Source organism: Saccostrea cucullata, unplaced genomic scaffold (genome assembly GCF_032062105.1).
Source record: "Saccostrea cucullata isolate Sc308-1 unplaced genomic scaffold, CSIRO_AGI_Scuc_v1 ctg3347, whole genome shotgun sequence".
Classification (NCBI taxonomy): Eukaryota; Metazoa; Mollusca; class Bivalvia; order Ostreida; family Ostreidae; genus Saccostrea; species Saccostrea cuccullata.
The window spans coordinates 1-72,089 of record NW_026938998.1 but is presented as its reverse complement, the minus strand read 5'-3'; the positions used below and the strand labels follow the sequence as shown (position 1 = coordinate 72,089).

Here is a 72,089-nt window from a genome sequence, read left to right as displayed (position 1 = left end):
GAAGCGTATAGACAAAAGTTCAGAAAGTATAGAAAGTTTGATAATCAAACATTTGTTGAATTTTCACGGGAGAAAGAAGATTTATTCGATCACTGGTTTAGATCTAAAAAACTTGATAAAACTTTTGCTAATTTGCGCCAAGTCATCCTGGTAGAAGAGTTTAAGGAATGTGTTCCTCAAGATTTGAAAACACATTTAGAAGATAAGAATGTGAAAACTCTTGAAGAGGCAGCAGTCATATCTGATACTTATGCTCTGTCTCATAAAAAGAATTTTGTATCAAGATCTCAGACTAGCAGTAATTCTACCAATTCAGACACATATAAAAAGAGTGGTTCAGGGTCTCAGTCTTTCACAAGTTCCCAGTCTCCATCCCAAGGTGGTTTTAAGTCCGGTCCAGGACGTGTTGAAGGATCTTCTGGAATAGGGTCGCTTCCTACTTGTAGTTATTGTAAGAAAAAAGGTCATCTGATCAGTGAATGCTTTAAACTTAAGAGAAAAAATGATTTTGATAAAACTCAACCACACGCTTGTGCGGCAGTTAGAGGTGATAGAGAAGCCTTAGTTTCGATTTGTTCTGACACTCCTGATGTCCAGGGTTCACAGTCCAGTTCTATTGATTCTATGGAGGATTATAAGCCCTTTATGTCTCAGGGATTTGTTTCACTCGGTGACTCTAGCGAAATAAAACCTGTCCAGATTTTGAGAGATACTGGTGCTGCACAGACGTTATTGTTAGAGGGCGTGCTTCCTTTGTCTGAGCAGACTTCTACTGGTGGGTCAGTTTTATTACAGGGTGTGGAGCTAGGCGTCATTGATGTTCCCCTGCATAGAATTAGTTTGAAGTCAGATTTAGTTACTGGACCTGTTATCGTATGTGTTCGACCTACTCTTCCCGTTCCAGGCATTTCTTTGCTGTTAGGCAACGATTTAGCTGGTGGGAAAGTTGTACCAGATCCTATAGTTTGTGAGAAGATCACTCCAGATGTCATGTATAATGATGAAGATGATGACATTTATCCAGCCTGTGCTGTTACTAGAGCGATGGCCAGAAGACGAGAAATGGAGGCAGACCATACTCAAGCCTTTGACGAGACGAATTCCTCTGTTGATATTGATTTGAATGACACTTTCTTATCTGACCTTGATGGCACTGAAACAAGCATGGAACCACACAATATCAAGAAGCAAGAGAAGAAAGAACTTTTACCAAAATTTGGTGGTGAGGATGATGAGTTGCATCCACTAGTTAGCCAAGGCAAGGACATCCTCAGCCGAGAACGTTTACTCTCTGAACAACATAAAGACCCAGATATCATTCAACTTAGTAAGAGGGCACTACCACCAGAAGAGGCTACTAAAGTTGGAGAATGCTTCTATATGAAAGATGGCATCCTTATGCGAAAATGGCGACCACCTGACGCTTCTCCAGATGAAGTGTGGCGTGTTGTTCACCAGATAGTGGTCCCAGCTGCTTATCGTCGAGATGTCATGAGTTTAGCTCACGATACACCTATGGCAGGTCATTTAGGTGTCAATAAGACTTATAATAGGATTTTGAGTCATTTTTATTGGCCTAAGCTAAGAAAGGATGTTTCGAAGTTTTGCAAGTCATGCCATGTCTGTCAGATGGTAGGTAAACCAAATCAGAAGATACCATCTGCTCCTCTCCAACCCATTCCAGCTTTTGAAGAACCGTTTAGTCGAGTGTTGGTGGATTGTGTAGGACCTTTGCCTAGGACCAGATCTGGGAACCAGTATTTACTTACCATTATGTGTACATCCACTCGATTTCCTGAAGCCATACCTCTTAGGAATATAAAGGCAAAGAGCATAGTTAAAGCCCTAACCAAGTTTTTCAGTTTTGTAGGAGCACCCAAGGCAATTCAGTCGGATCAAGGCTCAAATTTTATGTCGGGGTTGTTCCAGCAAGTCATGCATGAGTTGGGTATAAGGCAATATAGATCAATTGCTTATCATCCTGAGTCCCAGGGAGCGCTAGAACGTTTTCATCAAACCCTAAAAACAATGCTGAAGACCTATTGTTACCAATATGAAAAAGACTGGGACGAAGGGGTTCATCTTGTGCTATTTGCTGCACGAGAAGCAGTCCAGGAGTCTCTTGGGTTCAGTCCTTTTGAATTGGTGTCCGGACATACAGTTAGAGGTCCTTTGAAATTGTTGAAGGAAAAGTGGCTGACTGAGACTAGTGATCTTAATCTTTTAGATTATGTGTCTGATTTCAAAGAAAAACTTTACAATGCTTGTAAATTAGCACAAGAAAATTTGAAGAATTCTCAGATGAAAATGAAAATGTGGTATGACAAAGATGCCAGAAATAGGGTGTTTAAGCCAGGTGATAAGGTTCTTGTATTTTTACCTATTCCTGGTCATCCTTCACAGGCCAGATTTTATGGCCCTTATGAAATTGAAAGCAAGATCAGTGATGTAAACTATGTAGTTAAGACACCAGGTCGACGTAAAGAGAAACGGGTTTGTCACATTAACATGTTAAAAGAGTATTTTGAAAGGTGTGACCGAAATTCTGTAAAACCAGTTTCCATTTTAGCCAATGCTAAGACTGTTCAAAATTGTATTGAAAGTGATACGAGTGTAGAAATGAATGAGCAAGATTGTAATCAGAGTGTCCGTTTGAAAAACTCCGAAATTTTGGCTGACTTTGATGCCAAACTTGGACATTTGAACATTCACCAAAAAGAACAAGTTAAAAACTTGATGAATGAGTATCATCAGATCTTTTCGGATGTTCCAAAGAAAACTAATGCAGCTTGTCATGATGTTATAGTGAGTGACGTTCTGCCTATCAAACAACATCCGTACCGTCTGAATCCAATAAAACTGCAGTACCTAAGAAGGGAAGTGCAGTACATGTTGGACAATGACATTGTTGAACCTAGTAAAAGTGATTGGAGCTCACCGTGTATTCTTGTACCAAAACAAGACGGTTCTTACCGATTATGTATAGACTTTCGAAAGGTGAATTCTGTTACCAAAACTGATTCATATCCAATACCTAGAATCGATGACTGTATTGACAACATTGGAAATGCGAAATTTGTCAGTAAATTTGACCTGTTGAAAGGCTACTGGCAAGTACCGTTAACAGAAAGAGCAAAAGAAATATCTGCTTTTGCTACACCAGATGGACTTTACCAGTATAAAGTAATGCCTTTTGGCATGAAAAACGCACCGGCTACATTCCAAAGGATGATTCACTCCCTTCTCCATGATCTTGAGGGATGCGAGGCCTACATTGATGATGTCGTCATATACAGCAACACGTGGGAAGAACATCTCCGAATCATGCGTGCTTTATTTGACATTTTAGCTAAAGCAAATTTAACTGTGAACCTTGAAAAGAGTGAATTTTGCCATGCTTATGTAGAGTATTTAGGTCATAAAGTAGGTCAAGGTTATGTTACACCCATTATGGCTAAAGTGGAAGCTATTGCAAAGTTCCCGATTCGTACAAACAAGAAAGAATTAATGAGGTTTTTGGGCATGGCTGGGTTTTACAGAAAATTTTGTCCAAATTTTTCCTCAGTTGTTAGTCCACTTACAAATCTTTTACAAAAGAGGGTTAACTTTGAATGGACAAAGGACTGTGAAAAATCCTTTTATAAAATCAAATCTGTCCTTATGAGCAACCCAGTTCTGTCAACTCCAGATTTTTCTAAGCAATTTAAGCTTACTGTTGACGCTAGTGATGTTGGAATCGGGGCAGCTTTGTTTCAAGAACATAGTGATAAGGTAGATAGAGTTGTTTCTTATTTTTCAAAGAAACTTACAAAATGTCAACAAAAGTATTCCACCATTGAAAAGGAATGCCTTGCTTTGTTGTTAGCCTTACAGCATTTTGATGTTTATCTGAATGTTACTTTGCATCCAATTCTTGTATATACGGATCACAACCCCCTGACATTTTTGCATAAATTGTCAAATAAGAATCAAAGACTGACTAAATGGAGTTTGTTGTTACAAGAATACAACATAACAATTAAGCATATCAAAGGCAAAGACAATGTTATTGCAGACGCCTTGTCAAGAGTATCGTAAACATACTAGAATTCGTATTAATGTACAAAACTTTTATTTTAATAATATAAGTTTTCATTGACATTCAAACTTTTTAAGGGGGGAGGTGTTGTGAGATGTGTATTGTTTCATTATGTATATAATTAGTAACATTAAGTTTTTTGAACGTTCCAGAGTGGTCAACATGTTCGGTCATTTTATCTAGAGCATTCTTAAATTTTGTGTATGTCCAGATTGTTCCCATTATATCATGTTTTAACATTTTCTAGAATATTCTAGATTTATAATACTGTATAAATACCCTGTCAATTCAATGCATAGACAATAATTGTGGATACTTTTGTCGTATGAGCACCATTGAGATATAACTGGGATATATATTTTCACTGGGACATTGTGTGCAGAAACGGATTCTTGCTAAGTTTGTACTTTATGTTTCATATACTTATTATATATTACTGTAAATAAATTATTGTTAAGTTTAAATTGTGTTATTGATCTTTGCTGGCATTTCGGGTAATTCTGACCCATAACATATCCATTTCCGGTTTTTTTCAAATTCGAGGAAATAATATTGATAATTCTTTTAAATAAAAGATCAGTATTACATGTAAGCCGTATTTCGTTTTGAAAATATCGATTCCTAAATATTTTGAACTATTTTGAGTGAAGAATCGTGCTTTTGCATTAGCAATCGTGTAAGATCGTGTAATGTGTAGAACCGTGTGTGTGTGAAGGATCGTTCGTGTAACAGGTTTAATCGTGCGGAATCGTGATCGTGTTACGCGATCGTTCGTGTAAGTTGTCAACAATAACGTTGCACCGACTGAGCTACCCTGAATGTGTTACATAACATGAGTGTATTTAATGATATTTGTTAATATGGTCATTGCATCGAACATAGAACTTGCAAAATGTTGACTTTAAACAGTATTAGTTTCCTTCATCAATGAGAAAGTATCCGTGAGCCCGATCCTTATCCATATTATGTGATATTCCATGTCTCCCACATACCAACGGAATAGTCGAGTACGAGAGAAACTGTTTTAGGAAAAGGCGTTTCAGATTTGTTGAAACCAGCGTGTTTAAGATAAGGATCTTTGATGCCATAAAGTGCAGCTTCACTGTATACACATTAAAACAAAACTTTATATGATGTAACAGGATGAAATCTGCAATGAATTAACTAAAACGTGACTTACCGTCTCCTGATAATTGTCATAATAGCAGAAGATAGTGTGAGGGATTAGGCTATCATATTTACATTTCTCATTGTTTTTTTCTGTAATGACTCTTGGGAAAGTTTGGTAAGTTGATTGCTTGATTATTTAATTCGAATTCAAATTTCGCCAATTGGAAGATCAAGTACCTAAGATTAATGTTAATCTCTTGCAGTTGTCTTTGTATCTGACGTCATTAGGCAAGTACTTCTGAAATTGACACGTTAAGCCTCGTAAAGTTTAAATCTAGTAGACATTTTTAAATCTTTTTTTTTTTTTTACAATTTTACTTAGATATAAATTGTAAATATAAGGAATCACTCTTTAGCCTGTTGGATATACCTTGGACATCAACAAAACTTGGAAACATGGTATAATTTATGCAAAACGGGCATACCCGAAAAAGTAGACATTTTTTTTTTCATGGAACATGATTTTTTTCTGATCTAAGACCAAAAAAGAGTATTTAAACACTGAATTGTCAACCAATTTTCTTCCCGATCATGACAAGGAACACAAGGTGTGACAGGTCGTGAGGGGATGCTCACTCCTCCATGGCACCTGATTCCGTCACTGACAATTTAAAGGTTCATATTTTCTCTGCTCCTGATTTGTATTGTTTAATGGATTTTTGAGCTTGAATACTGTTCATAATATCCATATTCTTTTCATTTAAAAAAAAAATATCTAGATTAGCTTCGTTCACATATGGATAAGTATGGTCTTCTTTTTAAATGGCATTTCATTTATTGTCCACTATAAGGCAACACTTCCACTTCACTTAGAGTTATATTTGAATGACTGTCCCATTTTTGTTTCATGTTTTCTTTATGGGTCAAATATCAAATGTATTGCAGCATGTGAAATTAATTATACTGTTTACTTTAAAAAAAATTAATCATCAGCATCATTTAATTTCCCAAATATTTTACATTTCTATCACATTTATAATTTCTATTGTTATTAATAAATAAGCATTGATTGGTGAATGTGACTACACCAACAGTATATCAGGTTCGTTTGAAATATATAAGGCCTTAAACTCAATGATTAATTTATCTGCAGTCTTGAAACAAGTTAAATGATATGGATAAACTCTTGGTTTTGGTTGCAATGACCATACTCTTCCATGTGGCCCTGACGACCGGTAAGTTTACTTTATACGTTATATCGTCTATCTCTTTCCTTTGATCATCATTAAATTTTTCTTTTCATAATAATATTTGAGTTGCTATGGTAATTCCATTCAACGTCTGAAAAAGAATTTAAATGCAAATTAATATATTATTTTGTAAATTACCAATGGGTTTTCTGGTCATCAAATATATGCTACTAGTTTTTTTTTTTATCAGAGATGATAATAAAACCACGGAGTTGACCGTTACATTTTTTTCCGGTTATTCATATATCCTATGAGAGAAGAAAATATATTGAAATACATTGAAAGATCAGCTGTATCAGTGATAAAGGGTCCTTTAAAAAATAATTACAGGGTAATGAAATAAAGTAATTTTTCGCCTGTTACAGATTTTGGATATGATGAATTCGGAAACGTAGTTTACGATAATACAAGAGGAGTTCACAGGGGGAAATATGAAGGATTGAAAAGAAGATCAGGAAGATTTGGAATAGGATTTGGAGGATTGAGTGGAGGATTCGTAGGAGGAGGAAGAGGAGGATAATATGGAGGATCAGGAAGATATGGGAGATTCGGAGGACTACGATACAAGAAGCACTAAAACGAAACTTGCATTCATTTATGTTCAATCAAATTCTACCTGATTGTTCTTTGTTAAACGCCGACATAGAAATAATTCAGCCATTGAAACATTTGTAATAAAATTTTGGATCTAACATTACTTTTGTTTTGATAAAAAAAGTCATTATATCATCCAGTGCAGGAATGAATAAATGATCTTATTACAATACAATTATCTGCTATATGTACCAAAACGGGTTTTGACTTCTGGAAAGTACTTAATTTGCTCCTTAAACGAATAGCAGGATTTTAAAAAATAAATCTTTCTTCTCCCCACTTTGCAATTAATTCAATTTTGGTACCTTGTCAAATAAATTTACTTATTTATATAATGGAAAATAAAACAAACATGATTTTAAACACGTTTATTTGATATTAGCGATTGTTGGTGGAGGTTTTGTCATGACCCTGATCAAATGTCTTTCTGGCAAATCAAGGTCACTGACAAAGAAAATAATGTTTAAGCATAACTTTATAATCAAAATTTACTGGAGGCTCATGCTGGGAAGAAAGGTTGTTGACATAAGAAAGTGCAGTGACCTTGACCCAAGGTCTGTACTTCCTGTCCACAGCTCCAACGGAAGACCTACTCGTTGCTTTGCAACGAGCTCGGCTCTAGTTTAGTATAATTTTTCAAGATACATTTAAGCTTCAGAAAACTTTTAAAAACACGATCCGTCCCAAAAAGGATTATGTAAAAGAAATGAATTTTAATGTAAAGGTTGTCTCTTGCGCCGGTAAATGAGCAAAGTTAATTTAAATCTATTCATTCAGATATAACATGTCTTATTTATGAAGACAAAAATGGTATAAAATAGAATTTGCGTAATTTATAATCAAAATATTTGCTTCATCAACTTCAATTAACAGTTTTATAATGTAAATATTGCATTTGTGTTGAGTACTTTGTATATTTTAATGAAATTGTACAACTAACACCAGCCCCAACCAACCTCTCAAAACATTTAAATAATCAAATTATCTTAATAAACATACATAAGTTGTTAAAGTAATAAAAAATAAAACTTACCCATGATGTCCTTGTAACGTTGATGGCGGAAGTTACAGCAATACTCAACAACAGACCATTGGTTCCTGTTTCTATGGACCCACACAACCCATTGGTACTTACTCCTAATATGTTGCTCACTCAGAAGAATGAAGCAGATGTTCCACCCTTTCAGGAACTTGACATAAGAGACATGTATGTTTCCAGCTGGAAACATGTACAGGTTATAGCACAGCAGCTTTGGACATGGTGGCACAGTGAATATTTGCAACTTCTTCAACAAAGGAGAAAATGGACAGATTCTAAGGACAATCTACAGATTGATGATGTTGTTCTGCTTCGAGAGAAGGAAGCTCATCGCAATATTTGGAGTATAGGTGTTATAAATCGAACATTCCCTGATGATGATGGCAAGGTCCGAAAGATCGAGGTTCACACCAACAGGGGATGATAGTTCGTTCATTATGTACGGCCGATTACAGAGGTTGTTCTTCTAGTCCCATTTCTTTGAGGGAAAGACTGTGTTGAGGAAGGTGTAGTGTAGAAGCTGGCGTCAGGCGGGGAGTGTTCTGACACTTTCCGGATTTTTGCGTTCTATATTTTAGTATTTTGGTTTATACGCACTTAGGTAACGTTGCATGTACGATTAGTAGCATGGCATGGCTGCTCACGGTTTTGGCCGTCCTGTACTTGTAATTCTTTAATTGCAACCGAGTGCGTGTTCCCATGGTGTAAGTAAATGTTGCTTGTGTTTTGTGTATATTGTGTATGCTCTTTATTCGGTCATAATTATTTTGTATAACAAGTTCTGTAATGTTTACATTATTTCCTGTGAGGAAATTCGGACGTTCACTATCATTTCATAAATACATGTAGTCTAATTCAGAATGCGTGTGTAAGATTAATCAGATGTATGTGAGCAATTACGATCTTACCATTATGAACATATTGTGATGTATTGTTTATTTGTTTATTTTCAGTATTTTACCCTTTCATGTCTTCCTCTAAATAAACAGAAAACTGTTAATTGTTGTATTTCATTGGACCTCACAAGACAAGGGTAACGTCTGCCCATGTAAATGCGACAGTGAGGCAGAACAATGCGTAAAAGTGGTTGTCCCTGGTACTTTGATGGGCCAGATATGAAAAAGAAGACGTTGACACCTTGTCAGATTGGATTAAATGTATCAGATCCATGTTATAGTCACGTATTGAAAGATTGAGGGGGACTATGAAAACCATCTATTCTTCTGTGTTCAATAAACCAGAAAAAAGGAATTAGATAGATTACATGATCAGTACGTACTGTTTCCTGACGACAAAGCAGGTTACAACATTGTCTTCGTTTGTAAAGCTCGTTATATAAATTGAATCCTAGAAGAACTTGGATTTAATTCTACAAATGGTAATCCTACTTATACTCATACTTCCTTTTCTAAGGAAGAAATTCTTCAAAATCACCTGTCAGTTTTGAGTACTTTTGATATTCCACAGAGCCAAAAAGAATTTGAGCTACCTTACATATATTGCGAAACTTCATAAGAATCCTTACAAAGACACATTGCAGGTTCCAGTAAATGTTCAACCAATCCTCTTTCGTTACTCCTCACTAAGAGATAGACAGTTGTGAAGGAAAAACTTCAAGAGTACCGTGCAACTATATATCCACGAAGTGGTATGAATCAGATGTGGATACTAAGTAATCCTAAAGAACTTTTTGACAATTTGAAATCACAAGACTTTACAAAAATCAACAGCTTAAAAACTTAACGACTTTTCAACTTTATACACAACAATTCCCCACGAAAAATTAAAATCCAGGCTTTTCGATATCAATGACAGGTACTTCTTCAATAAAAAATGAACTCTTAAATTAACTTACCAGGTCATTGGTCATTTGCAAAATTATTTTGTTAAAACATATTCTGATTGCACACATAAGTACTCTGATGTTGATATCAAGAAGATGCTTGGGTTTCTGATTGACATTATTTATGTGGTTTTTCGGAGACCAGGTATTCCTACAATCTATTGGAATTCCATGGGTACAAATTGGGCTCCGTTATTAGCAGACTTGTTTTCATATTCATATGAAGCAGAACCCATTATGCTAAATCTTATGCGTGAAAAGAAGAAAACACTTGCTCTGGCCTTCAACTCGACATTTAGATATATCGACGACGTATTGTCTATTAATAATGGTAATTTCCATTCCTTCGTCGATACGATATATCCTGGTGAGCTTGAGGTAAAAGATACCACAGAGTCTGACATTTATATTTCATACTTGGATATTTTACTTGAAAAAGACACTAATGGTAATCTAACAACCAAGCTCTATGATAAACGTGATGACTTTAACTTTTCTATTGTCAACTTCTCCTACTTATGCAGCAATATATCTTCGTCACCTGCATACGGAAAATCTATATATCAGTTGATTCGATACGCAAGAGCATGCTCTACGTATGAACAATTTCTAAAACGAGGTAAATTATTGACAAGCAAGTTGATGAAACAAGAATATCAACATTCTCGTTTAAAGTCATTATTTCGTAAGTTCTATGGTCGATACAATGACCTTGTCAGCAAATACAGTTTATCATTGTGTCAAATGATGACTGACGGTTTTCATACCAATTGTTAGTCCATTATTTATAATTGAATTGAAGACGGATTTTTCCGTTATTTCCTGATAATGACAAGGAGCACACGGCGGGTGTGACCGGTCAGCAGGGGATGCTCACTCCTCCATGGCACCTGATCCCACCTCTGATGTTTCGGAGGTCCGTGTTTGCTCTGCTCTTATTTTGTATTGTTAGTCCTCATAACTCAATACACTTAGCAAAACATAAATACAGTATCTTGTCAGTCCATACAGTTGTGATATTTTCTTTAGAAAGTCGTTTATGGTAATCTAACAACCAAGCTTGATAAACCTGACGACTTTTACTTTTCAATCTTCAACTTCCCCTTACCTATGTAGCAATATACCTTCGTCACCTGCATACGGGATTAATATCTTTCAGTTGATTTACTATGCAAGAGCATGTTCTACGAATGAACATTTTTCAAAACGAGGTAAATTTTTGACAAACAAGTTCGTGAAACAAAAATATCTGCAGTCTCTTTTAAAGTCAACATTACGTAAGTCTATGGTCAAATTGACGACGAATTAAATATTTTTTCGTTATTTTCTGATCATGAAAAAGAGCACACTGCGGGTGTGACTTGTTGGCAGGGGATGCTCATTCCTCCATGGCACCTGATTCCAACTCTGGTGTTTTAGAGGCCGTGTTTGCTTTGCTTTCATTTTGCATTGTTTAATTGAATTTTGAGCTTGCATACTGTTCGTCATCTTCAGACATTTTATTCTCCACTTAATATCTTTTCATCTTTGTTAAACTATGTATAGCCATAAAATATTTCAATAGTATTCTATTGCATATGATATGATTAAAATATGTCACATGATTACAGTTTATTGTTAACTTCAGGAGAGAAACTTTAATTATGAATAGATTAAAAGTGTTTCATGGGATTTCGTCAATTAACAGTAAGTTATAAAGGGATTTTGTGACATCTTTACTTGAATTTCTTCTTATATACAGACAATAACAGACAAGACTGTCTATCTAATAAAATCAACGAGTACCCATCTACTTTCAAAATTGTATGTGACAGCGACCAAAAACCATCGTCATAATGCAAGGGCTTTAATACCAAACATTAGTTCATGCAGTTGTTATTGGCACATACAATGTCCCAATTATATCTGAAGAAAGGATACCATTTTGGACCATATTACCCTACAGGTCCAGTCACGTTGACAGTGATAGAAACGTTTATGTTGTCACTCAGATTATAGAGATTGCCGGATGCAAGTAATATATTTATATGTTGTATCACAGTCTGAATATTTATTGTTACGTTGTTTTATGCTATCTATGTCACAACCCCTGGTTTCAAATCCATTTCTTACTGTTTGTAATCGTATTTAAACGATTCGCTCTATCTGAGCAATGCTATATCTTACATATTTGTTTTAGATCTGTGAGATCTAATAAATATATAAATTGCTTCTTAAAACCAAAATACCAAAACTGGAGCTACTTAACATTACTTGCACTGGAGAAAACTTCCTATCGAAATTGACAAGCCTTGTATGTTTCCCATAACGTTTTAGCCGATGTTAAAATATCCTTGCAAAGATGCTTATGTTGAAAGCAATTTGAAAAAATTCCGGGCGTTGCAATAGAATATATTTGTAGTTTGTCCGATATTGTTAAGTCACAAAACGATGGAGCGTTTTTCCTTGGGTTATTGTAACAGTTAATATGAGAATCAAATGCTTTTTGCTTTATTTCCTCACATGTAATTTGGACGTCTGGACGAAGGAGTGGAACTAGTGCCACCTGTAAACACCTCTTTATGGCATCAAGCCAATGCTGACCCTCAGTTGAAAACATATTGGAATGCTCTATTAATAATTTGCAAAATTTCTCACCGTAGTTTATTGCATATGATGTCAGGTGTCTTTGTTTGCAATGGTAACGTCTCTATTATGACAAAAATGAGAATATGAAAACATCAATTAATTTAAATTTATAATACAATTAAAAGGAATACGAAACATAAAATTGATTTTAAAGAAATAATACCCTCCAGGCAGTCGCTGTACCAATTGCAGTCTTTACCCGATGGACTGAAACAATGGCTCGGGAGTTGCATTTGGTTTGTATTTGGTGCTTTTTTGTTGTTGTAGGACATCAACTCCACATGCACACTCATCACAAACATCCCCTAGAAATATACATAAAACCCCAGTGTTATTTTATTCTAAAGTTTCTATGGCGTTATAAGTTTCCACATTTGATTACAAGCACCTCTTACACATCTGTTTCAAGCTTGGATATTTTCGTGAGAAGACGTTAATAATTATCTATCAACCAAGCTCTATAATAAACGTAATAACTTTATCTTTTCATCACCTACATATATACGGAGTTTATATATCTCAGTTTAATCGATACACAAAAGCATGTTCTACGAATGATCAATTTCTAAATCGAGGCAAATCATTGACAAAAATGAAACACGAATATCAGCAGTCTCGTTTCATGTCATTTTGTTGGTTCTATTGTCGATACAATGACCTTGTCAGCAAGAATAACATCATTGAGTCAAATGCTGACTGACTTTTTTCATACTAATTGTAAGTCCGTCATTTAACACTGAAATGACGACGGATTTTTCCGTTATTTCCCCATCATGACAAGAAGCACACGGCGAGTGTGACCGATCGGCAGGGGATCCTCACTCCTTCATGGGACCTGATCCCACCTCTGATGTTTTTGAGGTCCTTGTTTGCTTTGTTCCTATTATGTATTGTTTAATGTACTTTGATATTGAATACTATTCGTTATCTCCATGACCTTAATCTAAAATACATTGTTTCACAGTACAAAAAAGAAATCTATGGTATATTTTTATTTTTCCTTTTGAGTCAGTCTATTTATTGAACAGTAACAAAATTATTAAAATATCAACAGATATGTATCAATGCATAAAAAATACTTGCTAATTAAATTCCAGACAGCAGTTTATAAACAAATCACTGATCGCAGCAAATTTGTCGACATGACGTCATTTTGGTAAAGGATTTGGGTTCGGAATTTTTTTATGACCTCAATTCGGTACACATACTATGCATTTATCACTTGAATGTCCATTGATGGGACCAAACTTAGTTCAGTTACAGAGTGAGGTATTCTATGTCATTTCAGTAAGTATTTAAGTTACGTAATAACAAAACAGCCTCGTAAAAATAAATCCAGTTTTAAAAAATTCCGGTTTTTTGCACGTGTATATTACAATGATTCCTTTATAGTGGGCCTTGATAGTGCTGCGTAATGTGTTCTTGAAATTAGAGGTTTTAGAAGTATTTTATAAGATACAGAGAAAATACAAAAATTAAAACTTTTACAATATCAATTTCTTATTATATTTAAACATATTTTTTTAAACCCTTGCAAACAACGATACAACGCTGAATTTGGTTAATGTCCTACAACGTCTTTCTGTCTTACTCGCGGAAATAATATCAGCAGTGAAGGAGAAACAAGTATCTTGCACAACATGATATGTGGTGTTAAGGTCAATATCTCGTAAATGAAAGGTACCTACGGATTTCTCAAATTTAATAATATAATTCCTTTATTGATGCGCTATAAGTTTAGCTTGGTAAATTAAGGTATCTTGGGGCATAATGTGTTGATAAATAAGATGAAAAATCACATCTTAAACTGTCATTTTCAGTGAATAAATTGAGAAAACCAGTTATGAATATGGGGATTTTTTTCAATATCAGAAAAAGGAAATGCATCCAGATTTCGTACAGTCTCTCTCAAAATAAGGGCAATTTTCAAGATTTTGGCCTTTACACATTCGATCCATATATTAAATGAAAAACCAGGCTTTTTTACACCAAAGACAACTGTATTTTCAATACAAATGGATCAAATAAATTATCATTGGTAATCTACTAACTTAAAAAAAAAGCATTAACTAAAAAGGCAAATGAAAAAGTAAAGTTTGTGAAAAACGTGGAGACATTTCTATTATGATATATCCTCATTTATTTAGCGATATACCATTATCATTTGTGAAAAGTGCTAACTGCCGACTAGACACGCAGCGCAAGTTCTAGGTCTGAACAATTTCTAATACAAGACAGGGTACTAGCAAAGAAATTGATCATACAAGGATTACAACAATATCGATTAAAATCAACATTTCGTAAATTCTATGACCCATGAAATGAACTTGTTTGTAAATATAATCTTATGTTAGTTCGAATATTGACTGATGTCTTTCATTAACAAATTGTTAGTCGTTATTTTCCGAATGAATTGCTAGCGGATTTTCTCTGTTTACCCGATCAGAAAAATGCACACACAGCAGATGTGAATGATTGCCAGGTGATACTAACTCCTCTATGGCATCTGATACAACCTCTGTTTTCAGATATATGTTTGCACTGTTTACAATATGGATTGATTATTTTATCTTCAGATTTCATGAAACAAAAATATCCGCTGGAATCAATCAAGCCTCTACAAGGGCTTTCCTAGAAAAATGCGAACATGTTGAATAGTTCATCAAAATGGCCGATCAAAGGAATAATTTTTTGCACAATGTTATACGATATATTTTATTTTAGTATAATATTATGAGGTTAAAATCCCTTTGGTACGTGGAAATGACATTGGAAATAAAAATAGCTGACCGGCGCACGACATTTTTGATTCTTCACTTTTTAGAAAAAAAGTTAAAAGCAATGAGTAGATTATTATTAGATTAGACAGAGTTACAATGCGAAAACAAAATACATCGACAGAAACTTTATGATCGGTAGTACTAATTTGCATTTGTGTGACATCATGATCAACAAAAGCAATTGAATGCCTATAAGCATTTCAATAGATATGGCCAAAAAATGGCTATATTTTGGTCACAAAATTATCATTAATGATTTGTTCATAAGGAGAAAGAGATGAAAACGGTGAAATTATGTCAAACTTATCTCAAACACTGATTTATACAAGCTTAAAGAAAAGCTAGAGTGATAATCCGATACCAAAAGAGCTAATTGGACTAACAAATGGCAACATACTGAAAAGTGGAAATCAAAAAATCATAAATGGACATCTGGAATCATGATCAGGGTTGGGAAATACTCTATTCAAAAAATAATTCCCATCCTCATAACATTAGAGAAACAAAACAAAAAAAAAACTGTTAATCTTTACTAAGTTTTCGCCAAAGTTTTTCAAAGTGTCAAAGTTTTCGCCAAAGTTTTTCAAAGTGTCAAAGTTTTCGCCAAAGTTTTCCAAAGTGTCAAAGTTTTCGCCAAAGTTTTTCAAAGTGTCAGTTTTCGATAAAGTTTTTCAAAGTATCAAAGTTTTTGATAAAGTTTTTCAAAGACACAAAGTTTTCAATAAAGTTTTTCAAAGTGTCAAAGTTTTCGATAAACTTTTTCAAAGTTTCAATGTTTTCAATAAAGTTTTTCAAAGTGTTAAATTAGCCAAGTATTCGATAAAGTTTTTCAAAGTGTCAAAGTTTTCGATAAAGTTTTTCAAAGTGTCAAAGTTTTCGATAAACGTTTTCAAAGTTTCAATGTTTTTGATAAAGTTTTTCGAAGTGTTAAATTATCCAGGTTTTCGATAAAGTTTTTCAAAGTGTCAAAGTTTTCGATAAAGTTTTTCAAAGTGTCAAAGTTTTTGATAAACTTTTGATAAACGTAGCGCATTGATGAAAAAGTTTTCCGTCCAAATTTTTCTTTGATACATCGATCAAAGGAAAAAATATTACATTCATTTCTTATCATTTAATTATGATTTTAAATAAATAAAACGAAACTTTCTTTCACCTTTCTATTGAATTTACGCCTCAAAAACTGCGCACGAATACATCACAACGTTAACGTTGCTGAAATTCAAAATGGCTCAAACGAGGAAACGTTCTCAAATATTGTCGTGGCATTACCAACATTCTCTGAAATAATTTACAGTTCTTTAACACGAAAAACTTACCTGTTGTGTTATCCCAATCGGTATATTTTCCCCGGTAAGTTATCTAAGTTCGTAAATGTAAAGGGAAGCTACTCAAATATCCTAACAGTTCGAACATTAACGTTAGGTCACAGAAATTTTGGATTTCTATTTGCACATCTTTTCATCTGAATACAGTATGTTATAAATACGTATCACAACCTGTCAATGCTGTAAAACATGAAAGAGTCTGCTGCCGATTGTGTAAGATTAAAAGAATCTGTCCTCATTCATGCAGTGTCGTTTTTCTCGATCATTCCTTTCCCAAGATTTAACAGATTAACGGTTTTCCTCTCTTTGGTAGCATAAAAAACGTTTCTTCAGAATTCTATTGTTCATACCAGACATCTCAAAGCCAAACATTTAACAAAATTATGTCGATTTCTCTCCTTCTTTCCCAAAACTGTATTGTTGTTATGCAGACGATTTGATTTGTTTAGCAAAGGGCGATAATTCAACAAGAAACGAAAGTAGAAAATAAGTCAGGAACATAACGGACAGATTTCGAAATTCAGGAAAATATTTATTAAAGTAAAAGTATTTAATTATTCCTTCAAGAAGTGAGTAACCTGGAAGCGGGAAATATACATGTAGAGACTGCCAAGTAGTTCCGGCTGCTTAGTGCAAGCGAACTCTAGATTTTATTGATGCAGGTATCAAAAGAATTTTTTAACCAATCAGAATCAAGTATTTCATAGAAATTAAATGATAAAGTTTTTCGAACTGTTAAATTATCCAAGTATTCGATAAAGTTTTTTAAAGTGTCAAAGTTTTTGATAAAGTTTTTCAAAGTGTCAAAGTTTTCGTTAGAGTTTTTCAAAGTATCAAAGATTTCGCCAAAGTTTTTCAAAGTGTCAAAGTTTTCGCCAACGTTTTTCAAAGTGTCAAAGTTTTTGCCAAAGTTTTTCATAGTGTCAAAGTTTTCGTCAAAGTGTCAAAGTTATCACTATAGTAAATCAAAGTTTTCAAAGTGTCAAAGTTATAACTATAGTTAACTATAGTAAACTGTAGCTATATAACTATAGTAAACTATAGTTAACTATAGTTAACTGGGTCAATATAAAAAAAGCAGCTAAATAGTTCATATGAAAATTGGAGATACAATTAAATATTTCCGTTTCTTTTTTGTATCTAAATTGATATAGCTGCACAATATTTTGGGAAAACAACATTTAGCAAACAGTAGGGAAGCTATTTTTTTCAGAATGTTCTCGTAAAAATTATCAAACTGTGTTTTTCTGTCATTGGTGTTACCTTATAAAATTTTGTTGTATAGAACCAAGTGAAAAACTTATGAATGCAAGCTATGATAAACATTTACTAGGATTATTCAAGTTTACTGATAAGTCCAAAAGTATCGTTGTCCAGTGATGAAAACTGAGTTTTCAATCATAATTGAACATTGACATGAGACAAAAATAAATAGACACACGCTAAACTATGCTGTAAATGTTGTGCCATGTGTGTATAAATCAAAATAATATAGTTAATAATTTTTTTCAAGGAGGGAAATTAGGTAATATAAGGTATTTCTTACATTTAAACTTATTAAAAGTAAAAATTGACAAGATTTAGGTTGGTTACTCCACTGACTCAGCTGTAACACCAATGATCAAAATTAGTAATACCAATGACTTAGCACTTCACAATTAGCAATTAAACATAATATAACATGAAACTTCATGTGAAAGACAAAATACACTGCATAGGTAACATACAAAAATGAAATAAGTTTCTGGGATTTCATACTTAAAATGATCTTATAACAAAAAGAAATCTGGTAACACCAGTGACAGAGACTCAGACTTATCCCATTGTGACCATAGAATAATGCAGAGCTACATGAGATGTACTGTCATTTAGTCATTTAAAGAATAAGTGATTTATGTAGATATGTAGATAACTTTAAAAAAATAAAAAGGAGAAAAACCCCTATTACAAACGTTAATTTTTTCTTATACTTTTCTTCAGTTAAGCCCCACACGTATACTGTATACTAATGCATGGGAAAAGCTGAAAAAAAAATAGTGTTGGTTTATCATTGGTTTGAAGAAAATAATGTTGGTAGGGTAAATAGTCTTAATTGTGAAGGATATAATTGTTTTAAAACCCACATTGTTCATTAAAGAACTATTAAATAAAATGTATTATTCAAAATCTCTTGTCACTGGTGTAACTTCACTAATCATTGGTGTTAGCATAAAAGGTAACTGTTCGTAGAGAGATTTAAACAAACTAAGTTAAACTTGACTAATTTTACTTTACTTAGGTGATAAACTCTGACATTCATGCATGGCCTGTGAATTTTTCAGAAGGGAAAATATATTTTATGAGGATAAAAAAATGTTTGTCATTGGTGATACATGTATATGCTCTGAAGTTGTCATTGGCATTACCATATATTTAAAACGTCTGTAAGTGGAAAAAAATATTTATTGGAAAATAAATCTAATTAATTTCAAACACCATGAATTAGGTTTGCAAAGTAGAATACAAATAAATAATTTTTCTATATAAGAAGAATATATTTTGCCTCCAAAAGTACCTGTTTTGTCATTGGTGTAACCATTCCTGTCATTGGTTTTAAACTTTAGGAAGTAATGCCAATGACAGTAACACCAATGACGTATTAGTCATAAAATGATCTGGTATCTCTAATTTACCCTGGATAAAGTAAAAGTTTTGTCCACATTGCTTTTAGTGCACCTAAAGAACATCTTTTGTAAAAGAGTTCAATGAATATATAAAATCTTGTTGAAATAACGATGGGAACACCACTGACAAAAAAAGTTTGTACTAGTCTACCTTTTTTACTTCTGAAGTCCATCAATATGTTCTGATCATGAATATCAAGGAACACTTTCTGTTGTTTTTGGTGAGAATTGATGTAATATGACTTAGGACTGTTTATATTCTCTAATCAGGAATGATAACTCTTTTATAGCAAAAACAAAAATGGTAACACCAATGACACAACTTTCTTGTACAGTCATATTTAATGCTGTATCAGTTAAATGGAAGATGTGGCTCAGATTTTTTTATTCAAACATATATTCTATTTAACGTTTATTTTATGCATACATGATTTTTCAGACAAAATTTCATATAATTTTTGGCGTATTTATCCTTATTTGAAGAGAAAAATTCTATTGACAGCATGAATTTGGCTGATTGGTGTAATAAAAATCATCCATTGACTTTAATGAAATTAATTTGTGAAAATTCTATTAGTAAATAGAAAGTATAGATGTCATACATTGTAATGCAACAATCCAAAATAGGAAGAAAGGAATAAATAGGATTTTACAAAGAAGTGACACATTTAGCTGCTTTTTTTTTATATTGACCCATCTATAGTATTTTTTTGTTAGGGATTGTTCTTACCTTTGGCAAATTCACAGCTTTTTATCAAGTATTGGTAATGGCAGTCAGTTTCATTTGTCAGACAAGTGGCCCATTGGTACTTTAAATGATACTGGTCAGAAAGTACACATTCCGGAGAACCTGCTGGTTCATAGTTGCGATTACAGGAACCGGTCACTAACTCAAGGTCAACAATTATAATAATGAACAGGTATCTGAAATCCTTAGTTTCTATTTTATAGTTTTCTATCTATTAAAATGTTATCTCTGGTGGTTTTATACGAGGGTTCATCGAAAAGTAATGTCACAATGTCCATATCTGTTATATTTGGCGTCACATTATCGAATATAACATACCAAAAGATGGACATATATAAGTCTACCTAAAAATGAATTTCTCACTGAATAATGTTCAACTGAATTTATTTTATAGATGTTTAAAACATAAAACATAGGGGTGTCGCCACGACAAAATCGCTCGTCACGATTAAAATTGTACTTTTTTTAAATAAAGAAGACAAACACATTAAGGTTGCTGAGGACACCTGACCCCAAAAAAAACCTGTCAATAGATTTTGTTGAAATTTTCACAAGGTGTAAAGAGATGTGTAATGAACACTTGGTCGAAATATGAACATGGCATTGTGGGTAAATCACGGAACCAGGGGACAATGAGTTACCTCCCCTTTCCAGTCACTCAAAAAATCATAATACAAGACATATAATACACATAAAAAAATCATTATGCAATATGCATTCAATATTAAAAATTATTATTGATACTGTAAACTTATTTGAACAATAGATTGTCTGAATATAGATGAATTAAGAGAATAAAACATGTAAAACATTTGAAATTTAACAAATTTGACCATTTTCATGCATACAAATTTGACACTTTTTAAATTCTGAAATCTGTCCAATAGAATTTTAGTTTTTTATCATTATATGAAAGATTTATCTAATACTATTCTTCACTCAAAAAATCTTAGTCACATTGAGGGGTAAATGATGGTACCAGATGGTCCACAACTACCCCCTCCCCTCTTTTGGTTTCCCGTCATAAAGGTAAGAATAATGATTTAAGTGGCTATTCAAAAAACTGCATAGCAAATTAGAGAAAAACAACTGAAGAAATAAATCAGAAGTCAAAATCAATTTTTAAAAAATGACTAAAGAAATATTTTTATGAAATTAGAAATAATATACATTGTACATGTACAGTAATAACATGAAGAGTTACCTCCCATCTCGTGATCTCCCCTCACAATAAAACCAATATTGAAATAATCCATAAAAAAATGAATTTTTAAATATGTGCTTCATATTCTAGAAAATTCCTTTACAAAATTAAAACATGAATTTACATTTCAACAATAGATACTTGAATAAAAATGTAACTTTAAAAAAACATATTAAAAAACTCTCCAACATGAACCCTTTTGATTACTTTCATGGGAAAAAAATCTATGTTTTCTTATAGATTTTTAAAAAATATATTGTATGAAAAAAAATGTCCAATACTATGTCTCACTCAGAAATCTTGGCCACATTGAGAGGTAATTAACTATTAAGTTACAAAATAGTCTAATACCCCCCTCCCCTTTTAAGCAGCTGATACTTTTTCCATTGCAATATCAAAAATCCCCCTAATTATTAACATGTCAAATGCATGCTACATTGTCTGAAAAAACATTTTGGTCATACATGATTAAAAAAATCCATCTGACATAGTACTGCACAGTTCACATAATTCTATTTCATAGAATAAGAATATCATTGAAAAAATATGATATGAAAAAATATGATATGAAAAAATATGATCAGAACTCTTTCAAATTGATCAAAAGTCATTTTTATTCCATGAGCAGGTAGGATAATAACATTAAGCCATTCCAAGTCTTTTTTTTGTTTAGAATCCGTGTGCACCTCATACATGTATCAGAAAATCAAACAAAATCAGAACCCCTAAACTTGATTATTTTAGTTGAAATCTTTGAGTTCTGTCAATTTCTCAAATTTGCATGTACAATATGTCATAGTAGGTGTATTTTAGGCATTTGTTATTTTGATTTTGCTGAAGAATAGATATTTCTACCAAAAAAGCAGATTGATGAAATAAAATTCTCAAATTTACAGTATTATTATAACTATAGACATGATACATGTACATTCTGTGTTTTATCTTTTGGTTCGTATTTTTTATACAAATAGGTACATGTAGGTAGGTTTTTGATTGATGGTTGGACGCTAAACAGAGAAAAAAACTTGAGCTTAGTCTAAAACATATTTTACCGTCCTTGACCTGAGCCATACATAAACTATGCGTAAAAATTAAAAACAAAATGGCAATGCTGCACTTGCACATAACACTTGAGGCAGGACATTTTTATAAAAAGTAAAAAAAAAGATTCTACATGAATTCTGGAGCAGCTTATTAACAAACCTGAAAAACACTCACATGGTAGATTATGCATAATAGAGAATATCTGTTGAGTGGCCTATTACTGAACCAGACATCACAAGCGAACATTAAATTATGCACACATTTTTAAAAAAAAAAAAGAATAATCCACAGCAGCGTAATACTGCACCTGACATAAACAAAACATAATATAGTACATTAAACGTAAAAAATACAAAAAAGGCTGCATGTGGAGTGATCTATTATCACACCAGACATAACACTTACATGGTAGATTATACATGAAATATGGAGAAAAAAAAATCTACATGTATATGAGGAGTGATTAGTTACCACTTTTTATGTAACACTCAATCAAGAGATGCATGTAATATAAAACTGATAAAGAAAAGTAGTCTATTGACTATGTTAGTTCATTTTCAATAAGCGATTCTTGTCCTGCTCTTTTTGGAAGGGATGGAAAGTCATTCTTCGGTCGAGCTGCAATAGTTTAATCATCATCAGCATGAATGGTCTGGACCTCGCATTCATATATCTTGTAATCTGTACTTGATGAATTTATCTGTAGTATATAAAATTTATCAATATTATCTGCTGTCAACATCAAAATATATTTCCCACATTGTCTAATATATCCTATATATAGAATTTCGGTGAACAAACATGTATATGTTACAGGAAAAGAAAAAAATGTATGGATGGACCGGGAATAAAACCCGAGACTCCTGCATCACTAGTCATGTGCTATACTGACTGAGCTACCCTGAACAATATCCACGACCCTAACCATTACATATTACATACATGTATGTTACTGTATATATAACTTGCAGAAGTTTACACCTCATACATGTAAGTTGCCAATTCTCTACACTTATTAAATTTGGCATAGCAAAATTTAAATGATGACTTAACCATTATCACGATCCCCTGGTCTGCTATCCAGCATCAAAAATGCATTTCAACTGGTCCTGTTTAGCATTCTTCATCTCTAGCTATCCAACAAGACTCCTTGGCCTAGTTCCACAATTAATGGAGGCCAACATCTCTATTTCCTAAAAAAGGCGACACCAAATAGGTGAAGTGTTACATGTAAAGGTGCTGAGAAAATTAAATACTACATGGGTTGGATGGTCCTATACCAGAAAGTACCATCTTGATGGCTGAAAAAAAAAATTAGATCAAATAAATATACATGTACATGTATACCAGCAAAACCAAAATTTTATTTAATTATATTAGTTGATTCAATGGAAAATCACTTTTTAACAAGAAAATCTTACACTAAAACGGCCCCCATTGCCTTACCAATATTCTAACTATACATTACAGCAGCAGTAATATAAAGATTAGTCAATTTCATCAGACCAGTAAACAACATGCAAACTGAGTTTCAATGTTTACCACATTGACAAACTTTTTCCCAATGAAGAAAAACAAAAATGATCTGTCCCCAGTGTACAATATCTTGGAAATAAAAATAAATTATCTGTACTCACTGCAAATAAATAATCTGACATCCATAAAATTTGCCCCCGCCCCCCACCATCAAATGTTCTCTGTATTTACTAAGGTTAAGTTTATTCGTCATGCTGAATAACAATAGGACTATTATTATGAAAGAAGTTTGAAACGAATTGTATGTCATGTTATATAATATTACAGACTTACCAAGAGCTACTTTTGAGTTGATATAAAACAGTGATCATAGACCTCTCTATCGTATTCCTTTCGGACAGGGCTTTCCCGTGGAAAGTGTCGGTAAATCCATAAATAGTACAGTACTATCAGTCGTATTTAGGCCTACTGTATTGATACAATCATTTGAATAAAGTAGTTGTACCGAGTCACCATCGATTTCAAAGTTGGAAAAGATACAAACGATTGCCTTTATCACTGTGACTGTAAGCAAATAAACTGGTTTGTCAAGTTCCTAATCTCAACAAATCTTCGTCCCTCGTTCGATTTGATGTCATTTTATGATTTACACCAGCTGCGTTGTCTGCTTTGGAATACGGTGTGCAAGTCGTTTGCGATATACGGATATTTTATTTCATAAAAAGGTTTTTATTGTTGTTTTGTTTCTCAAGATGTTATATCCTCTCAATCGCCCTAATTTACTTGATCTACCTTTATAGCCGAGCCTTCCTATAACGTTTCCCGTGTACTTTTCTCGGAGTACGTTGTTTACAACTGCAGTCCGCCATATTGAACTATGCGCATTTCCGGAATAAGCGAACCGAAAAATTCTTAATTTAGAATTCACATGTGATGTCACATGATCGCTATCCGTAGCTACGTTAAAAAACATCTTTATAAAAGAGCACCTAATCGCCCAATATTTCAATCGACAAAATGCATCAGAGTAAAACAACAGTGCTTGTAATGAAATTAAAGATGTTGTCATTTAATTTTCAACTAGTTTTAACTTTTTTCTAGTCTTTAGTTAAATTTTGTTAAAAATCATGCCAGACTATTGGCCAGATATGAAAAAGACGTTGACACCTTGTCAGAATGGATTAAATGCATCAGATCCATGTTAAAGTCGCGTATTAAAAGATTGAGGGGCAATATGAAAACCATCTATACTTCTGTGTTCAATAATCCAGAAGTGAAAAAAGAAATAGATAGATTATATGATCAGTACGTACTGGTCCCTGCCGACAAAGCAGGTAACAACATTGTCTGCGTTTGTAAGGCTCATTACATAAACTGTATTTTTGAAGATTTAATTCTACAAGTGGTAATCCTTCTTATACTCAAACTTCCCTTTCTAAGGAAGAGATTATTCAAAATCAAATGTCAGTTTTAAATATTTTTAATATTCCACAGAGCCAAAAAGGAATTTGAACTACCTTATATATATCGGATTCCGAAACTTTATAAAAATCCTTACAAACAAAGATGCATTGCGGTTCCAGTAAATGTTCAACCAAGCCTCTTTCGTTACTCTTCACTAAGATATTGACAGTAGTGTAGAAAAAACTTTAGGAGTACTGTGCAACGATATAGTCACGAAGTGGTGTGAATCAGACGTGGATACTCAAACGTTCCAAAGAACTTTTAGACAATTTGAAATCACAAGATCTTACCAAAATCAACAGCTTAAAAACTTACGACTTTTCAACTTTATATACAGTCATTCCCCACGAAAAATTAAACGCCAGGCTTTTTGATATCATTGACAGGTGCTTTTTCTAATAAAATGGAGCTCCTAAATTTACTTAACTGACATTAGTCATTTGCAAAATTATTTTATTACAACACATTCTGATTGCACTCACAAGTACTCTGAAGTTTACATTAAAAGATAATTGTGTTACTAATTGACAATATCTATGTGGTTTTCGGAGACCAGGCCAACAATCTATTGGAATTCCCATGGGTGCCAATTGCGCTCCGTTATTAGCAGACCTATTTTTATATTAATATGTAGAAGACTTTGTACAAAATATTATGCGTGAAAAGAAGAAAACACTGGCTGTCGCCTTCACCTAGACATTTAGATATATCGACGACGTATTGTCAATCAAAAATGATAATTTTCATTCCTTCGTCGATACGATATATCCTGGTGAGCTTGAGATAAAAGATACCACAGAGTCTGAAACATCTGTTTAATACTTCATACTTGGATATTTAACTTGAAAAAAAAACGTTAACAGTAATCTAACAACCAAGCTATATAACTTTTATATACTTACTTTAATATATAACTTTTCTATCGTCAACTTCCCTTACTTATGCAGCAATATACCTTCATTACCTGCATATGGGTGTATATATCTCAGTTAATTCGATAAGCAAGAGATTGCTCTTTGTATGAACAATCTCTAAAACGAGGTATATTATTGACAAGCAAGTTGATGGAACAAGAATATCAACAATCTCGTTTAAAGTCATCATTTCGTAAGTTTTATGGTCGATACAATGACCTTGTCAGCAAATACAATTTATCATTGAATCAAATGCTGACTGACGTTTTTCATACTAATTGTTAGTCCATTATTTATACATTGAATTGACGACGGATTTTTCCGTTATTTCCTGATCATGACAAGGAGCACACGGCGGGGGGGACCGGTCGGCAGGGGATGCTCACTCCTCCATGGCACCTGATCCCACCTGTGATGTTTCGGAGGTCAGTGTCTTAATTTGTATAGTTTTATGGACTTTGAGATTGAATACTGTTCGTAGTCTCCATATCCTTCTTCAAGAGATGTGATACATTAACAAAGGATAAGTCTTAAATTCAATTCAAATTCAAGTGTTTGGAATGTGAAATACTAAGGTAATACCTTTATCACCTTTAAATGGTCTTAATATCTCTCAGTTAATCGTGCGAACAATTTATAAAACGATGCTTCTAACAAACAAGTTGATGAAGCAAAAATATCAACAATCTCGTTCTGAATTTATACACTTAGCATGCTAACTATGATTACTTATATCCAGAGGCAGATCAGAGAAACAAAGAGAAAATGCATTTCCACTATATAATCAGTAGTACCCCGCCCCACAAAAACATCTGATCCTGATTTTTCACAAATCTGGAAAAGGCATCTTTGCTCATCATAAATGGTTTATTAATACCAAAGACATATTTCAAATCATTAATTCATTTTCAGTAAACGATCATTTGAACCCCACTCCACCCTACCATACCCCTGACTTAAGGGCTATGTACCACAGAACACGTCAACAGTGGATTGACGGCAAAGATCGTATAAGCATAAGAAGCTTCATGTTTTTCTCGCATTAAAATTACTTGTTCAGTTTTTGCAGACACGATTTCCTCCATTATTTATAGTTTTTGCTCTTTCCAACTTATAAAAAATCCATATAAATCAATATAAAGCAGAAGCAGAGCAAACACGAACATCCAAAACGTCAGAGGTGGGATCAGGTGTCATGGAGGAGTGATTATCCCCTGCCGACCGATCACACCCGTCACACCCTCCTTGTCATGATCGGGAAATAACGGAAAATCTGTCGTCAATTAAGTGCATAAATAATGCACTAAGAATTAGTATAAAAACGTCAGTCAGTGTATGGATATCTGCAAATGTAAAATCCTGAGCAAAGCAGAATATAGAAACAATAGACAGATAAATCAGAGAAAATTCGAATTAAATGTAGAAACGACTAAATTTTCTGAGTTAAAGTAATAATATTAACAACTTATTATCATTTTCATAGTTGCATTACACTCAGTGAGATATTCACACATTATTTTTCTGTTTTGATAGACATAAAGAGAAAATTAAAAAAATGGATGTCCGCCATTTTTAATCGCCATTTTGTCCTTTTTAACGCCATTTTCATGAAGGCCAGCATATTTTTTTCGGATTCAGCATACTCGAAATAGGTGAAAAAACTCTGTTGGACCAAATAATAATTATTTGCCGTTAGAAGTATTTTTTTCTATAATTCGGACCAGACTATAACTTGAAATATGGTGGAATACAAGACTGGACCCTTTTGTGATTAAGAATATTACTTATATTAACCGCGTCAATTCCTTTATTGTATAACAAAACAACGTTCAATGGGGGTTATATAAGTTTTTTATGAAGTACGTAGGTAAACATAAAGTTCGAGTAAAACAATCAGCCAGTCCGAATATATAAATATACACTTGTGTGTAGATTTTACAGTCTTAATAAGCTCACTGTTAGAAAAAAATGAATACCAGAATAATTTCAGTTCTAGTATAACTTGTCACTAGTATCACCAGTACAGGGAAGGTATATCGTCAGTTGTGTTCCTTGTCGTATAGTAGAGCGTTGTGTGTCGAGAGAGAGTCCAACCTTAGAGCTATATAGTCTTTAACTTTTTCTCGGCCATTGTCCACTCATTTGGTCAGTCAGTACTCTTGACATTTTATGGCCGTAGTAGCGGTTGACATTTTATGGCCGTAGTTGCGGTAGATCAATGACCATCAGGAGTAATATTGCGATAGAGGAATGACCATCAGAAGTAATATTGCGACCGAAGGGTGGTTCGACGATCACTTTATGCCAAAGTCGTGAGGGTAGAATAACAGGTGAAATAATCCTCACCCACAAACACTGGACGTACAGGGAGTATTATGCCCTGTTTGCACACGTCCAAATTATAAACAACAAACAAATATCTATACATAGTAAACACATTAATAAATAGAAGACAATATAAGAACCTTCACCTGATCAAGAATATAAGTTAAATATGTTTATAGTTATGTAATAATTTAATGATAATAGTTTTCATAACGTCAATTGTGTTACACTCCTCCCTTGCAGGAAATGAATTAGTTTAATTCATATATTTCATCACAAATAGATAACCTCGTTTCTCACGTCATCTACGTTGTGACACTGTAAGAATAACACAATTGAGAATGATATATATCCGTTCACCAAATTCGCTGATTAAATATGGTCCCCTCCTCCAATAATAGAATAGTTTCCATCGTAGAAAAATAAATCACTATGTACACGTTCATATACTGTTATGCTTGTATCATGGTTCGTTTTTACGTTGACTGTCATAAACCACAGTTTCTTGAATTCACCTAATTTTTAAATCTTTTATTGTATGATTATAAGTCCAATATTCACGATCCTCGGCTCTAATAAAAGAGGGATCGACTTACAATAAAAGTTCAATCACGCTGTGGTGGTACGCTCAGCACTGGGTGGTACTGCATCCTTCCTAATCGTTGCATAAAGTTTCGTAATAGTGTCCACGGAGTCCACTCCAGCTGTGTAAACAGTTGCCAGCAATGGTGCAGAGGCCTTTGTATCTCTGCCAGTGTTAGCTTCACCAGACGAGTTAATCGCCACCAATGGGTACTGTCCTTGCTCTCCATCTGCTTTCTTACCTCTCTGCCAAAATCTACCTGACCAACGCCTTTTACATTTACAATAAATATAAATTACAATTCCCAGGATTAAAGCGATAACGAAGGCTAAAATTGCATAAACCCAATTTGGACAATCCCCAAGGGGAGGTAAATAATCAACCGAATCAATACTTGTTAACTCATGAACCAGTCTGTTCACTGGTACTGTCTCAAGGTCTTGTAATTTAGTAGGAATTTGAATGTTTGATATATTACTCATTTAGAATGCAAAGGTTCCCAAATTTTAATTGATGACACATTGTACGATTCCATAAAAGTTTGTAAAGTGTTAGTTATATCATATTTGCTTTCTTGATGATAATGGGAAGGTAATGTCAATTGACTTGTTACTGCAGAACAAGATTCACCCAATTCACCAATTTGTAATGGAGGTCGAACAACAAAATCAGAAGTCACTGAAGTATGACCATGATCACAAATTTTAACAAATGATAGCTTAGTTTGAGTAGATATAATCCAGTGGCCATTAGTTACGTATTTTGCCATAGGTAACATTGTATTTAATTTGATATGTACCTTGTCAAAGAATAATGCCACAAAGATAGAGAGAGATAGAGAGAAAGAGAGATAAAGAAAGATAGAGAGAGAGAAAGAAAGAGAGAGAGAGAAGAGAAAAATATTATCCCTGTAAAGGTAGTTGTTAAGGTATAACAATCAGATCAGGTCACTAAGGTGTAAACTTTATCACATCTTGAGAATCAAAGCAAATTTGAAAGAGCCTTTAAGAAAGTTCGAAATTCTTTACTTCTTTTATTTCTCTTTAGTTTATTTCTTGTTTCCCGATTACGGGCCCTACATTCATTGATATCCATAAGGGACCCATCAGTTTCGGATTCAATTTTTGAGTTGTTTTCATTTGACTCGGTATCGTTTTCCCTTGTATTCCGTTGTTTTAACCTTTTTGATAGTTCATATAGGGGAATGTAATCCTCAGAAGAGGAATTTTCTCTTTCTTTTCTATATTTTTGAGCTAATTTCGCGAGAGGGATGTTTTCTTCCTCGCTGCCACTCATTTCACTCTCATGTTTTATTGTCTCTCTTTCAAGCTCACTTCCTGACATGTTAAAATCTCCGTTTGAAATTACATCGGAATTACTCGATTCATTGTCAGAATAATGTTCATTCTCGTTCAGTATTCTCTTTTCATCTTGTTCCATGGGTTCGCGATTGTTTGTTTCATCATTATCAGATTCTGATTCCGGGGGCATTACGTACGCAGCCTTACGTAACGGTCTACCTTGTTCGTCTTGGGGTATTTCCCATTCATCGATCTTTGCTAGTCGAAGTAACTCTTTATGCGCTTTTGTAACCTTACCGTCTAATTGGCTTTTTATTTTGAACGTCACAGGAGATATCTGCTCAATTATTCTATAAAACGGTTTCCATTTAGACTGAAGCTTACTTTGTCGTTGGTTATTTTTGTAATAGACTGGATCTCCGATCTTTAAATCCACGTCTACTGCGTTCCGATTCGCGTACTTTGCTTGTCTCTTTTTAGATCGCTTCAGGATTCTGTGAACCATGGTAAATGTCTTGTGCTGTTGTTCCAATGCGACTCTGTGAGGATCCTCACCCATATACCTACGTCGAGGCTGTAGAATGTTGTCTATAGGAAGAACAACATCTCGGCTGTAGAGTAGATAAAATGGCGAAAAAGATGAGGATTCGTTGATGTTGAATCGAATCGCTGCTAAAGCTTGGTTCAGGAAAATATCCCATGTCGTCAAATTGTCTTCCAACTTCTTTGACAGTACATCATGCAAGGTTCGATGGAATCGCTCAACTTTGGCATTGCTCTGGGGATGATAGTATGAGGTTTTTACATGAGAGATGTTCAGTTCTTTCAAAGTCTCTCTAATTACCTTATTTTCATTCTCCGTACCATTGTCAGTGATGATTTCCAACGGAGCTCCAAACCTCGGGAATATCTCCTCAATGATCAAGTGTGCAATGGTTGCTGCCGTTTTGTCCGGAACTGCAAACGCTTCCGGCCAACCTGAGAACAGATCTACAAACCCAATAATGTATTTGTTTCCCGATAATGACTTTGGATATAGACCCGATAGATGAAGACCAATCTTTGCAAATGCAAATGGTGGAACGTCTGTTTCTTGGACAGATGGCTTTAACTTCTTAAGGTTTCTCATCGCGCAAGTTACACACTTACCAACATAATCGTACAGCCCTTTGTAAAGGTTAGGCCAGCAGTACTTCTGTCGAATAGCATCAAATGTCTTGTCAATTCCCAAATGACCATTGTCATCATGATACTGCTTGATTACACCAGATCGATAATGTGTTGGCACAAAAAGTCTAATAACTGGATCATTATCAGCATTTGATAGATAATACAACACATCGTCAATAATAAGATGTTTGTCATTTACTGCCTTCTTTGCTATACCTTGTTGTATCTGGCGAACAATGCGTAGTAGTTCGGGGTCTTTGGCTTGCTCTTGAGCTATGCTTACCTCATTGTCTTCACTAAGATGGATCTGAGGTTTGAAAGGAATGTCAGGCTCACCTATATCATAGCGTACAAAATCTTTTGGATTAATTGCACTTGAATTAATGAAATTGATTTCCAATGAGTTCTCATGTACATCTGGATAATTTTGTTCAGTGCTGTTTTCCATTTCCGACGTAGGACTTGTTTGAGGCGTTCTGGATAACAAATCCGCGCAAGTGTTCTCAGTTCCCGGAATATACTCATTCTGACAATTTTAACCCGCCATACTCAAGGCCCATAGCTGAATCTTTTTATTTTTCATTGGGGCTTCTAACAAGTATTTTAGTGGTTTGTGGTCAGTACAAATTACAAATTTAGCATTATGCAAATAATGATCGAATTTTTGAAGAGCATAATGAATCGCAAAGGCTTCTTTTTCGACTGTAGACCAACGGGTTTGAGTGTCACTTAGTTTATGAGAAAGGTAACAAATTGGGTTTTCATTTCTGATACCCGGTAATTGAGAGTCCGCTCCTTGTTCGTTTACATCTAGCAGTTGGGCTAGGCATGCGCCTATCGCTGTGTCGGAAGCATTGGTATACAGAATATACTCTTTATTTGTATCTGGTACTGATAACAGCGGCACCACGGTAAGACTTTCTTTTAAGAATTCAAAAACTTTTTGACATTCATTGTTCCATTTAAATCGTGCATATTTCTTTGTTAGTCATACCAAAGGCTCAGCGATTTTTGAAAAGTTTGGTACAAACCGACGATAGTAACTACACACACCTATAAAGCTGCGTATTTCTTTTACAGTATTATGGGATGGCAATGTTCGAATTGCGGCCACTTTATTAGGGTCTGGTCTTATTCCCTCTTTATCAATAATAAAGCCCAAATACTGTGTTTTCTCTTGAACAAAACTGCATTTTTTCGCTTTTGACTTTAACCCACGTTCTTTGAGTCTTTCAAATACAGTTTGAATGTGCTTTTCATGATGACTTTAAACGAGGCTGCTGATATTCTTGCTTCGTTAACTTGCTTGTCAATAATTTACCTCGTTTTAGAAAGTGTTCATACGTAGAAAAAGCTCTTGCGTATCGAATCAACTGAGATATATATACTCCGTATGCAGGTGATGAAGGTATATTGCTGCATAAGTAAGGGAAGTTGACGATATAAAAGTTAAAGTCATCACGTTTATCATATAGCTTGGTTGTTAGATTACCATTAGTGTCTTTTTCAAGTAAAATATCCAAGTATGAAACAGACGTGTCGGACTCTGTGGTATCTTTTATCTCAAGGTCACCAGGATATATCGTATCGACATAGGAATGGAAATTACCATTATTAATTGACATTATTTGTATATTTTATTTCACTGAGATAGCAACTAATAGATAAGATAAATCGTTTTGATTTGTTAGATAGTTAGTTTATTCAAATACATGTTATAACAAAATACATGTACAAAATGGAAACATATTCATACAAGTGTTTGCAAATCTTCCGTGTCAGATATTATAGGCATCAAAAGACCAATTTATGCTTTATTACATCGTTAATTTAATTTTTATTATAATACTAACTTAGATATTTCCTTTATGTTGAACTTTGAATTAATTCATTTAGAGGGGATATAATGTAATGTAATTGTGTACGTGTGTGTAAGTTTGCAAGTGGGTGAGTGTGTTGATCCTGTGCGAAACGGAAATTGCATGCTTACACGCTTTTTCTCCGCGGCGCCCTTGTTAATTAGTTCTGTCGGAAGAATGTACAGATATATTTCATAGAGAATCAATGAAGACTTTACATTAAGAACCCTAATTTTGATTATTCAATAAAAAACTTTATGAGACAGTTTACGACACTTTAAAATAGATATTTTTCAGATTTGATTATTTTATCGTTTTTTCCCTTCATTTTATTTCATGTTTGAATGCGCTCTCCCTCGTTAAACTGAAGGAGAAAATTGAAATAAGGAAAGAAACAGTACACAAACGATTCACGTAAAACTAAATTCTTCCATCCATCTAACACTTGTACTTTTAATTTCATTTAACTATCCCCTTTTATTTTATATTTGTTTTTGTGAAGCTTTCTATGTCATAGTAATTATAAAAAAGGACTTAGATATAACATTTTTATATGGTATTTAAACATTTTTCGTGTGCTTTTTGAATTATGCTTAATATCTGTTTACTCTGTCCAGCTGTGGTCTGTGGGCGGAATCGTGGACATTTAAACTTCTACTATTTAGTATCCATGATTTCTGCTGATCACACGCCAAATACGTCCTTCTTTCTGATTTCTGCTGAAAACTATATGACATTTTAAACTATACTCTCCACATATAACAAGAGACCCAAGGGCCTTAACGATCACCGGAATATTACACAACACTGTAAAGGATCCATGGAAGTATAAAACAAAATTAACTGATAGAAGAAGCAATGTTGCCCAAGAATTTCAAAAATCTGTTAAAAATGCCCTTGCTTATTGTAACGTACTAGACTTGAGAGATCTCTTAAAATTGGGTTTCCAAAGTCTTACAGGGATGATAATGAATGCAAAATATAAAATTACAACTTGCCTATTGTGTATTATTAAGATATTCAATGCACAACGAATATGTTTTTGTCACATGCCAAGTGCTATAATTCAGTAGTATTCATACACTTGGGCATGTAATGTGGCTATTTTCACTTGTCACTATCTATAATAAGGCCCTTTTGGCTTTTTTAGCCTTTGTTTACTTTGCTAGAGTATGAAACAGGTCTAGACGATTTCCAAATATGGAAGTCAAGAACGATAACTGAAAGTTGCTATAGATATACATCATATACACATTATTATTTTTTGTCCAAAAAAAAAAACAGCATTTTATACACTCAAAAACATATTTTAAAAGAACTCAAAATCACAAGTGCTTTTGTTTTCTTTTCCCTCAAAAAAGATTTTTGAGGATGACTTTCAAATCATTAACGCAATTTTCTAAATAACCAATAGCACCCCACCCAAGTGCAAGTAACCCTGACCCAGGGGACATGAAATTCTTAATATTGGAAGAGGCACCCTTTCTCATCATAAAGCATTTAGTTTGTTGAAGTAACACCAAGTGGCAGAGGATATTATTTTCAAAGCATTAATTTACTTTCAGTATATAATAGATACTCCCACCCCCCACTAATACCACCCCGAAATTGAACCCCTGACCAAAGAGTCATGAAATTGCGTAAAAAGTGCAGTTAGATTTTGATTCAATGTCGAGGCAAAGGCCACATCAAGGGTTCACTCTTCTCATGTAATTTTTTTTAATTCTGCTTGATAGGGAAATAAAAACAGGTTGACTAGTAAAGGAGCATAATTAGTGCCCGTTGAAATTTCAACAGATTATTGGAAGAATTGCTCCACGAAAACTATATAAACACCATCACTCAGAAACTCCAGCATCTTTTTCGTATCAATTTCCAAGTATTTGTATGCAGAATCAAAATGTTTTTTATTACGAAATTTTGTTGATGACCAATCACAAAATGTGAAAAATTTTGATTTTTGTTTTTTATTGAAGAAGGATATGGCAATAGCGAACAGTATTCAATATCAAAGTCCATAAAACAATACAAAAGGAGAACAGAGCAAAGACGGACCTCCGAAACATCAGATATGGGTCAGGTGCCATGGAGGAGCGAGCATCCCCTGCCTACCGGTCAAACTCGCCGTGTGCTCCTTGCCAATTGGGAAATAACGGAAAATCCGTCGTCAATTCAATGTTTAACAAATGGACTAACAACTAGTATAAAAAACGTCAGTCAGCATTTGACTAAATGATAAACTATTTTTGCTGACAAGGCCATTGTATCGACTATAGAATTTACGAACATGATGACTTTAAACGAGACTGTTGATATTCTTGTTTCATCAACCTGCTTGTCAAAAATTTACCTCGTTTCAGAAATTGTTCATACGTAGAGAATACTCTTGCCTATTGAATCGACTGAGATATATACACTCTGTATGCAGCTAATGAAGGTTTATTGCTGCATAAGTAAGGGAAGTTGACGATAGAAAATTAAAGTCATTACGTTTATCATATAGCTTGGTTGTTAGATTACCATTAACGTCTTTTTCAAGTAAAATATCCAAGTATGAAACAGATGTGTAGACTCTGTGGGTTTTTTTTTTATCTCAAGCTCACCAGGACATATCGTATCGACGTAGCAATGGAAATGACCATTGTTAATTGACAATACGTCGTCTATATATGTAAATGTCGAGTTAAAGCCCACAGTAAGTGTTTTCTTTTTTATCACGCTGCAGACTTTGCACAAATTCTGCTTTATATTAATATAAAAATATGTGTGCTAATAACGGAGCGCAATAAGTACCCACTGGAATTCCAATAGACTGTCAATGACTTTTAAAAGCCAAGTTTTTAATTAATGTGGGGAATGTTGCTAAGGTGTTGAAATATCGTATGTTTTGATGTAATGAACTTTGAAATTTTTTGTCATTGTAAACTTTCTGAAAAATTGACTTTGATATTTGCATACTTTGTACCTTTATTCTGAAAGCTCGCCTTTGATGTTGAAATATACCTACATTGTACCTTTATTCTGAAGGATTGTTATGATTCCCTCTCCTCTGTATCCTGGGGGTAGTTGTTTTCTACGGTACAGGTGTATGTGTCTGAAGCATTTCTCTGTACACTAGGTAAGGTAAGTGTTGTCCCAGTCTGCCTAAAAATATTTAACTGTGATCAGGCCCAGTATACGGCGGTCTGAATGGGATTTCCATGCATAAACTTAAACGCCACCATTAGATCCGTGCCTTCTGTGTGAAACATGTCTTTTATGGGCGCATTGTAAGGTGGATCTAAAAATTTCTAAATTTTAGAAATGCTCATAATTTAGACAAATCCTTCAATTATTGATACATTTTCCCCTTATATTTATATGTTTTTATATTCCTGCTCTAAATAGGATTGAGATAATTACATAATACTTGGACATTAACTGTCTGACTATGTTGTCCTTTTGCTCCAGATAGGTAAGTATTCTCTGCAGTGCAGGTATAGTTATCAGCACTCTCACGTCCTATGTTTAACAATGTCAGTACTGGTCCGTTTTCCCAAAAAGGACTGTATTTGGAGGGTTGCCAAGTGTAGTGCGACACTCTACTTTCACATTGGAGCCCTCTTCGACGGGTGATATGTCCCCCATGGGTAAAACATAATGCGGATCTAAAAGTAAAGTAAAGGGGTGCATAATGTAGAACATTAAGCTGATTTCGAAGTAAAACTTAGAGGAATATCAAAGCAAAGCATCACTTTTATTTAACTAGAAACGTAAATTGTTAATAAATATTTAATGTTTTAAAGGAAATATCAATCTTACACATGACCTTAACTTCAATCCCATACTGATCAACTCCCCTCTTTCCAGATGGAAAAAAAATATTTTGTGCTGTACATGTAAAATTATCAGTCATCCCCCTTTGTATGTTCATAATTCTGAGTATATCTCCCGCTTGTGAAGTTGGTGTCACGTGACCTAGTCCAGTAGACAATGGTTTCTGGCGGATTACCGGGGGTGTATTCACATTTTACAGTTAGATTTTTACCCTCGACTGGATTGGAATCACTGAGAGAGGAGATATTAGGAGGAACTAAAGGTAGAAGAAATTATTTTAACTAATTAAGGATATATTCTGCTGATTATTCTATAGAGTAAGTTATTCTTAACGGAATTTCTTTGTTTTAATCCAGTAAAATACTATTATATTTGCATTCTGATATTTATTTTGTGGTTTTCATAAAGAAAAATTGAACTCCAAATCATAAATTTTCCGAAAAAGATTGTTTTATTTCAGTTACTATGGAATATCTCAAGAAATCTCGTTTTCCGCCCTAATATTAAAACATTTGATCTAAGTACTAGTAATATTCTCACTGATTCATATTTGTCTACTTCGGATTCTCTTTCAAAAAGTAAATAACATTACCGTGACAAATATGAAAAGTTTAATGCCAGTTATCTTTAACCTTTAAACAATAAAAAGAAAATGTAATGATTCCTTTGTAATTACATGAAAAGGAAGAATTCGAAAACATATTACTCGGGGATTTGATTTCAAATTATTGCTATAGTGCCAATTCTTACAGAGAACAGCCCTGCATCTTCCTCTTGTATGTCGGTAATACATAAAGACAGTAGTTTGTTGGATTGAATACAACTAAATGTCCTGTTTGGCCACGCCTCCGGAGTTACATTTAACACCCAATACAAGCAATTACATAATTTTGTTTAAAACCTTTAACAACCATCTTCATGTGGTTGGCAGAACAGGAGCTTGCCAATGATACCAAAAATCGCTAGAAAACTAAGAGATACGAACCTTTTAATTTTTATTTGGCGTCAGTTTGCCGACCTTCCAGAACAGTTTTTGGTCATTTCAGCAATAAAGATTCAGGTCAGGGTATCGAGGCCTACAAAGTCTTTAATGAAAAAAGTTCCCTTTCGTCACCATTTTTCGACTTCTGAGGACATCACCTTCTGGTCCAACTGGAATTACGGAACATTTTCTTCAAAAAACCCACAGGTCGCAAGCCCTTGGGACTAGGGGGCTGAGCTTTGGTATGTGGATTCCTTAAAGTTTTCTTTCCCTCCTATGTATGAGTTTAGTACCTCTATCTCGCACCCTTTTGCACCATCAGCTGGAAAAAGAACTTAGTGCGGAAAGCACGTTTACCACGTCTCCGAGCATAACCAGATTTTGTACCACTTGAACAGCTCCTATTTACACTTTTGTACAATTTCTGCTTGTTCAGTCATTCATATCTTTAGAGAGAAAAAAGTAGTTTTGGTAACTCTTTGCAGGTACTAGGAGTACCTATTAGGGTGTGTCATTGACATAAGTGGAGTGTGCCTATTGCATGGCATTCTCGAGATCTGGGAGGTTGAAATTGTCAAAAATTCCCAATTTGTCAATTTCTCAGCATAATCTGTGGTGTAAAGAAGAAGCACTAATTGAGTTATGTTTACTTATTACTTATAGTACAAATCTGAAGCTTCAATATAGGTTCTCAGTCACATATTTTGAAGATATTGGATGACATCGTAGCTATTCATAGAATTGCATGTTATCTTACGGATTGTTGTTTACTTGTTTTTTTCATTCCCGAGTCTAAAAAGTCAAGATGAATCCCGAACGCAGATATCGCCATTTACCAAAAACAATTGCTGATTGGTCAACCGGGTGTACAAAATCCCAATATTATGTTAAAGGCCACAGCAATTGTTTTGCGTTAGGGTTGCAATTGTTTTCTTTCTGTCTTGAAATAGGTTTTTGGATGAATTTAACTTCGGTGGAATATAAGTTGTGTTGAATAGAATATAAGTTAAGTTGAATAATAAAGGAGTAAAATTAGTGCTAATCACAATACCAACAATTCATTGGAGAATCTTGACTTCAAAGACTATTTAAATGTTTCAATGAGGAACTCCCGCTGTATACTTTATGTAGAATTAGTGTAATTTCATAATAAAGGTAATATTTCCTCTAAGGTTCATATACTTCATAATAAAGAGATCTATTAATTTAACAGAATATGAGATTTCTTTTTGAGACAAGAAGCCCATGGGCCTTATAGATCATCTGAGTATCATGAAACAACCTTTTACCATTAAATGTGTTTCACGTTTTAAACCATAGGCCATGGAATTAACAATTTTAAAATAAGCAAATTTTGCACAACATAACTATACACTTGGCATGATTACTTTGGTTACTTTAGGACATATGATACAAACAATTTTTATTCCTTTGGAGGAGACTTAATATCATGTTACAAGTCTAGAAGAGTTTATAATTCTTAGAATTTTTTTTTCATAAGAACTGGAAAATGAAATAGAATTATTAGTTATATTTCAATATAATTACAAATACAGACAAAACACAATCAGTAAAGGTTTGCAGATGAAAACAAATTTCAGAATATGTTACCTTGGAGCTAAAAGTGTAATATAAACTTTAGAAAAATATACCAAACAATGATGATGCATAAAATTCCACAAAGTTTCATACACTACGTTCACCTAGACTTATTGCCTCGATATCTGGTAAAGAAAAGGCTTTTTCTTCCCGTCTATAAGCATCATAAGCATCATTTATAGTTTTCATACATTCACTTTGGGTTTTGTATGCAGAATCTGAGTCGTCATCCGGCGGAATAAAGAAGGATCGAAAAGAGAAAGATTCGTTCACTTCTGATCCTCGGTTGCTTTCAACGACATGATATGCATCTGCAGGTGCTATTGGAAATTGTCTAGTGTCTAACACTTTAGAGATACTGTCACTTCCCTTGGACATAAATATATTAGAGCAGGTCAGAACGACTTTGTTTTCCTTTACTTCTTTCGATCCGGTTTGACTTTTATTCTGAAGTAATTCCTGGTTAGAGTTGTGTATTTTCATGGCCAGGAATTCCACAAGAAAGTCTAGATTACTGGAAATGTTAAACATTAAATGTCTTGGAACAGATGTCGGATAATTTGTTTTTGATGTTTCCTTGTAGTTTGCATCGTCTAATACAGCAAAAACCACAGATTTTCCTTTTGATGATTGATTAAAGTTTTGATAGAGATCATTACATTGGATTGAATAATTTGTTAAATCATACATTGAAATAATTACTATGAAAATGTCCGAAGCAAAATTATAAACCTGAGGCATATTTTTTGGTGAGAAAGTTAAATGTTTGGACTCAATATTAAACTTAGTCCTGATAATTTTCCTCAGCATTTTGGCCGTGTCTGGGCACTGATTGGTTGTAACGATTGTCATGGAAACAGAACCATACGAACCAGTCCGAAAATATTTCATCAGTTTTTCTAAAAATTATGGAGACGATGTTAAACGAAATGTGTAAAATTATACAAAGTGGACATAAACTTTATACCATACAATTCATATAAAATTAATCTTTTTGATGAAGATCAATGTAGCTCTCTATCCTTTGTGTCGTCTCTAAGATTTTATGATTTCATAGTGAATATATTGTATTTGCTACCAACTTATTTTTTTCTTCATCAGCACGACACCTATTAGAATTCCTGCTACAGCTGCAAATCCACCACAAATTAGTGCCACTAGTAAAGGATCAATGTTAGACTTTTGTCTGGCATTCGCTGAAAAAAAGCGTATTAAAATATCATTTATTCATTGAATGTGTTTATATCTTGATTTGTGAGCTTTCAAGTAAGCTCGTATACAAATTCAAAGATTATTAACATACAAGTTCAACTTTTTATGCAATTATTAACTATCATAATTATGTATCATTTATACAATAGAAGTAAAACAAATTATCGATCCAAAAATTGATTTGAATTGTTATGTAAAGTACATTACTTGCAGTTTGATATGTATGCAGATTTATATTAATATTTTGTCAATCACTAACCTGCTGTATTCCTACCATCTTGTTTTAATGGATAGGTGAAAAGATATGATTTTTTTGCAGTACAGGTTATACATTGTTTGTGTCCAGGGACGTTTAAACTACATGGACACTGACTCCCCTTCATCATCTGAAAGATACTCACCTACAATTTAAAAAAATACTGACATTTAATGAATTTAATTTTTGAAGATACACGATGTTATGAACTACAACGCTTCACGCCGGGATATTTCATGAAGCGCGTTAGTGAATACTGATATATCACAGTGAATACTGATATATCACAGTGAATACTTATAAATCACAGTAAATACTGTTATTTCATGGTGAATACTGATATATCACAGTGAATACTGATATACATGTATCACAGTGAATACTTATAAATCACAGTAAATACTGATATATCATAGTGAATTATGATATTTCAGGGTAAATACTGATATATCAAAGTGAATCTGACATATTTCAGTGAATACTGATATATCACAGTAAATACTGAAATATCACAGTTCATTACCTAACCTACTATATAAAATATAATTAGGCATTTTGAACTGTTTCACGATTCATTTTATGTTTTTTTGTGATCATGAAACAGTCGAACTGTTGACCGGGCCACAGAATAAACTGTTGCCTGTTTAAAGCGTCATCGTGATATTCAAGCGTTTTGATGATCACGACATCACTATTTACCTGCTATATAATTAATTAAATTGGAATAAAACACACAAACAATCAATTTATTAAGTATTAATTAGAATTGTTAAATACTAATTTAATCTTTACATTCAGTGTTCAGCTAATTAATAGACTGGTATTTGGATGAACATTTGTTAAAACTCTTTATTGATTGTTTTTGTGTTCAAATTCCAATTTAGTTAATTATATAGCAGGTTAAGTAATAAATCACCTATTTAATGACTACTCGGTGAAACAGTCAATCTATTATCTCGAGGTAGTGGGGAAGACCTGGAAAACTCTTTCCGGAGACCGAAGGCCCAGGTCTTCACCACTACCGAGGTGAACTGTTTATCCAAATGCGTGTCTTATTGTCAGTAGTGTATCATAATCATTAGGCATACTATTTTGGTCACATGTAATATAATAAATTGGCTTCCCAGTAATAAAGTTATATATCATTAATGAACATTTTAAAAACATTAACAAATATTTGTTTATTATTTTAAAATGATTGTATCTTTTTGACAATATCACACTGATTTTCGAATTCGAGACAAGAAGATGTGCTTTAACATATGTACTTCTACCTGCGACGTGGTAACATCAGCGAGTTATTAAATGATCTTAAGCCTCCCGTCTATTACATTTGAGAATAAGCTAAGACTTGATTCTTCAATGAAAATATACATACCACTGCATAATATAATCCTTTTGTGACATTCCTGAATACGATGTAATTCTGGAAAGAAAAATAAGACTTCTGCAAATGATAATACCCCTTTTACATTGCTTATTTTGCCAAATTATTTAATCACCAGGTAATAAAAATTGAAGATTTAATATTGATATAACTTAACCCTATTTAATTCAAGATTTTCAATACTTCTGATACCGTATACAAATACTTCTGTCGAAAAACATTATATTCTTATTGAATGACTTTTTGCAGTGAATTATTGGATGTTCTATTCTAATTGAATGACTCTTTGCAGTGAATTATTTAGTTTTTGTTTGGCCTTATTTTGTAATTCCAATGTTTGTTAACACTTGTGGACATTAACTAATAAAAGAATGTAACATAATCCACGGACAATCCCTTTTGCCATGTTTACCGTCAATGTCTGATTTGATTCACAACAACAGCAGAATTTCTTCCGTGTTTTAAATAATACAACGAGATATTCGACTATAAAATTTGATAATCGAGAATGCAATTATCTTCCAAGTAATCACTAAAACTTTATATATGACGTGTGTTTGTTTCATTATTCTATCAAATGTATTTACCTTTTCAGTTTTATCCGCTTTTATGAGATTGTTCTTGCTATCCCATAATTCCACTGCGTACCATTTAACGTCACGACTCTTTACGTCAAATGAAATCTTCAGATAAGACGAATTACATCCGCTGGTCGTAATTTCACTTATCCAATCTTTAATATTGATATGTAAAGACATAAAAAATCTAAGAATAAATTCATAACCAAAGAAAGGAAAAGAAAACGATTATATGTGCCAACAATTTCTATGTTTGAATTAACTGTTAATTTATCAAACAAAACCACCTTCTGTAACAGCACGTACATCCAACAGCTGATGAATTTCTGGGCCTGTACTACTTCTCCCGTTGACTGACAGGGCAAGAGACGCCTGTAAAATTTCTTTCAAAAGGTAAAAGACGTCTGTACCATTTATTTGATAGGATTAAAGACGTCTGTTCCATTTATTTGATAGGATTAAAGACTCCTGTACCATTTAGTTGATAGGAATAAAGACGCCTGCACAATCAGTTGATGTGTTAAAGACGCCTGTAGCATTTATTTCATAGTAGTAAAGATGCGTGTACCATTTTCTAGTATTTAATAGGGTTAAAACGCATGTGCCATTTACATGCATCTGATAGCTTGAAGAAGGATATGGAGATAACGAACAGTATTCAATCTAAACGTCCATTAAACAATATACAAAATAAGAACAGAGCAAACACGGACCTCCGAAACATCAGAGGTGGGATCAGGTGCCATGGAGGAGTGAGCATCCCTTGTCGACCGGTCATACCCGCCGTGTGCTTGTTGTCATGATCAGGAAATAACGGAAAAAATCCGTCGTCAATTCAGTGTATAAGTAATGGACTAACAATTGGTATGAAAAACGCCAGTCAGCATTTGACTCAATGACAAATTGTATTTGCTGACAAGGTCATTGTATCGACCATAGAATTTACGAAATGATGACTTTAAACGAGACTGTTGATATTCTTGTTTCATCAACTTGCTTGTCAATAATTTACCTCGTTTAAGAAATTGTTCAGACGTAGAGCACGCTCTTGCGTATCGAATCAACTGAGATATATATACTCCGTATGCAGGTGATGAAGGTATATTGCTGCATAAGTAAGGGAAGTTGACGATAGAAAAGTTAAAGTCATCACGTTTATCATATAGCTTGGTTGTTAGATTACCATTAGTGTCTTTTTCAAGTAAAATATCCAAGTATGAAGCAGAAGTGTCGGACTCTGTGGTATCTTTTATCTCAAGCTCACCAGGATATATCGTATCGACGTAGGAATGGAAATTATCATTATTAATTAACAATACGTCGTCGATATATCTAAATGTCGAGTTGAAGGCCACAGCAAGTATTTTCTTCTTATCACGCATAAGATTTTGCATAAAATCTGCTTCATATGAATATTAAATAAAACTGCTAATAACGGAGCGCAATTTGTACCCATGGGAATTCCAATAGATTGTTGGAACACCTGGTCTCCAAAAACCACATAGATATTGTCAATCAGAAACTCCAGCATCTACTTGATGTCAACTTCAGAATACTTAAGACGCTTGTACCATTTATTTGATAGGTATAAGACGCCTGTACCATTCATTTCATAGGGAAAGTGATGTCGGTACCATTTCTTTGATAGGGTAAATGACGCCTGTTACATTTCTCTGACAAGATAAATGATGGTTCTTCCTGACGGGGTAAGAGACGCCTGTAACAACTGTCCATATTTCTTTAAACTTATGCCCATAATGTTATTTTCTACAAAGTATGGAACGACTTGTTTATTTTTAGCAATAAAGTTTTCATTCATTTTGGGCAGAGCAGTAGAATTTTTTTTGTAGCAAATCGACAAAACATCATTAAAAAATATTTTTCTTTTGTGAAAAATATTTTATCGTACTACTTAATTTTATATTTTTCTGAAACAGATATGACTTCTGCTGACTTGAGATAAACTAAAATCAAGTATGAAATTAAAACTAAAGACTTTTTGTATTAAATGAAGAAAAAGTTTAAATAACTTCAATGATAAATTAAAACAGATAATCAGTTACCGTTTGATTTGAAGAAAAAAAATAAATATAGCTTATACATTTGAAAAACAACTGAACTTTTAATTTTAGAGATTTAATTTTAACACGAAGTTAGAATAGCACACAATTATAATACCATACCAGTTGGGCTCTACATCTTGGAAATAAGGTCGATTTACATAATAATCTGTCATCGTCATCCATTATAAAGATAAAAAGATAGCCTCTTCTGTACTCTGAATACTCCCCTACAATGATTTATTCATCATCATCTATCAATACTGAATATTTTAAGTTTTATTGAACTTCTAAAATATAAATGTAAAGTATAAATTGAAAACATAAATTATAAAATTACAAATGTAGATTATAAATTGATAATGCAAATCATAAAATTATAATGTATGCATTTAAATGGACTTTTCGTTAAAAAAAACTCACTTGAAATATCTAACTTTAAGGCAGTTCTGTTATTGATAAAATCGCGAGACAAGACCTGGGCGTTTGAGCTCAACACGGTGAAGTTGTTTAATCTGTGATTCCGGCCCGTGGCTTGACTGCAAACTGATAAATATGAGTTATATAAAAATAAAAGTTTCATGAAGCTATATTAAAAAAATTGTTTGGTTGACCTTTCCCGTCCGATTGGATAAAAATGGTCAGACTCAAAGCTTCTGGAGAGTATGTTTCGAAATCATCGTTACTTTTAAATTATATGGAGAGAAAAAATCCACTTAACTACTGACGTCATTTTTCATCCTGGTTTGGAAAAGTTCAAACAAACATTTTAAAGTTTAATTGTTTTTAAAATTTAATATAATAATAGAATCCTGTCGATTTCAGGAGCCCCTTACCTTCCACCGAATATTGTTCCTCCAGGCAAGTGTCACATTGAACGTTTGATTTCTCCTATGAAATATGAAGTTATATGGGGAATAAAAAGATATAATAGGGTACAATGAAGATCAAACATTAAACTGGATATATAAAACTAGATATAGATTAATTTGATACTGGATCTATACATACACAAGATAATTACTGAGTCTCAAAGTCTGCATCAAAAGAATACAAACTTGAACCTAAACATAAATCTTTTTGTCCTGTTCTAAATTTGTATTGATTCAATGGATATAAAAACCTGTTTATTTTTTTCCATATCCCATAAAGTTAGAAAGACTAGATAAATGATAACTCTAAGTAGGTGGAGTGCTCATCAGAAATAGATATAGATGGATATATGATTTGTATTTAGAAGCATTAACATTTTAAACTCACCATCGGCTGAATTTGACATCCATCAGAAAATATGAACAGATTCATCAGAATTACACAGCCATGAAGAATAAAGCACCAATCCATTGTCGTTATGAATTACAAGTGTTACTCACCTCACTTAAATTCAGGATAAATACTGGCATGTGTTACTGTTTGTTCAATAGATCGGTAATCTAGAACAAGCTTTTCATGTCGTAATGACGTAGAACTGCTAATATATTCAAAATCCTCGGATTTCTTCCTCAAATAAAATTTATATATGATATTAAGATTACAACACCTGGTAACTCTTATTTCTTTACAAGACAGTTTTTAAAATTTGAGGAGAAAATAGTTTTGAATGGATTCTCCCAGTAAAGTTTCGTGTTTTTCTTGAATTATTATTATTCCTGATTGATTTTTTTCTTTTTCAAACATATTTTATTGAATTAATCAAAAGGATTGGGATTTCTAGAAACTATGCTAAAAATCTAGAAATAATATGATCTGTTCATGTTTGACTTGTTCACCATTGACACAAGTCAAGACGATCAGGTATGAAAAAATGGAAATTCGTCTTTACAGATGAATTTTTTTAAAATGTAAAAACTGTTACTTTTTTCTGTCGTCCATATATTTATTAATCAAATATGTATATATTTTAATACTTTACTTGAATTTCATTTCTATTAGGAGAGGAACAAGTAAGTTGTTTGAAAAAAATCTTTAACATTTTCATTCGTCATCGCCAAATGAACTATGGACTATTGATGCAGGCCGGTAGGAAGCAATTTCAGGGGGGGGGTATATATACCATAAATTTTCAACTACCAAAAATTCCTTGACAAACAAAAAAGGTCATCAGATGTTATTATTGAGGGGGCACAAGTGTTTTATTGCAGCCCGGAGGACCGGGCTGCTCTATACATATAAGTTTAAGTGTTTGTGTATGGAGATTGAGTTGGGAGAAGGTATTCAGTATTCAAGGTTTGAAAAACATTAAAAAGACTGCTAATCAGGATGTTCTTTCCCTTTATAAATTACAAGCTTTAATGTTTTAAGAAACATAATATATTTACTTCCATAAAGTGAATCTGTAAAAATAGATATGTTTTTCATATTTAATACATAAAAAATGCTTATCATTTACTATCGAAAAAACGAACTTTTATACCATGTTCTATAGCTACATGTACATTGTTCGTGTTTTACATTCCTGAAGTGAAATACATTTTAAATATAGGCAATGCATATGTCTGGTTTCAATTTATATTTTATGCAGACACCATTTAATTGAGGAAATTGATAATGTTTAAATGGGTATCGTTTTTGATCGATTTTCATCCGACTAGACCTATAATTTTTCAAAATATTCTCGACTATCGTCTCCATCATTTAGACGCATGCCTTTTTAACATATATCGAAACGGTTTTAGATGATCAAGACTCATTTTCATTGTTAAATAGTATATAGAAAGCTATTTATAAGGGTATATTTCCATTCCTATTTTTTCTCTGTGATAACTCTTTGAAAGTTAGCGAAGTTGATTTCTCGATAATTTTACCGGAAAGTAAATTAGGCAGGTCGATAGGTCAGGAGCTAAGGAGGCCTAATATGCATGCAAATCTCGTGCGCATCTGTTTCTGTGTCTAACGCTGAGTAGGCCAAATATGCATGCAAATCTCGTACAGCAGCCTTTGTGTTTGACGTCAGTGGGCGAGGACTATTGAAATCGGCATGAGAGACCGCGTGTAATTTAAATCTATGTCTACATTTTAAAAGTCTAAATCTACACTTTTATTTCACAATGAAATGGAAATATAAGGAATCACTACCTAGTTAGTATATTGTGCCAGGGGCATCATGGATAGTTGGAAACCTGGAATAAGAACTAAATATGGTATATTACATATTTTTGCCCCCTTTCAGATTTCAACAATATTTGTGATAAAAGATGGACATGGGTCTACCTTTTCAATTATAACTTCATTTTATTGTTCTGATGTCCCCGTTGCCTAGCAACGTCCATGAAAAAAATGTTGAAAGCTCTTAGATTTGATATTTAACAGCTTTGGGAATTAATAACCAACAACAATATTTTCATTTTAGCTTTAATGATCATATGTACTGTTTGAAAGTTCCTAAACATTGCATTAACAAATTTATTTTGATGGGAAAAACACCAAAGCAACCACTCAAACCCATCTAAGCAACAGATATTCTTGTTTCATCAACTTTCATCAACAACATGAAATTGTTCGTACGTACAGCATGCTCTTGTGTATCGAATCAACTGAGATATAAACACTCTTAGTGATGAAGGTGTATTGCTGCATAAGTAAGGGAAGTTGAAGATAGAAAAGTTACAGTCATTACGTTTATTATTTAGCTTGGTTGTTAGTTACCATTAACGTCTTTTTAAGAAAAGTATCCAAGTATGAAACAGATGTGTCAGACTCCCTGGTATCTTTAATTTCAAGCTTACCACGATATATTGTATCGATATTTAAATTGAAAAAAACACTAATGGTAATCTAACAACCAAACTATATGATAAACGTGATGACTTTTTTCTATTGTCAACTTCCCTTACTTATGCAGCAATATACCTTCATCACCTGCATACGGAGTTTATATATCTCAGTTGATTCGATACGCAAGAGCATGCTCTACGTATGCACAATTTCAAAAACGAGTTAAATTATTGACAAGCAAATTGAAGAAACAAGAATATCAGCAGTCTCGTTTAAAGTTTCATTTCGTAAGTTCTATGGTCGATACAATGACCTTGTCAGCAAATACAATTTATCATTGAGTCAAATGCTGATTGACGTTTTTCATACCAATTGTTAGTCCATTATTTATACACTGAATTGACGACGGATTTTTCCCCGTTATATCCTGATCATGACAAGGAGCACACGGCGGGTGTGACCGGTCGGAAGGGGATGCTCACTCGACCATGGCACCTGATCCCACCTCTGATGTTTCGGGGGTCCGTGTTTGCTCAGCTCTTATTTTGTATTGTTTCATGGACTTTGAGATTGAATACTGTTCGTTATGTCCATATCCTTCATCGACGTAGGAATGGAAATTGCTATTGTTAATTGACAATACGTCGTCGATATATCTAAATGTCGAGTTGAATGCCACAGCAAGTGTTTTCTTCTTTTCATGCATAAGATTTTGCACAAATTCTGCTTCATATGAAAACAAAAATAGGTCTGCTAATAACGGAGCGCAATTGGCACCCATGGGAATTCAAATAGATTGTTTGAAGACCTGGTCTCCGAAAACCACATAGATATTGTCAATCAGAAACACAATCATCTTTTTATGTCAACTTCAGAGTACTAGTGTGTGCAATCAGAATGTGTTTTAATAAAATGATTTTGCAAATGACCAATGCCCAGGTAAGTAAATTTATGAGTTCCATTCTTAAAAAAGCAGCTGACAATGATATCATAAATCCTGGACTTTAATTTATCGTGGGGAATGGTTGTGTATAGAGTTGAAAAGTCGTAAATTTTTAAGCTGTTGATTTTGGTAAAATCTTGTGATCGTCCAAAAGTTTTGGGAATTTTTGAGTATCTATATCTGATTCACACCACGTCTTGAATATATTGTTGCTATATTATTGCACAATACTCTTGCAGTTTTTCCCTCACTAGTTCAATTTCTTAGTGAGGAGTAACGAAATGGCTTGGTTGAACATTTACTGGAACCCGCAATGTATCTTTGTTAGGACTTTTATGCAGTTTAGAAATCCAGTATATATAAGATAGGTCAAATTCATTTTGGCTCTGTCGGATTTTAAACATATTCAAATCTGACATATGATTTTGAAGAATTTCTTCCTTAGAAATGGAAGTATAAGTATAAGTAGGATTACCACTGGTAGAATTCAATCCAAGTTCTTCTAAAATACAATTTAAATAATGAGCCTTACATTTGAAGACGCTGTTATATGCTTTGTCGACAGGAACCAGTACATACTGATCATGTAATCTATCTAATTCTTTTTTCACTTCTTGATTATTGAACACAGAAGGATAAATGGTTTTTATATTGCTCCTCAATCTTTTAATACGCGATCTTAACATGGATCTGATACGTGTAATCCATTCTGACAAAGTGTCAACGTCTTCTTTTTTATATCTGGCTCATCGTTTTGAAAGAGAATAAATTGAAGTCGGCATAAATACTCTCAACACATACAAAATTAACGTAATTAGATAAAGGGTCGTACAACTTATATCTGTTTACTTGAACCACGTGGATTCTAAAATGACACTAACCTACACTGTAGGGTTTACGATGATAATTGAAATATGAGGAAAAAGCACTTCTCAAAGCAAAATAGCATAACTCTTCCATAATTAATCGTTAAAATTTTAGTCTGCATTCAGACGAGTTTAACAGAATTAAGTACAAATGTTGACGTTTTGTGTATTGGGGTCCAGGAATGAAAAATCCACCAAAGCATATGTTAATACAGCAAAATATAAAACAAAATATTTTTCTGCAGTTCCATTACAATTTGCATTTCAAATGGCAATTATTTTATATATCATTGGTGCATTTGTATGTTGAATTAACATTTATTCTTTCTTTCAAAGCCACGGAGGTACGAGAAATGATAGGTTGTATCAACAAACCCATGGAGTAGATCCTTCGCCAGCCACGCGTCTTCATCTCCAAACTATTTTTTTCATTATGAAAGTTGCTTTTCAAGCCCCATGTTCAGTTTCTCTTTTTTTGGTCTACTTTGTCAATGTAGTAGGCCTACTGGGCTTCCTTCTCTTACCATGCTGTTTTGTTTATGAAACTACGCATGCGTGCATAGCATGGATTGTCGAAAACGAACAAGTTGCGATGTAAATATTTATTGGCCATAAATAATTATTAATTAATTCTAATGAAATAATCAGAATTATTTACTTATGAATTTGTATTTTTCTAAAGTGTATACATTTATGAGTAGTAAAAAAAAATCCAAATCCTATCAGAATTTTTTTTCAAGCCTGTTTTTTGATGAGATGCGCCGTATAGTCACTTTAAATCTGCTAAAACATGCATGTTTTTAAAAGTTTATGTTATGTCTTCCACTTGGGAAATACATCACACTCTAATCACAAACATTCCGATGTAATATGTAGCATAAAAGCAAAGGCCCAACAATTAATATGAAACACGTCACCAAAAATACATAAAGGATATCGTAGTTGAATATTGAATGAATTCACGAGTGGGACAAATTTCGCACGAATGAAATTAATTACAAATCTAAATACAAAACATTGAATTTTATTTAAACTACATTTTTCGTTTGATTTTCCTTTTCCTTTGCCTTTTCTTTGCACATTGTCGTAGACTGTGATGTCACAGTAAAGTTGTTTAGACGTCCATTGCAATACAATTTTGTAAGATTGAAAAATAAATTGCACAACAAAATGATCAATTTAAACAAGAATGCTGATTTTCCTGTTTCAGCAACTTGTTTGTCAATAACTTACTTGAAAAAAGACGTTAATGGTAATTTAACAATCAAGCTTTATGATAAACGTGATGACTTTAACTTTTTATTTGTCGACTTTCCTTACTTATGCAGCAATATATCTTCATCACTTGTATACAGGGTTTATATCTGTCAGTTGCTTCAATAAGCAAGAGCATGGACTACGTAAACATATTTTAAAAAGAGGTAAGTTATTGACAAACAAGTTGCTGAAACAGGAATATCAGCATTTTCGTTTAAAGTGATCATTTTGTAAATTCTATGGTCGACACAATGATCTTGTCAGCAAGTGCAATTAATCATTAAGCAAAATGCTGACTGACGTTTTTCATACGAAGTTTTACTAATCCAGTTAAGCATAGAGATTCACGTCGAGATACTTTTGACTTCGCGCCGCGTAACCTCTAGTATCCATTATAAAAGTTCTCGCCGCTGAAACCCAAAGTGGAAATAAATTATTCAAATAAAACTTCATGCTTTAAATATTAACAAATATATGAAGAAAAATTGAAAGTTTAATTTTTTGTCAGTGTTTCTTTCTGATTTTTCTTTTAGATTATGTAATGTTAGAGTAGCTACTCTCATCACCTGCAATGAGAAAATGACAAAATTATGCACATACAATTCAAAAACAATATTGCCTTTGGCTACATAATTATGAATAAGGAGCTTGAAAATTATTTTAATTGTTTAATTTAAATAATGATGCATTTTGTCCACTTTGCATGAAGAAGGATGAATCATAAATTTGTGACTAGGGCATAAAAACTGATTCCTGGACATTTCAGAGGTGGGATCAGGTTCCTCTTTACAAGTCATATCCGCCATAAGCCTAATGTATTGATCAAGAAAAAGAACACATTGTAGTCAAATTAAAAGCAATAGAAGAGGTCTAACTATAGATATGAAACAGGTCAGCCGAAACATAACCCAGTGGTAAGCTATGTTACTCCTCCAGGGAACTTCACCTTATCTTTGTAATGTCCAGGGGTCCGTGTTGTATTCCATCTTCACACTGTTCTTATACTTTATAAACATCGATCACTGCTCGTTATCTTCCCCTTTTTATTGTTTAATATAACGGTCAAAGACTTTAAACGATGTTGTTGAAATCCCCGTAATACCAACTTATGTGTGAGTAGTTTGCCTCGGTTAAAAAATTGATCATACTCAGAGTATGCTCTTTGAATCAAAGGAAAAAATGAATGTCTATTCTTTATTTAAAAAAATATGTATAGACAGTCTTGTTAATATTATTTTCAATTTTCTACTTTTTACTTGTGATCTGGAAAAGATTTGTTGTATTTTCTCATGAGAACTATAAAAATATTATCCCTTATTACTGTAATAGTAACAAGACTAGTACTTACCCTGAGTATTGACTGTTTCAGTCTTCTTATCAACATCTGACACATCAATTAATTCCAGGTATTGCACTCTAAAAAAATGATTAAATTTAGCTAAAATACGCTTTAATAAGCCTTATTATACTTCAATGACCCCTATATATAAAAATTCAGAGAAATATGCATGGATTATTTAAACGCACTGCTGCATCGTAATATGATCAATACATGCAATAGATTTCCAAATTGTTAAGGTATTTACAACTTTGATAATTTTTCATAAATACCTATTTTCTGCTTTATTGGAGTCTGAAATGAAGCAAAGTAATTATACATTGTTAAAGAACAAACTAGCTATACTACATTGAAAAATTTGCTTCTTTGTTCGTGACATTTCATAATTATATTACCTTTTATCTTTTCATAAACATTTGTATCAGTTGTTTCTAAAAGAAACGAAGAAAAAATAATTGAAAGAAAAAGTAATATCAGCATATTCCGATGAAATTCAGATAGATATCAAACAAAAGTATTGATATTTATTTGAAAGACATACATATTCAGAAGTACATTGAAATATATTCTACTCTTTTTATATCAGTTGTGCAATAGACGTCAGATATTAACCTTTTTCAAAAAAGGGTAAATATTTGACATTCTTCATCATACAGTGAACTTTTTACAAAGATTATCTAATCAAGCAATACCTGTTTTTGAAATTCCCTGGTAATGGTGATCTTCATCGGAGATAATTACATTTGTTCTGTGTTCACTTTAAAAAAGTAAGTATAGCCATTACTTATCACTTATCAATTGAAGTCAAGGGAACCTTAGAAAATTTGAAAACACTTAATATTTTTCCAAGGAATAAGAATTGAAAGAATGTTATCAGACATATTAAAAAACAGACATTTTAACTGATCTTTATTTATTCAAAACTATCCCACTCTATTATCTTTTTTTAAATCATCACGTTTTGATTACTGTTTTAGGAATAAGACATGAAATAACAATTCTTCATGGAATTAAAAGACTTCTTAAATTATTACCTGCCCAGGGTCTCTTTATTTCTGTCTATAATAGGAAATACACTTTACACTGTCATATATATTTAACAATAACAGCATTTTTAACGATATTCAATGGATATCAAATAAATTAAAAATAATATCATCTATTTTATGCATATAAAATCAGATGACTTTATTTTACGGGAATAGGTATCAATTTTTGGTCGGGATCGGCTGCGGCCTTGGGTATTATATCAATCTCTCACCAGAGGGCGCGCTCCGCTTACACCTCTGTTGTCGTCTAAAAAGTAGCGCGGATTGTCAAATAATTATTTGTCGACAAAAATTGTATAAACATTGATTGTTTTGTATGATTTCTCAATGATGTTACGTGTTTTAAGCTCTTTGGTAGTAAATATTTCCTGACTTTGTCTCCTTGGTTTCAAAATAAAAATATGTGTAAAAATTCAGAACAAAATAGTGCCGTATATATTGAAGCTATTTTAATATATATCCAAATTTTGAAAGAACAAAAGAAGTACTATAGATTGATATTTCTAATTTCATTTAAAAAAATTACCAAGTTGGTAGAAATCTATAATTTATTTTCGTTTTACAAGATTCTTGTAATTTAGACAATAACAGAGGTGTTGGAGTGGACGCGTAAAACGCCCTCTGGTGAGAGATTGGTATTATATAAGTCGGAAAGCTCGGGCTCAACATTCTTTTCATCAACTTGCTGGATACAGAGTAGGTTGAATATTTCTTTGTCAAGTTTTTTCATAATATTTGTAAGAAATTTTTTGCATCGGTCATAAATATATTTAGATTTTGGTTAATGGATAATAAAGTTGTATTTTCTTAATGTTATTCTAATTCAGCGTATATATTTTCTCTGGATTGTGCTGAATTAACAGCCAGATTAAATGTGACACAACTGCCATTATGAATATATTGTTTCTATTTTTGCCCATAGCATATTCAACCAAAAAAGTTTGTCTCTAGTGAATTACAGTTAGTAATTTTTTGTTTGTTATTTACTTTAACGAGCGGCAATGCCTACCAAAAATAAGAATAACAGGAACGCAGACTGAGTGACAACGAGGGGAAAGCATCAAGGTCAAAAAGGTCAAGGCAAAAGCGACCAGCGGTAGCGGTTGACGATAATCCTTTGTTTGTTATTTACTCTAACGAGCGGCAATGCCTACCAAAAATAAGAATAAGAGGAACGCAGACTGAGTGACAATGAGGGGAAAGCATCAAGGTCAAAAAGGTCAAGGCAAAAGCGACCAGCGGTAGCGGTTGACAATAATCCTACAGTACAGGAACCAGGTCTTTCAGGAAGCATCGCCGCCCACAGAGAATATAGTTGGTGCCAGAAATTCAAACTCTCCCCCAGCACCTGTGCCTGCTTTGGCCATTGAATCTCAATCAGGTACAAGCATTGGTTATGAGAATCAATATGTAGATAGCATTCATTCACTATTGGCTAGCAATGTCTCTAACTCGTTGAAGTCTAAATCATTAGTTCAGCATACATAGAGATTAATTTGTTGTTTGATAACATTTCCCTAACAGAATCTTCAAAAAAAAAATTAATGAAAAAGGGGAGTTGGTCACCAGAGAGGTTGTTCAACCTAGCAATAAGATTCAAAATATCAATAAATGGACAGATGCATTCTTAGTTTACGCTAGCATTTATGCTTCAGCCCACCCAGAATCTTATCAGGGTTTGCTGAAATATTTACATGACATAAGACTCGGGGTATCAAGATGTGGAGAAGGGGATTTGGAATGGAAGAAATATGACGAGCAGTTTCGACTTCGCCGCAGAATCGATCCCACCGTAGATTGGTCTAAAGTAGACTATGAGTTATGGTTGATGTTAATGTCATCATCCCCACAATCTAAACTAACAATTAAACCAAACAGCTCAGCCTACAACAAGTGCTATAATTTCAACTTCAAGGGTCATTGTGACAGACCTTCTTGCCAGTACATGCACAAGTGTATTAAATGTTCTGGGAGTCATCCACAATATGTTTGCCCTCAATCTAATTATGTTGGTAAGTCCACAAGTTACCCAAGGGTACCACTGCAGCGGCATCCCTAAGTTAGACCCCTTATGTCACACCCAAACCAAACCCCAAGACCACAAAGGTATATGGGCCCTAGGAAATTCCCCTATTAATGTTGAAAAGTTAAATGAATATTTGCAACTATATCCAGACAAATATGCTGCTAATTATATAAAATATGGGTTTTTAAAGGGTTTTGAAATAAATTATAGAGGCTCAAGGTGTTAGTGTTTTCAAAAAATCTTAAGTCTGCAATTGAACACCATGATGAGTTGATGGAGAAGATAAATAAGGAAATAAAGCTTGGCCGAATCATGGGCCCTTTTGATCAACTTTCAATTTCTAACCTCCACATTTCGCCAGTTGGCATTGTCCCTAAATCTGATGAAGGGTGGCGAATGATTACCCATTTATCCTATCCTAGTTCCCAGGGGATCAACGACTTTATAGACCCAGATTTATGTACAGTGCAGTATGCATCTTTTGATAGTGTAGTCAATATGATCGCAAATTTGGGAAGGGGCGAATTGTTGTTCACTTTGTTGCTTATCTGTCACCTAAGAAGTGTTCCTATGCTAAGGCTAAATCTTATCTATCTTCTATTAGTTTTCAATGCCAAATCCATAATTGGGTTGATAAAACAAAGAACGTTTTGTTTGTAAAGGTTCTTGAGGGTATGAGAAGAAGGTATGTCTGCAGATGCAAGGCTACCTATAACCTTGCAGTTGCTTACTAAAGTTGTTAGGGTTTTACCGTGCATTTGTAGTGATAGTTATGAAACAAAATGGTTCAGAGCTGCTTATTTATTAGCCTTCTTTGGTTTTCTCAGAAAAGGAGAATTCACATTGTCTACTGGTAATAGTTTTCATACAATTTTACAAGTGACTGATGTTCAATTTCAAGCTAATGACTCCAAGGTTTTTGTACACATAAGAATGTCAAAATGTGAGCAGGATAGAAAGGGGGTTTCTTTAGCTATTGTTAAAAGTGAGGGAATCCTGTGTCCAGTAGCAAGTTTGATAGATTATCTTGCAGTAAGACCAAAAATTAAAAGGCCATTATTTATCCACTATGGAAAAATCCCCTTACCAGGTAGCATTTCTCTTTAGTTTTGGAAAAATCACTTCAAGTTTTGGGGTTTCAGGCGCATTATAGGGCCCATTCATTTCGTATCGGTGCACCCACTGCAACATTTGAATCGGGTTGCTCACAAATCTTGAATTGGATAGATTGAAAATAAATATCTGGTGGCAGGGATATTCAGGTTTGAATGTTTTGGGGCTTAAAAGAAAGCTTTTATTTTTTCCGACAGAATACGAGGAATCCCCTGACTTTTTGGCTATTCACTGTGGCGCAAACAATATAGGGTCAATTGATCTGTATACTCTCATTGAGAAAATTAAATCCCATCTAAAGATTATTAAGACTCACTTTCCACATTCTACTTGTTTGGTCACAGATGCTGCCACGAAATAAATGGAGGTACTCGGGGGACAATAAAGCAATGGAGCGATCCTGTCTTAAGGCCAATAAGGTAGGTGCTTCATTAGTTTTAGAGTTGGGGTTGTTACATAAAGTACTCTGATTTATTGAAAAACATGTCACAATTTCTGTTGCCAGATGGAGTACAGCTCAATGACCTAGGAAATAAACTCTCTTTATAATATCCAAGGGGGGGGGGGGCTAGAATTTAAAACAAGGCAATGTGTATCCTTGAACAAAACATAAAGAACATTGGTCCGTGGGGACTCTTTTGTCAGTTGCTTGGGTGCTCCCCCATGTGTGGTATGACTGCGAACTCTCCTTTGGTTGTTCGCTGTCATGTGGCGTTTTGCACACACCAAAGCAACTGAGGCCTACATAAACTTTGTATTGTTGTGAAGTTTTCACCATTGAACTGTGAAGGGGGTTGAAGTGTTGAACCATTTTATATGCAAAATATTTGCTGATATGTTGATATGATTTGTTTTGTGCTTGAATTGTGCATATAACTAATTTCACTTAAATAAGTAACCTTAAATAAGTAACCAACCAGGGTGGTCATTTTTGAACATGTGACTTGTTTGTGTTGATGAATTTTGTTGAATTTATGTGGATTTGCCCAAAAGTTGTGTGTATTACTTGGCATCCCACAAATACTATACCACAGCCAACGTTCGCCAAAAAAGGTTAAAACAAACATCTTGTTGTCATTTCCCTGTATAAATAATGCATTTTTCACTAATCCATGTTAAATATTACTTAAGTATCTTTTTCCCTGATGTCAAAATTATGTTTTCACCTTTTTCAATAAAAAACAAAGTTCGAAAAACAACAGGTAACTTACCTTTACTTCTCATAGGATATATATTTGATATTAATTACAACATTTATTTATCTGAATATTTACGAATCTAATAGAAGACAATTACAATCAAGTCTTTTTGTTATCTTGACTTTTTCATTAATAAACAAAATTGTGAAAAAATGCAGGGACTAACCTTCATTTTTTCTTTCTTTTCTGCATTTGCATAAAGCATAGGCAACGATCAGCAGAATAGTGGTAAATACAGCGCCACCTAACGTCCCTCCAATTATCTGCTCTGTAGGACATCCCTTACTTGTATCTAAGGAAAAAATCTGCTATTAATATGTTTACTAATTCCAAACTTACAGAAAGAGGATCAATGTACATACCCTCCATCCTTTCTGGGTCTGTTACACATGAGTGGTTATTGGACAGAGCGATGCCGTAGTGGTTTGAGGTCAAAACTCTAAATATATATACCGATCCAGGCTTCAGGTTGGTAACTTTATACGTGTTTATTTCTATATCATCTGTTATATTCATTTTTTCAAAAGATGCATTTACAAACAAGTTTTTATTTTCGCTGAGCTGAAGAGTATGGTGTATGTTACCAATAGAGTTTGTGAAGGGCGACGTCCATAAAATGTAGGCTTCTGTAGACCTACAATCAACATGTACCAATACCGACGCAAGTGGTGTATCTAGAATGAAACAAAGATATGGATTGTTTGATTTATATCATTATCATTCTTTTCCTGAATAACTTTAGTGTTCTGAATTAAAAGGTACAATATTGAAAGCTAAATATTCAATGTATTCACAGGAATTGAGACAAATGTCAAACATTATTATTAAAAGGTGTAATGTATAGGCGTTTGTTTCTTCGGCAGAATTGTAACACTCACATTGTACAGTTACATCAACAGAACCACTGGAGTTCCCAACAGAGTTTGAAGCTGTACAGGTATATGTACCCCCATCCTCAATGGTGGCGGTCTGTATAACGTAAAGTTGACCTGTGGTCACTACAGTGGAATTATTAGAATTTATCTTAGTCCAGCTGTACTTAGCATGGTCTTCTGGATTTTCAGTATAACAGTATATCCAAACATTGCTTTGCTCAGTTACTACCCTCAACATACTGCCTGGTAAGATTTTTACATCTGAAATATCTAAAATAGTCATAAAATTTTAGCGATCTCAAGAACATCCTTTAAATCCTTTCATTAGGAAAAATCTAAAATAAGAAAGATGTCACAGTCATAAGTATACACATCATTTGAGATTAAATCTGGTTTATAATACAAAGGATTTGCTTAAACATTCTGTTGTTGCTTTTGTTTTTAATTTTTGAAGCTGTTAGCATGAAACACGAGAAAAAGGCCATTTTCTAAAATATTTATAGCATTACTGATAATTAGCTTTTGTCATCCTTAATCTTCATAAATTCATTTTAAAAAAGACTACAGATTTCAAGATAACATCTACCTACAGAAACTTATTAAATCTTAAAATAAATATTAATTAACATCACCACTACTCTTATTTTTCATTTGAACAGAATATAAAAATCAGTTCAACAATGAAAAATTGTCAGCCCTTTAAATTAACAAGGTAATAGAAGAATGGAAAATGGCACCATCTCCCATTTTTTTCCTATTTTCTTTTCTTGGAAATGCATTGACAGAATCTTTACAAGAATCGAATAAAGAGAAAAGTTTGTTCCCATTATTTTATTTTAGTGGTAAGTTATGTATTGTAAAATGATTTTGGCTTATTTGATTTTTTTTAAATAAAACTATTAAATGAAATAATTATGAAAATTAAAGAAACTCAACTAATATGATTCTAGTACACACATTTCACGTCTATGGTATATCTGTTGGATTCTACACTACGTCCCTGAGTGTTGCTCGCTATACAATACACTTGTTGACCATTATCTCCTATCACGCCAGTAAACCGCAATACTGAGGTCGTTCTCACCAGGTCTTCTTGATTTTTATCTTCTGTGGGCGTGGCCTGACTGGTGACGTCAGAAGTTGCTTTAAACCACGTGATCTTGGCTGATGGGTTACAGTAGTCTGTTTGACAGGTTAGAGTTATCGTCTCACCTCTGTTGACTGTTAATTGAGACGGGGTCAAGACCAAACCAGACACAGGTACTGTAAATATAAATTCTTATAAAAGATTCCTTTCAAAAACAGTAAAAGTCAAATATCGTGATTAAATATGAAACAATAATAAAACGAGCTAATAAGCAATACATAAAGGGACATGTCTTTGCTTTTATGAAAAAGCCCAGAATTGTTTAAAGCTCATTAAAATTCAGAAAACTTAAGAAATAAAGATCTAGAGTGTAAAACTATTTGACAATCTGTTAATTGAAGGAAAGTGTATTTCTTAAAACAATGTTGAAACATGTCAAGTGTATAAAAAGAGTATGTCATCATTACTGCTCATCTCGTTTATTGTCAAGCAGATGTTTCTAGACATCACTGCTAATCTGGTTTACATTACCAACATAACAAAATTTTAAGCCATAGGAGATTGAAGCTTCAGATCGTCTTTACACTCCAATGAATTAATTTGATGACCACAATTCAACGTATACGTGAAGAAAACATACGGTATTTTTGAGCCACTTGTTATTAGGATTAGAGGAACTGAATACATAACAAACTAATACATTGTCATAGTAATGATGTTTTTTTTTTTCTTTTTAACTACCATGTATTTCTAATTCATAAAAAATGTCTTCGATTTAATGCTTTGAGATTATAAGTTATTTTTTAAAATTCGTTTGGATAAATTAAAAAAAATTCCACTTTATCTCATACGTGTGGGCGATACAGGTCGTTGGATAAACTTGTGCTTTATCAACGGGTAGATGCTTTATCAATAGCACTTCCGGTTTTGACACGATCCCTCGCTTCAAAATTTTATTTGAAACTTTTATTTGTGATCCCTATTATTGCCCTAATAAAATGAATGATAAAGAGCGATAATATCGTTAAAAGCCAGAAAAAGGCTCGTATATGTCAAAGAAGTGTCTTATTTTATCAAGGAACCTGTATTGGCTACTTAAAAAATAGTTACCCCCCCCCCCCCAGTTTAAATCGTTTTCATTTCAAAGTAAAACCTAGCAGTTAAGTTTTATTTTTATAAGATTCCTTTAACATCTCCAAAAATGCTTTCTTATATTATACTACGTATGCCTACCTAGTAACATAATTGTAACTTACCATGGATCAACAATGAATCTACCAGTAGGCCCCATAGCCTTGCCTATCACGTTAATAAAACAAATTTTGTACTGCCATCGTCCAAACGAGTTCATTTTCATGATCCAATGGTCCTTACAACTTTAGTCATAATTCCGTTGGATGTAAAGCTCCAGCAATTGTCACATTATGTTTTCAAAGACACAGATAGCAAAAATTCTAAATTTTTAACAAGATTATGTTTCTTTTTAATGTCAACATCAACGGTGCTACGTCATCAAGTTGTACGTCATCAATTTGAATTTAGCAATCATTCATGTAGTTTCACAGGGAAAGTTCAAAGTTTTGTTAAAATGAAAGTCGTTATGAGATTATCTTGAATATGTTCAACATTTCTATAATTGTTGTGATTTGATATTGGCTTTATCCAACTTTTTGAAATGGTGTATATTGCCGGTCGGCAAGCCTCGCAATATATACACCATTTCAACTCATTGGATAAACTTTATATCAAATCACACAATATAGATATCCTCTATTTATCATATCATCTTCACATATATATACTCTTAAGTAAATTCTGAACTTGAAATAAAAAAATCGGTGTTTTTTCACATGTAGATTTCATATTATGTTCCTTTAAATTGTCTTATTATGTTCACTTGTGACATTAATGATTATGGTATTGCTTTGTACGGATGGCGGTTCACAATACATGGTTATTTTGTGCCAAGAAGAATCAACAGTTAATGATATCCTGTAGGTCTGGTTGTTTGGACACTCTAATGAAGCAAATAACTGACATCCTGTACACGAAGAATATTCAAACATACAAAATCTTTTTCCATAACTGAAGGCAGCTCCCGGTTGACCATTTGCGTAGAAACATTCAAGAGATATTGTCTGGTTGAGAATAACATCAGATGCCGGTATTACTGACAATGTTGCTAATCCTAAAATAGATGATGAAAATATACACGACGTTTTATGCGTAAGGAATGAAGAATTAATGAGAGAGCAAGGTGAACAAAACTGGAAGCAAAATCTTATAAATCAAAATAACATATTGATCTTTACATGCATTGTCTTGTTATTAGACAGTGGTGTAATGGAAATAAAAAAATGTTCTTACAAATGTCGATGCACAAATCACTTTTCTATTTGTCTCAATAAATTATTATAGGAATCGTCAATTTCAATGGCGTATTGGCGTATTGGCGTATTAGTATTGTTTCTCAATACGATTTAAAGTGAAATATTCAAGTGCTTCCCTATTCTATCATTATTATGTTCATTACTTTGTACATTATCTTGATTATGTTTTTTACTTCGTACATTATCTAGATTATGTTCATTACTTTGTACTTGGATTATTGTACTGGTGTTCCATCCCTCCTGTCCTACTTGCCGACTGCAGTAGACTTCCTGGTTGTGAATGGGCTTTAACAGTGTCAGATTAAACAACCAAGGATCTCCAAAACTACACTCTATAAACGCCAATTGAGTTTCATTTGAACATGCTTTGAATGACCCACCACCGATACCAAATATGATACGGTTCCCCTTGTTGTCCAATGTAAAGAACATATAAATTCCACCTGAATCTGTGGAGTGACAAGTCAGCGCTAAAGATTGTCCCTCCTTCACAGTGGCAGGTGATTTGGGGGTAATTATAAGTTTTGGACCTTACAAAAAAAAGAAGTAATGTATTTGGTGACAGTTATGTAGAAATAAATTAAACAAGTGTTTGTAAGATGCTATAGAGTAACAAAACATATAGTAATATATTTAGTTTTGGCAAGCATGTAATTAAAAGAGAAATGGTTTTTAAAGATTTATTTCGGTAATTTGATATGAACATAGTTCTGTTTAGTATTGGAAAAGTTAATTGGCACATATACTTTTAACAATTATATACATGTAGTAGAATTGTGTTTTTTTAAATATGTAACTTACTCGTTATTATGAGAGTTCTGTTATCTATTGGAACTGATAAAAGCGTGTAAGTAAATATCCCTTCATCCTCCTTACTAGCGTTGGTGATGCATACAGAAACATGTGAAGTATTTGATTGACAGGAAAAAGATCTATTCCAGGCACCTTTAAGCATAAGACCTATTTCTATACTTCCACTAAACTGCATGCAGAGTACTCTCTCCTCTCGTAATATATCTCTATCAGTTGTTCTTATTTCGGCTTGGGGAAATGAAATACAACCTTCTCCCCCTTTTTCTATATACACTAAAGGCGAGGATCTGTCTGTAGGAAAATAAAAAAAAAACATTTTGAAAAATGTGAAGCCATATATTTAAGGCTCCATTTATCCACAGATGAACATGTCATATTTCTATCACTGTTGCTTTTCCTCCTGTATAAAAATGAGGATATCTTTTAAATAATGTATGTTTACCCTCTCCCGACTAAAGGTAAAACTTTTGGATCGGTAGGTAGGTGGGAAAATCTTTTCCCGGAAAATTTCAACATATTTGCGGACGGGATAAGAATAATAAAACGAAAAAACATCGTGTTCTGGGATGTAAAAAAAATCAAGTTTTGAGTCAAGGCATTCTAAGATGACTAGATTATTGAAATTTATTGATATCCACAAACAGAAAGTAAAAGGGTACAAATAAATCAATACTTCTAAAATCACTGAAGGTCTGCATGAAATGATTAATAGAAATAAATGAAATACATGTAACGTACTCACTGAAACAAAAGAAAACAAACAATACCCAAAATTGAACAAAGTGAAAATATCTAACGTCCATTGTTTAATATTTTATATTTCTTCCTGGTTTATCTATACTTATAAAATTAATCAATTTTGCAAAAAAAGCCCCGAAACGGCTGCCTACAAGAGTTCTTACTTAATCCTTTAGGAATATATTAGGTATTCATAAGATGATGTCCGTAAATTATAATTAGATTTCACTCTCATAGTAATTACGCTAAATTGAATTAAAAGTCTACTTTCATTTTCGGTTAAAAGCCTCGAAATAGCCCACAAGAGAAAAGGGTGGTGGTTCTGGTTGGCGGATCTACGTTGCTGGCATTTTTAAATGAAACTGACAACAAGCAATGTTTAATTATTTCATAAAACATCATTCATGAATTATACAATCACAACCTCATTTAAGGATAAATAACTATATACCCTCTCACTTTTGAAGCGGGAGGATATAATAAATTTCGATTAGTGGCGTTGGTTATTGTTTTACATTAAAAGTACAATATACAGCTAAACTTTAAAATTTCGAACACAGATATCTCGAATACCACGGATATGCCGAAGTAATGCTGCGGTCCCGACGAAAATTTGCTCCATAAATGATTAATCAAAATAAACCCCTATATGTCGAACGCGGTGGTGTGGAATACCACGGTTATCTCTAATCGAATTATATACCCATTTATGAACATCACATTGTACTATCTCGAAGTCCCAATAATTTTCCGCTCTGATGATAAAGTCCATTAGGTAAACTGAAACGCTTCATTGATAACACCCACCTGCCTGTCACGCACGGGTTACCTGTGTTCCTGTGATCAGCAGATAACAGCTCAATAATTATACGAGGTGTAACTCTAGCTTAAATTGATTTTAATTATGCAGGCCAAGTAATTATAATAAAACCAATCAATCAATCATTTATTTGAATCTCATCACCATTTTACAATAGCGTACAGAGACTACAAAAAACATATAGGTGATTTTATATACAACAATAGGTCTAGAAAGGCATGCGTGAGTAAGAAACTTAACAAAAACAAAAAAATTGTAGGTTACTATAAATGTGAAGTATGGGAATTAAGGCCGGGGAGCATATTTTATTTATTTTCTTTACAAAGGAGCACAATTTTCTTAGAAAGCAGTGTTTATTGTTGTTCATAATGTTTTTAAAACTAATTATATTCTGGAATTTTATGTGTTTTTCTGTTAAGCAAAGTTTTCTTTCTGTTTGTAGCGAGTTGCACTTTAAAATGTAATGAAACTCATCTCCGAGTTCTTTTAGATTACAATGGGGACAAATTCTATCTTGTCTTGGTATATTAAGCCAGCGTCCACTTTCAATTGGTAAATGATGATTACACGTTCGAAATCTACAAAATGTTATTAAGTCCTTTTTTGATAAAATATTAAAATAGTTTTCAAATTTTAGTTCGTCTTTGTATATTCTATAATTTAAAGCTTTGGGTGAGGTTTGAAGGATTGATTGCCAACTTTGTTTGAATTGATCCAATAATGTGAGTTTAACTTTCGCCTTTAACCATTTAATATTAATTGGGTTTTGTTCAAGCCATACATTTGAGAGTCCACAGTTATTTAAGATATTTCTAATATTTTCAAGCCAAACAATTTTCCCTCCTATTTCTTGATTTATAATGAAGCCTAATTTATAACATAAATTTGCAATTTTAATTTCCTTTCCAGTGATTAATTTTGACCAATAAGATATCATGCGCGTTTTTATTTGTATTTCCATGGGGTGTCGGCCAAGTTCGCCATATATCATAAAATCTGGGGTTGAATCTTTTAAATGGAGTAGAAGTTTACAAAATTTTAGGTGAACCCTTTCTATTATTACATTATTTGAAAATCCCCAAACTTCACATCCATATAACAAAATAGGTTGCACAATTTTATCAAATAGATCTAGCTGACACTGTATTGATAGGTTATGTAATCTTCCTTTTTTTAATACTTCGTATAGTGCTTTTGTTGCCTTTTCAGCTATTTTCTTTTTTGCCGTTTTAAATGAGCCAGATTTACATAATATAACTCCCAAATAGTTAAATTCTGTTACTACATCTATTTTCTTATCATCATACTGCATCTGTATATTTTCTTCACGTCTACTTTTACTGAATATTAATATTTTTGATTTGTCGATATTTATCTTTAAATTCCATTTTTTACAATATTTACAGAAGCTATCTAGTTGTTTTCGTAGCTCTTCAGAAGATTCTGCAACCAATACAGTGTCATCTGCGTATAAGATTGCAAATAATTTAAAAAATATATTTAGTTTGTTTTCAAACATCTCTGATATAGTTGATAAACCTTCAATATTGGATGCATTCAGGAAATCGTGTAAATCGTTAAGATACATAGAAAATAAAAACGATGACATATTTTCACCCTGTCTAACACCATTTGCACATTGAAAAAAATCTGACTGTTCTTGATTATAGACAATTCTGGATTTTATCTGACTGTACATATTCAAAATAATGTCATACATTTTGCCGTTAATATTGTGAGATAAAAGTTTAAACCACAATGCTTTCCTCCATACGTTATCAAAAGCTTTCTCAAAATCTACAAACAAACAAAATAGTTTTTTCTTTTTTGTTTTAAGAAGCTCAAATAAAATATGTATTGAGAATAAATTATCAATTGTTGAATAACCTTTTCTAAAACCTGTTTGATTTTCATGTATTACTTTAAACTCATCAGAAAATATATTTAGTCGTTCATTAAGAATCGATGTGAAAAGTTTTCCAACGCAACTTAGAATTGTAATTGGTCTGTAATTTTGTGGCTTACTTTTTTCGCCTTTGTTTTTATATATTGGTATAATATTTCCTTCTAACCAACAAGAGGGAATATTACCTGATGAAAAAATTAAATTAAATAATTTTTCATAAATTGGTAACATCATGTTCTGCGTTGCTTTGATATATTCATTTCTTATACCATCTTCTCCACTCGATTTACTATTTTTTAGCTTTTCTATAGCTTTTTTAATTTCATTCTGATTTATATATTTGTTAAGTTCTTGGTTAAGATCTATGCACTGTAAGCTAGAGATATCATTATCAACTATTTGGTTAATTTCTTCATCTATTTCCGGAGCTTTATTTAAATCTTTAAAATATCTATATAGTGTATCTATATCTATTGGTGTGTTTTCTTCATGTTTATTTCTTTTTTTATAATTATTAATTATTTTCCAATATTCTTTGGGGTTCTTATTTTTTATTTCTTTTAAATGTTTACTAAAATTGTTTCTATATTTAATCTGTTCTTTATCTATGACCTTTTTGTATTTTTTTTCATTTTCTTTATATTTTTTATGTGCATTTTCTGTACGTTTTCTAAAATAAAAAACTTTGCTATTCCGGTATTTTTTTCGTGCTTTTTCGCAAGTTTTTGTAAACCAAGGTTTAGAGTTCTTTGTATTTTTATTTATTTGTTTCTTTCTTTTACCGGTATTGACACCTATAGAATTTTTTGCTGCATCTATGTATATCTTATTTAATTTTTCCACAATTTCATTAATTACACCGTCCTTAGCGTTTTCTAACTTGTTTAAATCTAACAATGCTTCGACTTCATTTAGTTGATCAGTATCAATTGACTGTACATATATATGTTCCCTAGAAGGATCCCATGGTTTGATTTTTTCTACACATTCCGTTATATTTGAACAATTCATACTAAAATCATTTTTTTGTAGTTTTAAATACAAAGCTATAGGTTTATGAACATCAGAAAATAATTTGTTTTGTTCAAGTACTTGCATATTCATGATATACTTATGAATAAAATAATCACAAAGAAAATAGTCTACAGTGCTCGAACCTTTACACGTTACCTCTCCTAATGAGTTATCGCCAATACGTCCGTTTACAATTAACAACTTATTTAATTTGCACATTTCCAATAAAAGTTTACCATATGAGTTTTGAATTTTGTCTTCGTTGTTTCTTTCTAACACATCGTCTATAAGGAAATTTTCATCTTCCATGGTTTCAAAGATTTCACAAAATTGTTCATTTTTTTTATTATCAATGTTGAAAATTTCTATATCTGTTCCGGTTCGAGCATTGAAGTCACCTGCTAACATAACATATTTGTCACTATGTGCTAATTCTTGCATCTCTAGTTCAATTGCACTAAATAAATCCTTGTTACCGTATTTTGAATTTTCTGGAGGTATATATATATTTCCGATTAGTAGGTTTTTTTCAAAAAGCGTATATTTTTTTGAGATTTCTAACCACAGTACAGCTTTACATTCTGTTTCATGGATATTAATAAAGTTTTTTAATTCATTTCTATATGCTAATATTATACCTCCAGAGTTCACTCTACCATATTTAATTCTATTTTTCATCTTTATTTCAAAACCATCGATTTCAATTATATCTAAGTCATCTGTTTTTGTTTCTTGGAAGCACACTATATCATATTGCCCCACTAGCTCTTGAAACTCTGGATAGTTTAATTTTTTCTTTATTCCGCAACAGTTTAATGAGAGGATTTTTAATTCATTGTTTTTCTGCGCCCAGTTTCTCACGTTTGGTACATGTTCACACTCCCCGGAGAGTCCCTAGTGTTTTTCTGGGGTGGAATTGATTCTCCTGCGTTTGTTCGACGAGCTGCCGTATCTGCTAGGGGTGCGTTGTGGATACTTCAATGTCTCAGCTGGTCCGGAGTCCTCTGGGTCATATGGCCTTCCGTTCACGTATAAGATGTCCCTGACCAGTTTCACAGTTTCACCCTTGCGTCGTAGCTCCTTCATAATGGGATAGAGGCTTTTCCTTGCTTGCTCGATCTCGTCCGGAAATTGGCGATTTATTTGGAAGGGTTTCCCTTTCAATTTATATGCACATTGGAGTACGTAGTCGAGGTCACGTTGATAAATAAACTTTGCGACAATTGGTCGATTCCTTTTGTTGTTTTTCTGCCCAAATCTATGTACAACTGTGAATTCGATGTCGTAATCAATGTCAAGCTCTTCGGCTAAAAAACCTCGTAATGTCTCCTCTGTGTTCTCTGGCACATTCTCGTGGATACCTGAGAAAATCAAGTTATATTTCATGGATCTGCATCTGAGATCGAGTATTTGATCCGTTAGCTCTTCATTTTTTTCGATTAACTCCTCAATTTCGTTCTCTCTCTTAGATGCATAGTGTACAACTTTCGCCTCCATAGCGTCTAGCTTTATTTTCATATTCTGAAACTCATTTTCTGATTTGTCCACTTGCTCTTTTATCCTGTCAAAAACATTACTTATTCCCTGTAAGCTTTCATGAAACTCTGCGTTTGTTTGATTTATAGAACTTATTTCTCTCTCAATGGAATTTACTCTGTGTGAAAGCCTCACTACTTCTTCACACATTTCGTCGATTTTCTTGTTCCTTGTATCGATAACTGAGCTCATTTTATTGAGTCGATCGTTCAAGGAGACTCCCATATTTCTCACAAGCTCATATAATTTCTCTTAAGTAATTTCTTTCGATTCTTCACTTTCATATAATACAGCCCTAGCCTCTCCTAATATACTCACAGTTTCTTTTTCGGTCGACATTGTTGTTTACTAGTAGAAATGTTTGCTATAAATAGACGCCCCTGACTTGTAGAACGAGTTTTCTCAGCCCTATCGAACACGTACAATTGTTTGTTATCTTTGTTTACAGTAATTCAAGTCACATTTTTTACAAAACAGGAGTCAGTGTGATCAATTATTGCTATAAGTGCGATTAGAATACCTCTTTTCTTCGTTCTCTTGTCACAATATGGTAATTTAGCCCAAAATTTCTCTCTTCTATTTTAGTCCACCTTTCACATTCACATTCACGCATGCGCCGAAACCAGAAGTACTGTGAGCAATGAGCTCACTAAATGATACCCACCGCCTCCCATATGAATTTAATGACAGTGTCCATGTTTTGCTGTGGGAAACCCAAAAAATGTGTCAGGACAAAAAGTAAAATAGGAGGTGCACAATGTCAATATATAATAAAGATTCTTTGAAAGTTTTATCAAATTTCATTCTGTGGTATGAGAGGAGTTACGGATAAGATATGGATATCCAAAGCGTAATAGACAGACAAACGGACTAACCGATTACTATATACGCTCCCGCTTTTCAAAAGGGGGGGGGGTATAATTAAGATATTGTACTGAGGTACTATACTTTAATTAAAGTATGTTTATTCCTCCATGACATCTGATCCCATCTGTGGTGTTTTAGGTCCAGTTTTATTCTGATCCTATCTTGTATTGTGTATGGGGCTTTTGAACATGAATATTCTCCTTATCTTCATATATTTTATTTATTGTACTGTTTCTTAACTAACTGTACTTAATGCCGAAATTATAAATATTTGTTGTTTTTTTTGTTTGTTTGTTTGTTAAAAGAAGTTTTATTACTTGTGCTCTATATATTCTATTACACGACATATTAATTTGAAAATTTGTTTTTTGATTTAAAAAATACTTTTAAAACAATTATGAGAGAGATCATATTAATTACACAAGATTTAAAACTTTTTTGTCTCATTAAATTACTTGTTTAAACTCGGTAACTCGTATATACAGAAGATTCAATATATTGTAAATACATAGAGAAAATAGTTTTAGAGGAAATGTAAATTTGTTGATAATGATCGTGGAAATACCACAAGTAGGATCAGGTGCCTGAGAAAAAGAATCATCCATCAGCTTACTAGTAACAGAGAGTGTCACGTTTTCCCTGTAATCATCAACACCAATCCTCAAAGAGAACCGCCCGGCATCTTCCTTCTGTAAGTTGGTAATACAAATAGACATTTGTTCGCCTGATGCATTACAGCTAAAGGTTCTGTTCGGCCATCCGTTTGGAATTGGATAAACAATGCTAGACACACGATAACACAACGCTGTTCTATTTCTTACAATAAAATGTGTTATATCTTTTCCAATTGTGGAAAAATTTAGACAAATGTCATCTCCAACCTTCGAGTTCACGAGGATTCCAGAGTAGCCTACAAAACAAAAAGCGTTATTAATTTTTTTATAGCATTTTACTGTCTGTTGTTTATGTAAATGAAATAGTTAGAATCAGTACTGTTGTGAAATACGGTTATAACGTACATTAAAACAATACAAATTTGGAGCAGAGAAAACATGGACAACTAAAAACATCAGAGGTCGCATCAGCTGTTACGGTGGAGTATTGCCCTAGTATCTTCTTCAGATCTGTGACACCCATCATGTGTCTCTTGTCATGATTGGGCAAATAATGGTCTAACAGTTTGTGTAAAAAATATTAGTCAAACACTTTAATTGTGTCTCTTTCTACAATGCGGAAGTAGTTTTCATAA

The 72,089-nt window shown here is 33.3% G+C and overlaps 2 protein-coding genes and 4 long non-coding RNA genes across 6 annotated transcripts; 1 reads left to right on the top strand and 5 right to left on the bottom strand.

Annotated features, from left to right (window-relative positions):
- Nucleotides 1-5,790: 5,790 nt before the first annotated feature.
- On the top strand, nt 5,791-7,130 carry LOC134252069 (uncharacterized). Its single transcript, XR_009988884.1, has 3 exons — nt 5,791-5,863; nt 6,342-6,423; nt 6,804-7,130. It is a non-coding gene; the product is annotated as an uncharacterized LOC134252069 (long non-coding RNA).
- Nucleotides 7,131-36,542: 29,412 nt separating this feature from the next.
- Nucleotides 36,543-36,939, bottom strand: LOC134252071 (uncharacterized). The gene is made up of 2 exons (XR_009988885.1): nt 36,801-36,939; nt 36,543-36,678 (listed from the first exon to the last, which is right to left on the bottom strand). It is a non-coding gene; the product is annotated as an uncharacterized LOC134252071 (long non-coding RNA).
- A 3,679-nt stretch (nt 36,940-40,618) lies between these two features.
- Nucleotides 40,619-41,354, bottom strand: LOC134252068 (uncharacterized). The gene is made up of 3 exons (XR_009988883.1): nt 41,267-41,354; nt 40,878-40,991; nt 40,619-40,694 (listed from the first exon to the last, which is right to left on the bottom strand). It is a non-coding gene; the product is annotated as an uncharacterized LOC134252068 (long non-coding RNA).
- A 1,236-nt stretch (nt 41,355-42,590) lies between these two features.
- Nucleotides 42,591-46,632, bottom strand: LOC134252073 (uncharacterized). Its single transcript, XM_062734510.1, has 7 exons — nt 46,549-46,632; nt 46,125-46,179; nt 45,712-45,834; nt 45,412-45,518; nt 43,516-43,600; nt 43,238-43,383; nt 42,591-42,689 (listed from the first exon to the last, which is right to left on the bottom strand). The coding sequence occupies exons 1-7, from the start codon at nt 46,630-46,632 to the stop codon at nt 42,591-42,593; spliced, it is 699 nt and encodes a 232-aa protein (XP_062590494.1).
- A 5,455-nt stretch (nt 46,633-52,087) lies between these two features.
- LOC134252072 (uncharacterized) lies at nt 52,088-54,226 on the bottom strand. Its single transcript, XR_009988886.1, has 5 exons — nt 54,100-54,226; nt 53,803-53,838; nt 53,680-53,701; nt 53,417-53,484; nt 52,088-52,634 (listed from the first exon to the last, which is right to left on the bottom strand). It is a non-coding gene; the product is annotated as an uncharacterized LOC134252072 (long non-coding RNA).
- Nucleotides 54,227-54,370: 144 nt separating this feature from the next.
- Nucleotides 54,371-71,752, bottom strand: LOC134252070 (uncharacterized). The gene is made up of 9 exons (XM_062734508.1): nt 71,454-71,752; nt 63,948-64,250; nt 63,350-63,676; nt 62,654-62,944; nt 60,627-60,932; nt 59,673-59,939; nt 59,157-59,468; nt 58,961-59,086; nt 54,371-54,466 (listed from the first exon to the last, which is right to left on the bottom strand). The coding sequence occupies exons 1-9, from the start codon at nt 71,554-71,556 to the stop codon at nt 54,438-54,440; spliced, it is 2,064 nt and encodes a 687-aa protein (XP_062590492.1). The 5' UTR covers nt 71,557-71,752; the 3' UTR covers nt 54,371-54,437.
- Nucleotides 71,753-72,089: the final 337 nt, after the last annotated feature.

Coding starts and splice junctions, on each gene's coding strand:
- LOC134252073 (XM_062734510.1), bottom strand. CDS start 46,632: ATGGATTGGTGCTTTATTCTTCATGGCTGTGTAATTCTGATGAATCTG. Junction 46,180..46,548: donor GATGTCAAATTCAGCCGATG/GTGAGTTTAAAA, acceptor CATATTTCATAG/GAGAAATCAAACGTTCAATG. Junction 45,519..45,711: donor CTTAAAGTTAGATATTTCAA/GTGAGTTTTTTT, acceptor AAATCATTGTAG/GGGAGTATTCAGAGTACAGA.
- LOC134252070 (XM_062734508.1), bottom strand. CDS start 71,556: ATGTCTATTTGTATTACCAACTTACAGAAGGAAGATGCCGGGCGGTTC. Junction 63,677..63,947: donor CAGAACTCTCATAATAACGA/GTAAGTTACATA, acceptor TTTTTTTGTAAG/GTCCAAAACTTATAATTACC. Junction 59,087..59,156: donor AGACCCAGAAAGGATGGAGG/GTATGTACATTG, acceptor TTTTTTCCTTAG/ATACAAGTAAGGGATGTCCT.